The sequence below is a fragment of the Aquarana catesbeiana genome, linkage group LG02 (genome assembly GCF_042186555.1).
Source record: "Aquarana catesbeiana isolate 2022-GZ linkage group LG02, ASM4218655v1, whole genome shotgun sequence".
Lineage (NCBI taxonomy): Eukaryota > Metazoa > Chordata > Amphibia > Anura > Ranidae > Aquarana > Aquarana catesbeiana.
Genome location: NC_133325.1, coordinates 587,212,832 through 587,281,449, shown reverse-complemented (window position 1 = coordinate 587,281,449; position 68,618 = coordinate 587,212,832). Strand labels below are relative to the sequence as shown.

Below are 68,618 nucleotides of genomic sequence, written 5' to 3'. Positions count from 1 at the left end.
GTACCCATAAATTGCCACCACTGTGCCCATCAAACGCAGCCACTATGCCATCAAACGCAGCCACTGTACCCATCAATTGCAGCCGCTGTGCACATTAAACACAGCCACTGTGCCATCAAGCGCAGCCACTGTACCCATAAATTGCCACCACTGTGCTCATTAAACGCAGCCACTGTGCCATCAAACGCAGCCACTGTACCCATAAATTGCCACCACTGTGCCCATCAAACACAGCCACTGTGCCCATAAATTCCCACCACTGTGCCCATCAAACGCAGCCACTGTACCCATCAATTACAGCCACTGTGCCCATTAAACACAACCACTGTGCCCATCAAGCGCCACCACTGTACCCATAAATTGCCACCACTGTGCCCATTAAACGCAGCCACTGTGCCATCAAACGCAGCCACTGTACCCATAAATTGCCACCACTGTGCCCATTAAACACAGCCACTGTGCCCATAAATTACAGCCACTGTGCCCATTAAACGCAGCCACTGGGCCATCAAGCCCCACCACTGTGCCCATTAAACGCAGCCACTGTGCCCATAAATTCCCGCCACTGTGCCCATCAAACGCAGCCACTGTACCCATCAATTGCAGCCACTGTGCCCATTAAACACAGCCACTGTGCCATCAAGCGCAGCCACTGTACCCATAAATTGCCACCACTGTGCCCATTAAACGCAGCCACTGTACCCATAAATTGCAGCCACTGTGCCCATTAAACGCAGCCACTGTGCCCATAATTTCCCACCACTGTGCCCATCAAACACAGCCACTGTGCCCATCAAACGCAGCAACTGTACTCATAAATTGCCACCACTGTGCCCATTAAACGCAGCCACTGTGCCCATAAATTCCCGCCACTGTGCCCATTAAACACAACCACTGTGCCATCAAGCGCAGCCACTGTGCCCATCAAGCGCCACCACTGTGCTCATTAAATGCTGCCACTGTGCCCATCAAACGCAGCCACTGTGCCCATCAAACGCAGCCACTATGCCATCAAACGCAGCCACTGTAACCATCAATTGCTGCCAGTTTGCCCCATCAATTGCCGCCAGTTTGCCCCATCAATTGCCGCCAGTTTGCCCCATCAATTCCTGCCAGTGTCCCCCCCTGTCTCAGGTCAGCGCGTTGCTCCACGCTCCCTCCGATCACAGTGCTTGTCGCAGCCAATCAGGTGACAGGTAACCAGACCCAGTGCACCTGATTGGCTGAGAGGCGGGTCAGTTTTAGGGAAGCGATTTATTTGATTCCCTAACACAGCACTGTGTAAGCAGCGAACGCACAGCAGTGTATATATATATATATATATATATATATATATATATATATATATATTTATATATATATATATATATATATATATATATATATATATATATATATATATATATATATAGCCCTATGTGCTTTTATATGTGTCTTATCTATATATAATGCACTCTTTAAATGTGCTTTAAAATGCATGGTTTTCCATTTTATGAACAAGAAAATAATGACGTTATGCTGTTGGGCTGGTATTATAATGCTATGGGGCTGGTATGACATTTTTTCCAGGGCTGGTTTTCATACCCAGTCCGGCCCTGTTGGATATAGTAATAGGTCGCTTAGGTATCAAATCAAGTTCTGAGTTGTGGGATGAGGAGGGGTGTTTATGTTTATTCTATACCGAGAAATGTCAAATTCTTCTCGGGGCTTCAGTAGCAAATGGGATAATAGTGTTTTGCAGCCAATCGGGGTTCATGTTGATTTGTTGCTATAGCTTACTGCACTCTGCACTAAGGCTTTTGATCCTTGCAGTAACATTATTGTGGCATGGTGCCTGCTAGAGATGGAACTCCATTTTATGTATCTACCAACTGTGTTCTGTGTGAAGTCTTCAGTAAAAAGCCTATCTTCAAATCAAAGTACCATTGACATATCTTGTCTTGGTTCACCAGGATCTACATACCTTAGAGTGTCCACAAAATGATATGGGGTGATTCAGATGGTCTTATTGAAAGACATGACTATAGTATTAACCATGGCTTGTTACCTTCTATACCAATAACCCCACCCCTTTCATTTAATGACCACACCACACATAACTGGAGTAAATTGGCCATAGCAGCCATTTTGTTAACCAAATATAAATACCAATAATTAACATGTCAATAACCTTTCAAAACATAACATACAGCTTTATTAAAGATAATGGAGCCCAAGGTCCCAATAGGCATAAGAACCAGAACCGTACCTGCTAGTCACTTCTCAGGCCTCCATTCTCAAAACCACCGACTCAGAGACAACTAGGAGGTACCCATACCAACTGGGAGCTGTACCTCAGATGGGTCCCTACACTATACTTTTTAAGTGTCATATGACCTAAAAGGACCTTGCACCCCGCCAAGTGCAACACATGCTCCCAAGGACTCTCAAGTCCCCAAACAACACAACAAATTCCCCCAAAAATCAGGGCGGGAGGGTGGGAGGTTTTCCCCAGCTCTTTCCCTGCAACTGAAATACCATCCCCCTTTCCTTCCCAGCCCAACTCCTACCCATTCTGCAAAGCCCTAACAAAAACCTTGACATCCCCCCTCTATCTTACCATACTCCCAGTCTCTAAGCCCCATTAACCCCTGTCATGCCGGCCCCTCGTTTATTGCCTTGGGGTGTACTACGGGCCTCTCAACAGGCTGTCAGAAATCTGCAAGCAAAGGCGCCAGAACTGTGCTGCTTATCTACAATGGATCCAACAGCAGGTTTAGTCTGTTTTTAGGATGGCTAAATGTATAGAATTATAACAAGTTTGAATTTTGTCAATGTTTTTTAGAAACTCAACATTCCTCCACAGAAACATTTATTTCCTATTGCACATGACAATGTAAAAATAAGAGATAATAACCTGCTATGTTAAGATGTTTCATGTTTTTGTTAGAAAAACTTTTAATAAAAATGAATGAAAAGGGAAAAGAAGTGCAGTATATAACAGTGAAGGGTGTTTTCAGGGAAAAATGTTGAATACGTCCCTTTGAAATGAAAGTTTAACTCCAGACACACGCACGGTTTAAAAAACACAGAAATGTAAAAAAACAGCTGCATATTACATTCAGCAAAATTGATAGTTTAATATAGATATTGCTATTTTACACTATTTTTTGGTAGAAATTTAGAAAAAAACTAATAAAAAATGTTCATTTTAGTAGTTATGAAACTACCAGACAAAGCCATCAATTGCCAAGCTCAGGTCTCTATTTGTAATACATAGGTTGTTTAAGGGACTTTTAGACAATATGCATTTCTCCAGCAGAAAGATACTTTATATATAGATTTCAAAACTTCCTTTCAAGAAGTAATTACACATGTGTTGATCCATATTTGGCATTTTTTCATATTCAGACTACACTAATTTTAGAGAAAATTGTTACAACTTGCTGATGCAAAGTGTTGAAAGGTAATATACCAAAAAAGCACACATATTCTTCAAACTAAGATACTTGATGAAGCTTGCAAAATTATGTTCGTGCTGTAGCAAAAATTACAAAACCAAGCCATGATGCCAAGATCTGTTGATTTAATATCTAGGAGAGTGATAATTCAAAGACTGAATGGCAAGCAGCAAGCAGTCATAGAGCCTCCATCAGAGACATGGTTATATAATACTGTCAATTCAAAATCAGCACATTTCAGAACAAACATGTCATTTAGGACATGGCACAACTATGGTCACTGACGAGGAAGTACATAATATACAGTCATGTGAAACAGTAAGCGCACCCCATGGAAATGAATGACTTTTTAAACATATTTGAACAGGAAAACACTAGATCTTAATTCAAGCAGTGCCTACATGCAGAGGTGATATACAAACAAATAACATATTACATTTACATTGTATATTCATTTGCATGAAAGGAAAAATGCAGGTTTGTCACATGTAAAACGTGAGTACACCCCTCAAACCCTTCAAATCCATGAGATAGAACCAGGTGTTCCAGATTAAGTGCCAGAGATTAGAATATCATTAGGGGGTATGCAAATGGAAAATGATAATGTAAAACTCAGATATGTAGGGTCTGGTGTTCTTCTTGGTATTGACATGTATGGTGTCATCATGCCAGGATCAAAAGGGCCCTCTAAGACACCCAAAAAGAAAGTTGGGGATGCCTATGAGTCTTGTAAGGGATTTTAAAAGATTGCAAGATTATTTGAAATCAATGATTGTACCTGTAAGGAAAATTATTTTACTAGTAGTTTAGATTTCAAATAACAATGAAATTCGTATTTGTCCACTGGTCTGTTGGCAAATTAAGCTCAAGGACTGACCCCTTGATGTTAAAAGATATCTCCAAGAACCTCAAAATATTATCATGGAATCTGCAGGCAACTCATGCAACAGTTAGTGTCAAAGTACATACATCTACAATCATAAAGGGTATGAGAGGAGTGCAAGGAAAAAGCTTTTGCTGTCCAAAAAGAATTTTAGAGGAAGACTACAGTTTGCCATTGAACATATAGGCAAAGACCAGGCCTTCTGGAACATAGTGCTATAAATTGATGAATCAAAGATAGAGTTTGGCTACAGTAACAGTAGACATGTAGACATTTCAGCACAAACAAAAGACAGGTTTACAGGAGAAGAACCTCATATCAATTGTGAAGCATGGTTGTGGAAATGTTATAATTTCCAGTTGTTTTGGTGCTACACGGCACTGGCAACCTATAGTCGTAAAGTCAACTATCCATTCTGCATAGTACCAGAGTGGGTGTTATGAAAATATAAAGCCATCTGTCCAATAGTTGCAACTTATCCGGAAATGGGTCTTTCGACATGATGATCATTCAAAGCACACTAGCAAATCTATCAAGGAATGACTCAAAAGAAGATGTGGAGGGTTATGAATTGCCCCAGTCAAAGCACTGGCTTGAGATTCATTGACATTTTGTAGGAGGACTTAAATCAGCAGTTCATGCAAGGAAACCACAAACATCTTATCACTGAAGTTACTTTACATGAAGGAGTGGTAAAAAAAAAATCACTGAGTCGATGTCAGAGACCTGTGGACAATTATTAAAAACACCTACAATACCAGCTTCTGAGGACAAAGGTATACTTACTTTTTCCACAGTGCACCATCACATTTATTGATATTTTAAATACACTGAAAAGGAAAATTTTACTTATGTTTTAATTCAAGTATATCACATATCTATGTAGGCACTGTATGAATGAAGAATCAACGTTTGCTTATTCCACTATGTTGAAAACAGTTTCCATAAGGTGTTCTTACTTTTTCATACAAAGTGCTTTATGCACTTCCTTATCAGTGGACATGGTTACACCACATCTCAAATGACATACTGTATGTTTCTGATTTTAATTTGGCAGTATTATATAACCATGAATCTGATGTAAACTTATTTAGGTCATGAGGCTATGCCATAGACCTGTTGCAATAAATTCTATGAGATGAGGAGGGTTGAAGATAATGTTTATAAGCTACATCTTAACCACTTGCCGACTGGCTCATGGCAGAGTGGCACCGTTGCACAAATCGACGTACACATACGGCGGCTCCTTTAAGAGCCATAGTAGGCCTGCTGCATGGCAGGGGGACCCGATGCGCCATCCGCGATCGCGGGCAAGAGAGCCAAAACTGGATCCCTGTTCTGACAGGGGAGGAGAGACAGAATGCGTGTTCCTACTAAGTAAGTAGCAGCGATCTGTCTCCTCTAGTCAGTCCCATCCCCTCACAGTTAGAAACACACTTAGGGAACACACTTAACTCCTTGATTGCCCCCTAGTGTTAACTCCTTCCCTGCCAGTGACATTTATACAGTAATCAGTGCATTTTTATAGCACTGATCGCTGTATAAATATCAGTGGTCCCAAAATAGCGTCAAAAGTGTCCGATCTGTCCGCCGAAATGTTGCAGTCCTGCTAAAAATCGCAGATCGCCACTATTACTAGTAACAAAAAATTAAAATGCCATAAGAATGCCATAAATCTATTCCCTATTTTGTAAACGCTATAAGTTTTGCGCAAACCAATCAATATAAGCTTATTGCGTTTTTTTTTTGTACCAAAAATATGTAGAAGAATACATATTGGCCTAAACTGATGAAAAAAATAGTTTTTTTTACATTTTTTTGGATATTTATTAAAGCAAAAAGTAAAAAAAAAAATATATATATTTTTTTCAAAATTGTCATTCTTTTTTTGTTTATAGCCAAAAAAAACAAAAACTGCAGAGATGAGCAAATACCACCAAAAGAAAGCTCTATTTGTGGGGATTCAATGTCAATTTTGTTTGGGTACAACATCGCCTGACCATGCAATTGTCAGTTAAAGTGACGCAGTGCCATATCACAAAAAATGGCCTGGTCATTAAGGGGGCAAATCCTTCCTGGGCTGAGGTGGTTAAAGAAAGCCTCCTGCACTCCACGCTCAGGTGTTATGAGGTTTAGAAAATATGAATGTACCTATCAACATCATATTATGTCTAAAAGTGCAGTTTATGAAGGGTAGCCTCACTTTTGTCAAATTGTACATTTTTGAAATATCTCCTTCATTAATTTCTTTGATATCAATTAGCAAATTTTTTGCTATACTGTATTGGCCAAAAATGACCTTTTCTCTGAAAGGACCATTGTTATTGTCTGAAAGCTGGGCCTACAGTGTCTATTTAAGGACATTGCTGCTTCTAACTTTCCTCCGTGCAAACTCCTTCATTCCCTCTTCCACTCCATGACATTATCCAATGCTGGAGGAGTGGATTGGCTGAGCAGTAGCTTATGATTTGTAGTACACAGTAGATGACTTTGCTAGCAGTAATTAAAGCACATCTAAAATCCTCAATACTTGCCTCTCCTTCAACGGTCTGAAGTTCCATGCATCTTCTACCGAGGTTTTTCCAGGTGCCAGGCTGCAGCCACCTACATTGGCTGGTGTGGGATGATGTAACTCCTAATGCTCAGGAGTTCAGTCATCCTTGCACACAGGATCTGTGCCGGAATGTAAACCGAGTTGTGCTTGCTCAGCGCAGTGCACTTTCTAAAGAAGACTATGACCAGGCAGATAGGTTTATTTTATTGCAGAAGAGGAGTTGCATGTCTCTTCTGCAATATAAAACCTGCCTGATTGCAGTTTTTGAAATGGAGACTTTAGTTCCACTTTAAGGCACTTAGGTGGGAGACTTCTGTAGACCAGAGGTATCAATACAAGATGCTCGATTCACAACTTTGGAAACCAGCCTAAGGTCCTCTTTTTCCAGCCATGTGACTGTAATTTTCAAATTTAATTTCACGTAACTGAAAACAACTGTTACTTTAAAAAAAAAAGGATATTTATGGTAGTGTGTTAGCTTTGTGAATTAAGCCTAAGAGCCGGTTCACATGGGGGCGACTTGTCAGGCGACCTAGCCGCCTGACAAGTCGCCTCCCATTCTGTACAATGGAACTGTTCTAATCGTCGCTCCGACTTAGAAAAAAGGTTCCTGTACTACTTTGGGGGCGACTTGCATAGACTTCTATACAGAAGTCGTTTTGCAAGTCGCCGTGGCAGTCGTGTGCAGGTCGCCTCGGTGAGGCGACCTGCAAGTCGTGCCGCTTCTAGTGTCAACCGGCTCTAAGGTACCTTAAAGTGGACACTGTAGGCCCAACTCATGGTGTACAGTTGGGCCTATTTCTTTGGAATGAGTATTTGTTTAGAGATTATATTACAAAACTATATATCTCTCATCAAAATTAATATCTAAAATGTGTCAAAAGCGACAGATCCTCTTTAATCAATCTGCTTCTCAAGATTTCAGCATTTGGACAGCTCTACATTATCTGGAAAGGGAGCCGACAGTGCAGTGTTAGAAGGAGTTAGAGTTCTTATTTTCTGCTGTTTTGGCCTCTTAAAATATCCAGATATTACATATATGATGTGTCTAGGACTGCTTTTTTGTTCTTACCCTTGTCACAAATTGGGATAACACCTACTTTATATTTGGCACATGCTCTCTTTCACATAGCATAGCTTAAGAAAACAATATTCATATTTTACTTGCTCTTTTTTGAAAAATCCAAACCTGAAACATGCAGAGGGGGCTGGGGAGTTAATGTTCTCCATAATTAACCCTGTCTGTACTGTGCTGGCAGATCTCATTATCCGTTGTAAACTAGTTTTGAACACTTTATGACCTAACAAAGGGTGAAAGATCTTGAAACTGGGCTCCTGCTCCTTTCAAATTGTTCAGAGTAGCTTGCTGTCTGCCGAGGTCTGCTCCAAACGCCTAAGAAAGGTATGAGATTCTTTTTCAAAATTAGTTTTAGGTATGCTATGTGAGTTTGAACACACATCAAACATATAGTGGGCTTTTCAAATTTTCTTCAAACATCTTGTCCTTATAAATATGCCTACTTCTGTGATCTCTTATTGAGCTTATTATCTTTCTACTTGCGTTATTAGAGGTATAAATATTATTTGGCTCCTTGCTAAACTTCTGTCTGTACTTTGAACATTTTTGAATGCTGCCAATCTTTTGTCTAAATATTCCTTTGACTTAATGGTTATATTGTTAATTGGTCTGTCTGACCTTGCTTATGGGGAGCTCATTTAAAAGATAACAGAGGTTATATTTGCAAATGTTCTTGTTGTTCCTGGCTATATGAAAAAAAAAATCTTTAAAAAAATCTTTTTTTTAAAAGAGAAGTATGGTTAAACTTTATGGCTATACTTCTCTTTTTGGTCACAGGGGTTACTAATGGTCTTGTTTGGCCCAGAGTCAGGTGTTAGCGGGCTATTGCCTGCTATCAGTTGGTGAAGCAGAGCTGCACCAAATACAGGAAGGATCCCAACAATATTGTCAGGATCCCACAGACTGCCTCATTGACAGCTGTCTTTGCCTTTAGCATATGACAGAGAGACAAAGCCAGCCACACCCTCCCTTAGGGCCCTTTCACACTGGGGCGGTTTGCAGGCGCTATTGCTTTGTCTATATTGCTATACTGCTTTGTCTCCAGTGTGAAAGCCCCGAGGGCTTTCACGCTGGAGTGGTGCGCTAGCAGGACAGGAAAAAAAGTCCTGCTAGCAGCATCTTGGGAGCGGTGAAGGAGCGGAGTGTATACGGCTCCTTCACCGTTCCTGCCCATTGAAATCAATGGGACAGCACGGCTATACCGCCGGCAAAGCGCCTCTGCAGAGGCGCTTTGCGGTGGTTTTTAACCCTTTCTCGGCTGCTAGCGGGGGGTAAAACCGCCCCGCTAGCGGCCGAATACCGGCAGTAAAGCGCCGCTTACAATAGCGGCGCTATGCCGCCCCCGCCCCAGTGTGAAAGGGGCCTAACCTGGAGCTTGAGTGAGCACTGAAGGAGCATAGTGGAGAGTGGTGACTGACAATACCTGTTCTCCGCTTCAGGCAGACAGTGACTGATTGATTAGTGGTCATGTGATTGCTCAGTTATCAGTCTTATGCCCCGTACAAACGGTCGGATTTTCCGACAGAAAATGTGTGATAGGATCTTGTTGTCGGAAATTCCGACCGTGTGTGGGCTCCATCACACATTTTCCATCAGATTTTCCGACACACAAAGTTTGAGAGCAGGATATAAAATTTTCCGACAACAAAATCCGTTGTCGGAAATTCCGATCGTGTGTACACAAATCCGACGGACAAAGTGCCACGCATGCTCAGAATAAATAGATGAAAGTTATTGGCCACTGCCCTGTTTATAGTCCCGACGTACGTGTTTTACGTCACCGCGTTTAGAATGATCGGATTTTCCGACAACTTTGTGTGACCGTGTGTATGCAAGACAAGTTTGAGCCAACATCCGTCGGAAAAAATCCTAGGATTTTGTTGTCGGAATGTCCGAACAAAGTCCGACCGTGTGTACGGGGCATTAGAGCTGGCATGGGACATCTGGCATGAAGATTTGTCTGGTCTGGTATCTGTCCCCTCCTGTAGTTTTCTGCAGGCAGCTTGTAGTGAATGGAGATCCTGGATCCCTCTCACAGCTCTGCTCTTTGCACAGACTATGTACAGAACGGTGATAATGTCACTAATATTTTTCCAAGGTAATCTCTGGGTTTGCAAAGTTGCTTTTTATCCATGACTAATGTGGAATATACAGTATTTAAATTCATGTTTTTGTACCTGGAGTTCAACTTAAAGTAAAAAAGCAATTTGATGGCATTGTATTCCAAAAGGACCACACTTCCATTTCTTTGCCAGGTGATGGTACAAAGTCAAAATCAGTAATCTAAAGCTGAGATGTCTGCACAGAGAACAAAAAATGACTTTTACCATTTCTACATAGCATGTTACTTGACTAACAACTTGCAAAGCAAAAAATGTGATTGGTGCATACAAGCTCAAACAGTAAAAGACATACATGGTTTGAATAAAACAAAAAATGATTGCGCTAGATATTCAAAAATATGAAGTTAAAAAACATATAAGGTCCATAGGTACATCCACATGTGTTTGTGAAAACTGGAAACTTCTTTAGTCACAATGTCCACTATCCATCACCTTGTGCCGCGGTGCCTCCAACAAAAGCTACTGCTTACCAGCTCCTGTTGACCCCATATTACAGAGGGTTGGTCTGCGCATTTGACTTAAAACCCAGCCTGGGCTTTTCTCCACATCTCAGATCTCATCCGCATACCATATGCCACTCAGTGAAGAAGCCGACACACAACCAAACAAACCCATCCTGTGGGACACGAGGGAGATGGTGACATCAATGCGTTGCTCCACCCTACGCATTTCATCACAAACAACGTCGTGCAGGGGCACATGGATTTTACATGGATTGAAATGTGGCCTGTTCAGCTGGGACCAGCCGAGTTTCGATCCATGTGTGGCCACTGTTGTTGAACAGAAAGTTGATCTACTGATTACTGTGAGTGGAACTGGGAGCTGGAAAGTAATTGGGAACTACTGATGGTCTGCATGTAGCATACATACAATGACACGTTTGTGTGAGAAAACTAATGGTGGAATCACACTAAAAATGCATGCGGTACTACAGTATGTGTTCATATGCATTGAAGCTTTCTTTCAGTTTACTTGAGTTACAAAGTAACTTATTGCAGCTGTCAGGGCTGGGCTCAGCCCTTCCTTCTCTGAGCTGGCCCCTCAGCTGTCAGCTAATTGCCAGCTCCTATTGCTCCACAGTGACTCACCTGTTGATGATATCCTGCTTGTCAGTCCTGCCTAGTTAAGCCGTCCAGCCCAGATGATCTCTGCCTTAGCCTTGGTCAACATCTCTGAGACTATCTCCTGCGTTCCTGTTAAAGACTTGCTTGGCTGACATTCCTTCTGGCTCCAGATCCTGCTTGCTTTTCCACTACGCTGCTCCCTGGCTTCCTGACTTTCTGGCTTGTCTGACTAGCCGTTCAGGTTACCGAACTTTGGCTATGTTTTGACTACGTTTGTTCTATTTACTTTTATTATTAAACAAGTGTGATTTAACTGTACTTCTGTTTCGGTCTGATTCATGGTTTCTGACAGCAGCATACAGGACTTTTACACTCTACTGCAGGGGTAGGCACCCTGGGACCCACCAGCTGTTGTGGAACTACATTTCCCATGACGCATTGCAAGGCGGGGAGTTACAACTACTCCCAGAGGCATGATGGGACTTGTAGTTCTGCAACAGCTGGAGGGCCCCAGGTTGCCTACTCCTGCTCTACTGCAACACAACACATTGGTGTAAATAGCAACCACTGTATAACACATATTTTCTATATTTTTCTATTTTCTATATTTCTATATTTGTCTATGAAATCTGCCGCTTTACTAAATACAGCAAAATGCATGGCCATGTGTTTGCCGTGAACAGAACCTAACAGCATTATATATGGGAATCTGTTCCTTGCATTGGAGAACAATATTAGTGAAATTGAACAAAATAACGAAGAAGCTACAATCTATAAAGGGATTTACAGCATGAGGACCCAACAACTGTATATTACAGAACAGCAATACTGGAAAAAAATTGTCATATACAGTATCAAGATAGATAAAATCACGCATGTAAAGTAGTATTAAACACGAAGAGCACTTGTTTCCAAAGAGATCGAGATGAGAGATTACCTGTTAACTTTTTACATAACGAGGAAGTTTCCATATTAGTAACTGTAGAGTTTAGTCTGCAGTCTGCTTAGACTGCATATTTTGGGGAAAGAATGAGTACATCTTAGGAAAGTGACAAATACATCTATCCGGATTTAAGCTGAATAGAAAATCTTGCGGATTTAAACTCTTCTGGGTTTAAACTAACACCCATATTACCCCTAATTAAAAAAATAATTTTGAACAACCACCATTTATTTAAATGTCAGGCATACCCCTCTGACTATGTCTAAATGAATAACTAGCAGCATAATGTAAGGTTGTATCACCAAACTGATTGCACTTTTTGAGGTTAACTGTGCTTTGAAATCTGGATACTGTATGCTGTACTTATCTGTATACAAGTTTCACTTTGTTTCCTCAGGTATATTAGTGTTACATCTTTTTTTTGTATTGCTTTTATGCTATACTTGTATATGAAGAAAATGTTAAACTCTGAAAATACATGTATTTCATTTTGTATGCTTTGTCCACTACAGTCAACATCCTTGGCATTATACTAACTCTTCCGCTATGTGCTCAGGGCCACTGATAGGGCAGCATAACCAGCCCTGTTGTCTCGGGCCCAGCTCCATCAGCTCCACAAGGGGGCCCGGGCAGCATTACAGTTCATTTCTGCACGTTAAAAAAAATAGGACTCTCTAAATGTTTCCCTCACTTTTACTTGGGGGGATGTAATTACATTTTCCTGGGCCCCATCAGGTTAACAGAGGGGCCCAGGAGGTGAGTATAGTGGAGGGACATTTTCTTTACTTTTGGGGACGCATGTCTACATAGCGCCATAGTCCCACGTTGATCTGCTGCCATATAGTCCCTGCTGCCGATGCGCACCGCCTTGCCTGGTGGAGGGATACAATATTGCTCCGCTCAGCTCCCGCCTCCCGTCCTCAGGTTACAAGACTGGTGTGAGCTGCCAGGTGGCTCAGCAGCTGAAAGGGAGCAGCAGGAAGACAGCGTGGCTACAGACTACAGTGCCTTGCAAAAGTATTCACCCCCCCCCCCCCTTGGCTTTTTACCTATTTTGTTACATTACAGCAGTGGTTCTCAACCCCTCTAGTGCCGTGACCCCTTGATAAAATTTTCCAAGTTGTGGGGACCCCTAACAGTAAAATTATTTTTGTAGCATGGGTTGTCAGCTCCCAAGGCAAGACAAGTAATTTGCGCCCCTAACCCATGGACATTTAGCGCTCCCTGAGTCCCTTCCACTCATACAGTATTAAAACGCCTTATGGTACATTTTAGGATGTACCACTCTCTTTGTTCTCCTTTCTTTCCCTTTTATCTCTCTCTATCCTAATTTCTTGCCCCCCCCCCTCTTTTCCTCTCCCTTCCATGTATTCTCTATTTTTAATCCTTCTCTTACTCCTTGGTGGGGGGAACGGGATGAGTGGCAGTGCTGGGGGGGGAGTTCTGATCAGCCAACTTAGGTGCTCTTGATCAATGTCATCTGCTGATCTGAGAACTGTAGTGGGAACTTTTAATGGCAACTATAATCACAGATAGTGTTACTCACTGTGTCTCTGGCTTCACTGTGCCTCGAACTTTGTGGTGTCCCGCAGCAGTGACACCTATGCCGAAATCAGGAGATAGAGTTTCCTCCAGCCCCACCCACTTAATTCCTCACCAGTCAGCTGACCTCTAGTCTCTGCCCCCCAGCCATGCTGTGAACTGAATGGGAAACTGCAAAGAGGTTGAGTGGGCGGCCACGGACCCCAGGGACAGCCCTGCTGGGCAGCCGTGAAAAGGCTGGGAGAACAGCGCAGGCTTCAGGAACAGCCCAGGATTTGGTGACCCCTGGCAAATTGTCATTTGACCCCCGAGGGGGTCCCGACCCCCAGGTTGAGAACCACTGCATTACAGCCTTTAGTTCAATGTTTTTTTTAATCTGAATTATATGTGATGGATCAGAACACAATAGTCTACATTGGTCAAGTAAAATTAGAAAAATATATACATAAAACAATTTTTCAGAAATAAAAAACTGATAATTGGCATGTGCGTATGTATTCACCCCCTTTGTTATGAAGCCTATAAAAAGCTCTGGTGCAACCAATTACCGTCAGAAGTCACATAATTAGTGAAATGATGTCCACCTATGTTTAATCACGTGATCTGTCATTACATATACACACCTTTTTGAAAGGCCCCAGAGGCCGCAACACCTAAGAGGCACCACTAACCAAACACTGCCATGAAGACCAAGGAACTCTCCAAACAAGTAAAGGACCTGTTGTTGAGAAGTACAAGTCAGGTTTAGGTTATAAAAAAAAATCTAAATCTTTGATGATCCCTAGGAGCACCAATTTAAAATCTATCATAACCAAATGGAAAGAGCATGGCACAACAGCAAACCTGCCAAGAGACGGCCGCGTACCAAAACTCATGGACCAGGCAAGGAGGGCATTAATCAGAGAGGCAGCACAGAGACCTAAGGTAATCCTGGGGGAGCTGCAGAGTTCACAGCAGAGACTGGAGTATCTGTACATAGGACAACAATAAGCCGTACACTCCATAGAGTTGGGCTTTATGGCAGAGTGGCCAGAGGAAAGCCATTACTTTCAGCAAAAAACAAAATGGCACGTTTTGAGTTTGCGAAAAAGGCACGTGGGAGACTCCCAAAATGTATGAAGGAAGGTGCTCTGGTCTGATGAGACTAAAATTGAACTTTTTGGCCATCAAAGAAAACACTATGTCTGGCGCAAACCCAACACATCACATCACCCAAAGAACACCATCCCCACAGTGAAACATGGTGGTGGCAGCATCATGCTGTGGGGATGTTTTTCAGCAGTCGGGACTGGGAAACTGGTCATAGTTGAGGGAAAGATGGATGGTGCTAAATACAGGGATATTCTTGAGCAAAACCTGTACCACTCTGTGTGTGATTTGAGGCTAGGACGGAGGTTCACCTACCAGCAGGACAATGACCCCTAACACACTGCTAAAGCAACACTTGAGTGGTTTAAGGGGAAACATGTAAATGTGTTAGAATGCCCTAGTCAAAGCCCAGACCTCAATCCAATAGAAAATCTGTGGACAGACTTAAAGATTGCTGTTCACAAGCGCAAACCATCCAACTTGAAGGAGCTGGAGCAGTTTTGCAGGGAGGAATGGGCAAAAATCAGATGCTTTGGAGGCCAGAGGAGAGACATGGGATATAAGAGACCTCAGATCTCTCTATGAAGAGGACCTGTAATGGCTCATGCTATCAGAAGGGATGCTGTTCACCCCTTCTGATAGCAATAAAAGAGATGAAAAAAATATAAAGATACAGTGTAAAAAATGTAATAAAATAAATAACAAAATAAAATTGAAAACCATTTTAAAGCCCCCGTTCCCCGTGCTCATGCGCAATTGCAAACACGCACTTTCTACACTATATTGTTAAAAGTTTTGGGACGTCCGCCTTAAGGCTACTTTCACACTGAGGTGCTTTGCAGGCACTAAAATGCTAAAAATAGTGCCTACAAAGTGCCCTGAAAGAGCCGCTCAATTCATTCCAATGTGAAAGCCCCGAGGGCTTTCACACTGGAGCGATGCGCTTGCAGGATGGTCAAAAAAGTCCTGCAAGCCGCATCTTTGCAGCTCTATAGGAGTAGTGTATTCACCGCTCCTAAAGCACCCCTTCCCATTGAAAACAATGGGGCAGCGCTGCAAACCCGCTGGCAAAGCGCCGCTGCAGCGGGCGGTTTTAACCCTTTTTCGGCCGCTAGCGGGGGGTTAAAACCACCCCGCTAGCAGCCGAATAGCACCACTAAAATGACGGTAAAGTGGCGCTAAATATAGCGCCGCTTTACCACCGGTGCCCGCCCGACCCGGTGTGAAAGTAGCCTTTAAGCCTTACACGCACATGAACTTTAATGGCATCCTCACCCTTTGCAGCTATAACAGCTTCAACTCTTCTGGGAAGGCTGTCCACAAGGTTTAGGCGTGTGTCTATGGGAATGTTTGACCATTCCTCCAGAAGCAGATTCTAAATCATCCCAAAGGTGTTCTATCGGATTGAGGTCAGGACTCTGTGCAAGCCAGTCAAGTTCCTCCACCCTAAGCTCGCTCATCCTTGTCTTTATGGACCTTGCTGTGTGCACTGGGGCGCGGTCATGTTGGAACAGGAAGGGTCCATCCCCAAACTGTTCCCACAAAGTTGGGAGCAGGAAATTGTCCAAAATGTCTTTGTATGCTGATGCCTTAAGAGTTCCCTTCACTGGAACTAAGCGGCCAACCCCAACCCTGGAAAAACAAACCCACATCATAATTCCCCCTCCACCAAATGATTTGGACCAGTGCACAAAGCAAGGTCCATAAAGACATGGATAAGCGAGTTTTGGGTGAAGGAACTTGACTGGCCTGCACAGAGTCCTGACCTCAACCCAATAGAACACCTTTGGGATGAATTAGAGCGGAGACTGCGAGCAAGGTCTTCTTGTCCAACAGCAGTGCCTGACCTCGCATATACCCTTCTGGAAGAATGGTCAAACATCCCCATACACTCCTAAACCTTGTGGACAGCTTTCCCAGAAGAGTTGAAGCTATTATAGCTGCAAAGGGTGGGCCAACTCAGTATTGAACCCTATGGACGAAGAATGGGATGCCATTAAAGTTCACGTGTTTGGGGTGAAGGCAGATGTCCCAATACTTTTGACAATATAGTGTATGCACTGTATTTGGCTAATCTATGGTAGTCTGCTTTGTGTCTAGCTCTAGTTAACTGAGTGGATAATCTAAATGTTTTGTCAGTTTTAACTAGCGGTTTTGTTTTGGTACTATACTTGATGGAAAATAATAATACAATACAGTAGCAAAAAAACATATGTGAATCCCTTGAAATGAACTGGTTTTCTGAAGTGATTTGCCATAAAATGTGATCTGATCCTCATCTAAGTCACAACAATTTACAAACACAGTGTGCTTAAGCTGATAACACACAAACAATTCTAATTAGGCTTAACCGCTTGCCGACCAGCCGCCGCAGTTATACTGTGACAGGTTGGCATGGCTGCGCAAATCGCCGTAGCTGTACGTCGGCTCTTTAAGACGCTATAGCAGGCACGTGCGCCCACAGCCGATGCGTGTGTCCAGCGGGTGCAATGTCCGCTGGGCACCCGCAATCGCTCTTAACAGAACGAGAACGGGGATCTGTGTGTGTGTAATTACACAAATCCTGGTTTTGTCAGGGGACTACAGACAGATTGTGTGTTCCTACAAGGTAGGAACAACAATCTGTCTCCTCCCCCAGTCACTCCCATCCCCCCACAGTTAGAAACACACATGGGGACACAGGTAACCCCTTGATCGTTCCCTAGTGTTAAACCCTTCCCTGTCAATCACACTTATACAGTAATCAGTGGCTATTTTTAGCTCTGATCGCTGTATAAATGTCAATGGTCCCAAAGAAGTGTCAAAAGTGTCCAATCTGTACGCTGCAATGTCGCAGTCCCGATAAAAATCGCAGATCGCCGCCATTACTAGTAAAAAAAAAAGAAAATAGTAAAAATTATGTAAAACTATACCCTATTTTGTAGATGCTATAACTTTTGCGTAAACCACTCAATATACGCTTATTGCGATTTTTTTTTTTTTTTTACCAAAAATTTGTAGCAGAATACATATCGGCCTAAACTAATGAAGAAATTTTTTCATATATATATTTTTGGGGGGATATTTATTATAGCAAAAAGTACAAAATATTGTGTTTTTTTTTTTTAAATTGTCGCTCTTTTTTTGTTTATAGCGCAAAAAATAAAAACCGCAGAGGTGATCAAATACCACCAAAAGAAAGCTCTATTTGTGGGGAAAAAAGGACGTAAATTTTGTTTGGGTACAATGTCCCATGACCGCGCAATTGCCAGTTAAAGCGACGCAGTGCCGTATCACAAAAAATTGCCTGGTCACTCAGGAAGGGGGCAAATCCTTCCGGGGCTGAAGTGGTTAATGTACATGGGACGTTTTACAACCTCTCCTTAACGATTTAACTTGACAAATAGTAACCAACGTTTAAAAACGTCAGTTTTTCCATGTTTACATGCTGCGTTTAGCCGCATTTGCATTTTGGAAGCGTTTTTTCACCCCCAGATAGTCAAAAATAAAAAAAGCCTGTAAACGAAATGCAGTCAAAAGCGAGTTACCGCTTTTTACACACACCTACAAGCTGTTACAGGCGTTTGGCGGTTCAAATGCCTCTGAACGCATTTTTTGCTTCCAAAAAATGCTTCTAAACTCAACTGCCTAGAAAGGACTATAAACGACTCTGTGTACATGTACTGATAAGATAACATAGAGGAGAGTTCGGGGCAGCTGAAAAAAAAAAAAAACGCCCAACTGCTCCTAAATGTCTATTTACCAGCAGCAGTGTACATGAAGCCTTATTTGTGCCTTTATTGAACACAGCCATGTAACATTCAAAGTGCTGGAGGAAAAAATAAGTGAACCACCGACTAATCACTTTAATGAAAGCTAATTGGAGTCAGTAGTTTGCAGACCTGGCTTAATGAAATTAGTTTTGAGGTGTTGTTTAGCGCTACTTTGATTGATAAGACACTGAGCTCATGTTCACATTGGGCCGATTTGGCATGCGATTTGACATGTCAAATTGCATGCCAAATCGGCGGCTATTGCCACCATTGGCACTGTCCAAATCGGTGCAACGTCAACTTTGTGGCACCGCACCAATTCCCAAAAGTAGTTCCTGTACTATTTTTGGTGACTTCGGGGGAAAATTCAATAGACATCTGTGCATGAACTCGGACAGATGTCTATCAAATCGCCCCCATTGTTGGACTGCATTGCCGGTTTGAAATCTCGCATGATTTCTATTTTTTAACAGAAAAGTTTTTATTGAGCAAATCAGTATTACAATACAGTCAGCTTCCGAAAATCACATATTGCTTAGTTACAGTATCCGTTTGAAAATCCATTTTTAGCATCCTACCAATCCATAAAAACATTGTTTCTATCATTTCTCAACCTGTGATAATTTCCAAGTAAATTCCCATGTAGCTCCAGTCCACAATACCATTAGGGCACTGGATCTCTCTTCCCCCGGGGTGGGGGTGGGGGGGGGACATCAGTTACCTAGCCCGTGTATTTAAATAGTTTGTTTGGTATGGTCAGGTGCCACCCAGTGGGAGGGGGTTGGGTAACCCCATCCGAAGAGGGGGGAATCCATCACTTGGTCCCCCACCTCTCTGGCCCCTCACCCGCTTGCATCCACCCATGCGGCCCACACCTTGTCAAATTTAGCCGTGCACTGCCTGTTCTTGTAGGTGAGCTTGTACAGGGGTAGTACTGAATCAACCGCCTTTTGCCAGGATTTCAGTGTGGGGGGTTCGGTCGACTTCCAGTGTATCGTTCTCTCCCTCCTGGCATAGAATAGCGAGAAAGTAATGTAAAGTTTAGCATACCTGTCCCCCTCTCGCACGATTTCTAAGTGGCAACAGTGGGAACTTGGGCTGAAACATTGTAAGATTGCTGTTCATAAAAGGTATCAGCTGGTGTGAACCATGCCTCACAAAAACAAGCTCTCTGAAGACATACAAGCAAGAGTGGAAACAAAACACACAACCTCGTGCGCTCAAGATACATTATATGTTTCAGCAGTGAAGAACCTTTGATCTTCAGAAACTCCAAGTTGGCACAGATTTGTAGCCCTCTCAGGACTGGGTAACTCCAAAAGGGATACTAGAAAAAGCAAAAACAGAGGGCGTACCAGCCTTGCGCATTACCTTTTAAAAGCTAACGCTTAAAAATGATGAAAAATGCTAAAAACCGCTATTGCAAAAATGCTGAAAAACTTTGAAAAACTCACTGCAAAGCTACTGGCGTTTTTATAAAATTATTATAATGTCCAGTGTGCATGAAGTCTTATAAATATTTTATTGTTGTGTGTACACAACATTCAACATCCAATTCACACTTTTCAAATGAAAATTTCCTAGGGGACAAACTTCAAAATTCTTCTTGCATGTGAACAGAAACTATCAATTTTCGTTTAATGCATACGGTTTTCATACAAGACAAATTAGGTACGAAAGCTTGCATATGATGATCAGAAACGATAAACAACAATAATCTATGCTACAACATTTTAAATAAAAAAAAAAGACTTTGTCGTTTGAGAATTTTTATACAATTAGTACCATCCTCGGGTCTGACTTGCTGTAAAACATTGCGGAAAACCAGGCGATTGTTCGCCCAATTTTTTATTAGTTAAATGGAACAAAACTGCGCTTTAGGGCCCGGCTATAGGGTCAGAAACCACAGGTTGCTGCCTCCCTTTACACAAAGTCCCTATTGGGGTTCTTTGCAAAATGTATGAAAATAAAGAATGAGGGTATATTGGCGCTACCTATAAAAATTATATACTGGGATAGCCTAAAGCATATTACCACTTGCTTGTAGTGATAAATCTATAAGGTATGCAACTTATCTAAATCCCCCTTATAGTATAAATGATACCACCGCTAACAAATATATGTCTACTAGTCATATGTTATGGTAAATATGTAACAAACGTCAAGTGTCACACAACATAAATGGTCCTACAGCGTCTAGAAAAAAAGCCAGAGGCTATATCCCATAATGTGCATTTGCTAAAAACCATATACCAATGCAGTGATGTGCATATAGATTGTATAATCCTAAACTAATACCATATGCGTATTAGACATAAATTGAAATTGCATACAAACAAAACATACTAGATGAAGCAGCAAGTGAAGTGACACAGTATACTACACCACAGGCGTTATACCCCTGGTGGGGTTCTGGAAGCTGGTGAGTAGGCAACCAAAAGGGGGAGCACGAGAGTCACCTGACAAATTGATGCATCACCAAAGTCACCATTGGGAATCAGAATAAGTTATAATAACACCAGTATATGGACTGTCTTAATACATATTGGAGATCTTACTGCTGGAAGTTCTGTGTTCCTACAAGCTGTTTTGTTTGTATGCAATTTCAATTTATGTCTAATACGCATATGGTATTAGTTTAGGATTATACAATCTATATGCACATCACTGCATTGGTATATGGTTTTTAGCAAATGCACATCATGGAATATAGCCTCTGGCTTTTTTTCTAGACGCTGTAGGACCATTTATGTTGTGCGACACTTGACGTTTGTTACATATTTACCATAACATATGACTAGTAGACATATATTTGTTAGCGGTGGTATCATTTATACTATAAGGGGGATTTAGATAAGTTGCATACCTTATAGATTTATCACTACAAACAAGTGGTAATATGCTTTAGGCTATCCCAGTATATAATTTTTATAGGTAGCGCCAATATACCCTCATTCTTTATTTTCATACAATTTTTTATTAGTGTTTACCTAGCATAAGTTGGGACTTGCAGTTGACAGACAATGCAGAATATTGTGGATATTGATGATCTCAATATCATATGCTGTTTGTGAGTACACATCTGTTTTATTTCTTCAATAAAATATATCGGTAATGCGCAAGGCTGGTGCGCCCTCTGCTTTGCTTTTCCTAGCATACAATCAAGAGTAGTTGATATGCATAAGAGTGGAAAGGGATATAAAGCAATCTCAAAGTGTTTAGGCATCCCTTGATTGACCGTTATAAAAGGAGACAATTTAGTACTGTGCCTACTCTTCCTCTGAGTGGGTGTTTAGCCAAGATGACTCCCAAGGCACAAAGCAGAATCCTCAATGAGGTAAATCTACAAGTAACAGCTAAAGGTTTGAAGACACCACTGGAACTGGCAAGCATCCCTGTTCATGAGTCTACTATTTGTAAGTGTTTGAACAGGCAGGGTGTCTATGCCAAAACACCATACAGGAAGCCGCTGCTCTCCAAAAACACATTGCTGTGTGCCAAAGAGCACCTTTGGAAACCATGATGCTACTGGGAAAATGTTTTCTAGACTGATGAATCAAAAGTTGAATTGTTCAGGAGGAATATTCAGTACTATGTATGGTGCAAAAAGGGTACAGCTTACCAACATCAAAACGTCATCCCAACGGTGAAGTATAGTGGAGGGAACATCATGGTTTGGGCTTGCTTTGCTGCCTCAGGGCCTGGGCCACTTGCCATCTTCAAGAGGAAAATGAATTCCCAAGTTTACCAAACTATCCTACAGGATAGTGTCAGGGTGGCTGTCCTCTAGCTGAAGCTTAGTGGAAGTTGGGTGATGCAGCAGGGCAATGACCCTAAGCTTCAAAGTAAATCCACCACAGACTGGTTTCAAAAACAGGAAATGCACCTTTTGGAGTGACCAAGACAGAGCCCAGACCTTAACCCCATAGAGATGCCGTGGAATGACTTCAACAGAGCTGTTCACACAAGACATCCTACAAATGTGTCTGAGTTGAAGCAGTTTTGTAAAGAGGACAGTCAAAAATTCATCCTGAATGTTGTGCAGGTCTGATCCAGAGCACTTGCTTGAAGTTATTGCTGCTTAAGGAGGTTCCATCAGCTTGTAACTCCAAGGTTCCTACTTACTTTCCTCCAACACTGTGAATATTTAATGGGTATGTTCAATAAAGACATAATGAGAAATTAGAATTGTTTGTGTGTTATCAGCTTAAGCACATTATGCTTGTCTATTGTTGTGACTGGGTGAGCTGGGCACACACAAGCTGAAAATCAGCTTGGTTCGGCAGAAACTGTCCGACTTTTGGCCCGTGTGTACAGCTCCTCATCCAACAGAAGCCGGTCTCATGACCGGTTTCTGTCGACAGAGCATGCTGGAAAACCAGCATCTGATCAGTGCTCTCAGCCAATGCCTGCAAGTTCTGATCACAATGTTCTGTCGGGCGGGCAGTCCCCCTTTCAGAACACAATAGTTCAGTGTGGAGATCACTGCACTAACATTGGATGTGGCAGTATGGTGATCTGTGCGTTTTTTTTCGTTCAGCCCGCTGCGTTGAATGAAATATTTTTTCCTGTCCGTACCCAGATTTAGATGAGGATCAGATCACATTTAATGTCAAATTACTGCAGAAAACCAGTTCATTCCAAGGCATTCACATACCTTTTTCTTGCCATTGTATAAATAAAAATAAAGGGTGGTCAGTTTTACCAGCAAACTTGGCAGTGTAGGTGCTGCCTAGTTTGGTTGCCTAGAACTACAGGGAAGGCCGGTAGCGTGGGGTAGTTCTGCTTCCTGTCCCCTTCACCTTTGCTCTCCGGACCCATAATTGTACAATTATTCACAGACATTAGACCGTTGTCATTAGATAACTGTAATTTGGCAGGATTGAATAGCAATAAAGTCTCTTTACCAGGCTGTATTCATTTCTGACAATTTTATAAGTTCATATATGCATGCACAGTAACATACAAAAGTGTATGGCTGGCCACAGACTTAACAATTATTTTTTGTCCAATCTGATAAAACTTTCACTAAATTGCATGGCAAGTCATTTCCATCATGTACAGAAGTGATAATAAAGTAACTGATAAACTGGCATAAATCTAACAAACTGAATTGACAGCAGGATGAAATATACTGACCATTAATCATCGTTGCATGAAACATTTTGTTTGCCAACCTAAGAGTACTAGGGACTTGATGGGAAAGATGTTGAAAATCTGATGACCATACAATTCTTTATGCATGACAATCCTTACATTGCATCTGCTTGAGGTTTAACAAAGGATGTGCATTACATTATTGGAGCAGGCAATGAGATCATCTAGAGAAGCACCTAAGGTTTGGAAATAGTGAGATCCTTGTGTTTGTGTTGAAACACAAGCCCGGTAAATACTCTGTATACAGTAAAAATAGTTCCTCGTACTGTACTAAATGAAGCAAGGAATTTGAAGTGAGTGCCCTTTTAAGGTAATGCAGGTGCTAATTCATTCCACTACAAAAAAATTGTCTCCTTTTATTCGTCACCGTCCAATGAATAATCTCAGCTCTAATAACATTGATTTCAGTAGAAAGGGGCAGGCTATGGGTGGTGCTGAGAGCTGCCTCTTTGCTCACCTGGACTACAATGGAAGGCGTGGAAGTGCTAGAGAGTATTTATGCCTCGGTATTCCAGCAGGTCACCTACTGTGCATTTATCACCTGTCCAATGTGCAGAATGCTGGGGGCTGGTTTACTGCCATTGGTGCTAGCAGCAGTGGGTGAGTCATATTGTCTTTCTCTTGCTCAGAGCCCGGCGTGAGCTGCTTACTATATTAATACACTGCAGATGATTTTACAAGAGCTACAATGCATACTGCTACATATTTTACATATACAAGCTTAAATAGTGTGCTCTATTGAATGAAGATTTGCAGGTACAATGTTAGGGAATATTTTTCCCAATTTCATGAATTTTTACATTATTGATAACCGGCATGCACAGCTGAATTGCACAGCTGAGTTAGGTATACAGAACAAGAAAAAGTCTTCAGGAAGGAAAGGAAAGGGGGGACATGATTGAAACCTTGAATTACATTAAGGGTATTTACAAGGTTTAGGAGGGCAGTATTTTCAATATGAAGCTAAGATCTAGAACATAGGGATATGACCTCAAACTAGCAGGAGAAAAGTTCAAAACTAATCTTAGAAAGTATTATTTGATTGAAAGAGTAGTTGATGCTTGGAATAGACTTGAAGCAGAGATAGTGAGTCAGTCAACAGTAAGTGGATTCAAATATGCTTGACATTAACATACAGCTATATATATTCAGACAAAAAAAAATGAGGCCGACTTGATGGGCCACTTGCTCTTTTTCTGACATCACTCAAGTTTCTACATTTCTAAAGAGAAACAGCAGGAACTGTAGGCAACACTTATGTGTGTTAGTTGGCTTTTACTTAAAAAGCTACAACAATACTCATATGTGTAGAAGTGCAGCAAATACACACAATTAGTGTTGCAGAAAACTTTGTTACACAGTTATGTACTCCATGTCCAGTAGTCCAGTGACTCTTTTATACTGTGAAGTGCTTAACACTATATAGCTGCGCTGTATATAATTCATGCTGGCAGCTAGAAGGGTTTAGTGCTGTACTGGCTCGAAAATAAAATTGGAATGCTTGTTAACGGTACATTATGGGAACACTTGAATTAAACATTGAAGGTTGTACATGCTAGGAACATTGAATACACTGGGGCAAGGTGCAGGGCAGTGAGTTGAATAACAATTATGACGAGTTGCAGTATATACAGTATATGCTCAGTCCTGCATATCAGAAAAATCTATTTGTTTAGCGCTGTGTATTTTTTGAACTTTTGACAGTTGTCTCATGCAATGAAAAAGGATGTGCTTAGGTTAAGGTACATCATATTCAGGGAGGTTTTTTTTTCTGGTTTATGCTATAGATACACCATAACATTATTACATTAATCGATATTTCTCCCATACGATAGAGCAGTTATCTGTAGTTGTATTGTAAGAAGATGACAGTGACACCAGTTTCACTTTAATAACTGCCAATTGTCCTTGTAAGGGACAGTCCCAGGTTTTGTACATTTTTCACTTGTGGCGAGTAATACTGTTCTTTAATTTGTACAATACATTATTATTTAGAATAAGACAGATTTTCGTGCCATGGAAAAACACAAATAATGTATTTAGAAATGTGTCGTGCTTTCTCCAGCAATTGGGGGAGCATTTGGATGGGGCTGAGCTGTATCCACTATCGAGCAAAGGTGTGACTTCTGTTAAAAATTGGTTTCCAGTTGCAAAGGCTGCTGTGAGAAGTGTTTGGATGTCATATCCTAGGATTACATCATCAATGGGCCCCGACATTGTGTTAGACTGAGGTTTACTATTGCTTGCCTTATGCAAGAAAGTGAATGGTGACAGTGGTTTACCACATGTATTAAATAATTCAGATTACCTTCCACTAGTTTAAGCATGATTGCTTATTGTAATCATATCTTATACCTCACAACTTTCTAAAACGATAAAGTGGGACATCTTCTAGCACACAATATATAGGCAAAGGACATGTCCCTGCCATGGCCCAGTTACATGGACCACAAAGATCTAATATGCAGAAAATGATTGGCTAAACCACATTAGTGCTTTTTTTACCTCATATTTTTCTTTATACGTATTGCTTTTTTAAAAATGGCAAATGCAGCTATATATAGGTTGATAAAATGTTTAGTGCAACATACCACTATTTGTAGTAGAATAGTACATTTTGTAAAGAGATGTACATATCAGATCAAAAAGAGGGACAACTAAACTCTCAAAAGGGCAACAGTCCCTCAAGGTGAGGGACCGTTGGGGCTATGATATCCCTGTGTGGCCAATTGGTTGTTGATATTGCTATCCTGTAATGGTTTAACTCTGATGGCATGTGCAAAATTTAAAGTGCACAGCCGAAGGAATCAAACGTGTGTCTCCTCTATTCATACAGGGAGCTTCAATCAGAAACAATGTGATAACAATGTTTTACATACCTGTTTTCCAATACAGTTCAAAATTACCCTTTTATTGTTTTTCTTTCTAAAGCTTTTCTGAATTATTTACAATAAACTCTAGAGAGACATGTAATAAAAGAATTGCCTACAGATATAGTAATTAAAAAAAAAAAAAATTTTTTTTGAAGGTGCCCTTTCTCACATAGAGGCTAATTCTTCTGTACCTCCAAGTTTTCACTCACGAATTAAGAGATGCTCCTGTAACAACTGGATGGATAAAGAGTGTGTGTATTTTTGTCACCTAGATATTATTTGGGTCAACACTGGAGGGTAAGTAACGTTTTTCAGACTCTTCATAGCATTTGGTTCATGTTTCTTATTTTATTACTGCCATCAGGGACCTGGGTAAAGTCCAGGTTACAGTCGGGAAGGAATTTGGGGGCCCCAAGCAAAATGGACATGGAGGCCCCCCCGCACGCACGCACGCAAAGCCTACAGGAATGCATAGCGATACAGTTTAAGTTCACCAACACTTTATATAACTAAAAAAGGTTTACAGTGCAAAGCTACAGGCTGCAGCTTATAGGAAGCGGTGGCTGGCGGCATGGCTGGGGCCCCAGACCAGCTCGGGGCCCCAAGTAATTGCTTGTTTTGCCTGTCCTGTCATGACGGGCCTGGTTACAGTTGTAGAAAGCTGCTAAACTCCAAGAAAGTAGTACACTTTTAAAATAAATATGTGACCTATCTTATGTGCCAACAAGTTTGCAGTCCTGTTCCATTCAGGGTAAAGTGACAGTGTCTGTTAATATTGTCCACTCTGGTTTGGAAAGAAGTTGCCACCATCCCTGATTAGACTATATTTGTTGTTTTGTACCTCTATTGGACTTCAAAGGCAACCAAACCAACAAGAACATAACTCATTTAAAATGTACAACTTTAATGCAAAATTTAACATAAATACAAAAGTTTTAAAACCACAAAACAGCCACAGTTGGCTTCTAAATGGTTGACATTCATTCACATATATAGACTGAGAGGTACTCCCCATAGACCACATTCAGTAGGTTAAGAAGCTGTGAGGTTTCACAAAGTTGTTCATTTGATGACCTTGCTATTGCTCTCCAACCATTCCTCTCTTTGTTGCAACCAGCAACATTATTTTCCATTTCCAGATTATAGATAGCATGTGACCTCCTCTCATGTGACAGTGCTGGCTCTTAGCAGCCAATCGCTAGGCACATTACAGCTCCCGCTAGTATTCAACACCAGCAAACACTGGGGATTTTAGTGCCAGCTAAATAAGTAAAAGTGTCCCCTTAAGCCAGTGGTCATCAACCCTGTCCTCAGGGCCCACTAACAGGCCAGGTTTTATGTTTTACCTTTGGGAGATGCAGACTAGAATACTGCAATCACTGAGCAGCAAATGCTATCACCTGTGATGTATTTAAGTTATCTTGCAAACCTGGCCTGTTAGTGGGCCCTGAGGACAGGGTTGATGACCACTGCCTTAAGCCACCCTTGTAATCCAGTTCAGACATCCATTCTAGACATGATAGCCTGGCCCCTGACCTCATCTTCTCCACTTCAGTTAAACAGCAAAGCTTGGTCAAAATCTCACCCCAATCTTTGCAACAATTACAAGGGAGGGACACTTTTGGTAACTGCCTGGAGGTAACCATTCAACGAATCATATAATATAACAAATACACTTATCTGTTTCACTAGATACCTGCAGACAGCGTAAAGGTTAGCAGGATTTTGCAACAGAACAAGCCCATAAAACAATAGAGTATAATGTTAATATACTTCTATATGGCTGTATAACTCCTTTTTATTATGGTTATTGTCCTGGTGTACCAACAGTTAACACACATTGGGTCATCTATATATATATATATATATATATATATATATATAAAATAAAATGGGTTGTGCCATTCACCAAACATTCACAGGTACAAGCAGAAGAGTCCCAAGCTCAACCGCACAATTGAAAAATACTTGCTGAGATTCGGTGCTCAGACTGGGGGATCCCCACTCCCCCGTTCAAATGTCCAAAGCAAAAATTAGGCTGGGAGCTTGATAACTCCTTGGTAATATCCTTTATTTGGCTACATCATATACACAAGATCAATGCTGACATGTTTCGGCTATTACAGCCTTACTCATAGCTATGTATATGATGTAGCCAAATAAAGAATATTACCAAGGAGTTATCAAGTTGCTGGCTTTATTTTTACTTTAAACCTTCTCAGGTGGTTAATTTTCCCTGTAATGTAAAACACAGGCACAAGGGAGATTCATCTGCAGTGAAAATGTGGTAAATGTCTCCTTTATTTGCACTGGGGCTCTGTTTAACCACTTCAATACAGGGCACTTATACCTCCTTCCTGCCCAAGTCAGTTTTCAGCTTTCAGCGCTGTTGCATTTTAAATGACAATTGCGTGGTCATCCAACACTGTACCCAAACAAAATTTGTATTATTTTTTTCCCCACAAATAGAGCTTTCTTTTGGTGGTATTTGATCACAACTGTTTTTTTTATTTGTGATCAAATACCACCAAAAGAGAGCTCTATTTGTGGGAAAAAAATTATACAAATTTTGTTTGGGTACAGTGTTGCATGACCGCGCAATTGTCATTTAAACTGCGACAGCGCTGAAAGCTGAAAATTGGCCTGGGCAGGAAGGGGGTATAGGTGCCCTGTATTGAAGTGGTTAAACAGAGCCCCAGTGCAAATAAAGGAGACATTTACCACATTTTCATTGCAGATGAATCTCCCTTGTGCCTGTGTTTTACATTACAGGGAAAATTAACCACCTGAGAATGTTTAAAGCAAAAATTAGGCCAGCAACTTTGTAACTCCTTGGTAATATCCTTTATTTGGCTAAGTTTTCTCCTTCACTGACAGGCACTGTTGAGGCTGCGCTGACGGGCACTGATAAGGTGGCACTAATATGCAGCACTGATAGGCACTCATAGGTGGCACTGATGGGCACTCATAGGCAGCACTGATGGGCGGCAATGATGGGAACTGATAGATGGCACTGGTCGGCAGCACTGATGAGGAGGTACTGACAGGCATTAATGATGGGCACTGATTGGCAACTCTAATGGGCACTGATTGGCATCCCTGGTGGTCACGGGTTGGCATCCCTGGGGGGCACGGACGGGAATCCCTGATGGGCTCTAGCGGGGATTCCTGGTGGGCCTGCACTGATAATGAATGCGCTAATTATCAGCCCGGCACCCCCTGCCAGGAGAGCAGCTGATTGTTTCTCCTCTACCCGCGATGTGTCAGCGCGAATAGAGGAAAAGCCGATAAATGACGCTTCCTGGTTATGATGTGCTATATAGCAGGTGGGAAGTGGTTAAAGCATTGTTCATCATAAATACATAATAGGAAAAGCACTCTAGTAATGCAGGACAGGCAGGTGATTGAAGGGTCTGGCCCCTTCATTCATAGAGGTTTTTTCATTGTGGGAAGCAATAGTACAGCTTTTATAAATAGAGCAGAGGGGGCTGAAAGAGCGGGCATAAACAGCACTTTTGATGAGTGCCTATCACAGATCCAACCGCTCATATTAACTCCTGCAGTGCTGGAAAATCACAGCTGCGGAGGTATCCAGGGGATAGGAGAAGCAGGGGACTGAGGATTTCAATGAGCATAGCAGCTACCAGCACACTCATTTTATAAGTATTATCACCGCTGCTGCAACAAAAAAAATCAGTAAACTTAAGCTTTAATGCAAATAGTGTAAGTATTTGAATTTAGCTTTGCACAGCAGAGCTAAGACTGGAGGAAGGGAAAAGAAGCACAAGGATCCCATCAGTGCAGCTGCAGTGCAAGATGTGTGCTGAGAGAAGTAGATAACAGAGTAACAGAAAGATGAAAACATATTTAACATGGTGGACAAAGATGGAATAAAATTCCATTCGGCAGCTTAAGGGCACTTTTACACTGATGCAGTGTGGTTTTTCCACACCGCGGGTGCAGTACAGTGTACCTGCTGTTTTCATGTGGGTCACTTGCACTTTGTCATAGATTTCTATTGCATCGGTCAGTTTTGGTGCAATTTCTGAAAGTGCACCATAATTGCTGCATGCTGAACTTTTGGTGCTCTTTCAGAAAATGCACCAAAACTGCCCAGTGCAATAAAAGTCTATGGCAAAACACAGGTAACTGGCACAAAATCTGTGGGTACACTTTGCTGCAGCCACGGTGCAGGAAAATGGCACCGCATCAGTGTGAAATCAACCTAAGGAAAGAAAGAAGGGGAAAACAGGTGGGAGGGTAGGGATTTTGGAACAAAGCTTTAAGTACCCATTTAGAGGAAAAAGCTATATGTGTAAAGTGGTTAAAACTATAGAAGGAAGTACGTTTCCATGAGCTTATGTTCTGAGTGTTTATATAAAGATAGCTCATATACATATTGTCTCTGTGGATTTACAGTACATCAGGCATTTTGATAAGAACAAGGGTTAGGTAAGGGCAGGAGAGGTGTGGAAGGTAAAAGGAAGCATTAAGGGATAAAAAGAAGAAAGGACTACAGATATATCTATATATACATATCTAGATGCATAGAGTGTTTAAATTACTAGAAGTACCTAAAGAATATGTAAACCCAACATTTCATATTCCTGATATGTGCTTGCTGTACTATGTACGTGTATGAAAAAGATCCTATATAATATTCATTCCTGCCTTATGTTATAATAGGCAAACAATCCCATACGGCTTAGGAAATCCTAGAAGATGTAAGAGGAAAGCATTAGCAAGATGCGTGTGTGAGGATATAAAGGACAGGATCTGTGACAGCTTCTGTTATAATGAATCATGGTAAGTGCAGACATGCATTTTATATATCAAATGACAGGTGTACAGAGAACATGCTATTGGTTGGGTAGCAGACTATGATTATGTTGAAGAACCACATATATCCTGTATATATATTGGCAGAGGTGAGTTGTTTACAGCCTGGCCCTGGAATAAAAATCCAGATGAACACAGTATCTGTTTAACGATCTGTTAATGTTAAATGAAAGAAATGTTCTAATTGTACCATAAATCCTTTCTACCTGTGTTACTATGTCACCAAACAGTTACATAACAGGCACCTTAACCCCTACCTGCCTGTGATAAACTTTATACTAGAACTCAGAAAATTTTTGCAACAGTAATGACTGCAGTTTTCAAAATGGTTACACTGTAAGCAACATGATTAGATAAGGTTGTCCCTCACCCACTAAAACTAAGACCCCCACAATAAAGCATTTAAATACCAGGTATTAAAAATACAAAATTATAATGATTGTAATGTAGAAACATCCACTTTTTTTTGTTTTGTTTTTGAAAGTGTAGGGAAGAGTTAAAACCTCTGTCAATTTTATGTTTGCTGTTAGTGTACCTTGGTGGAGATTTTGCTTTATAGCCGGTCCCAGAGATGCAACAGAAAGTGAGAGGAAATTTACACAAAGTGAGGAGAATTCTCCTCCTAGACCAGTGGTTCTTAACCTGGGTTCGATCGAACACCAGGTGTTCGGTGAGTCAGTCTCGCGGGTTCGGCGGAGGTCAAGACACACACCACTCATATGATTCGTGATGACACGCCCCGCTTGTCCATCATTGGCTGCAGGTGATAACGCCACATCGCTCTGTGCTGCAGGGAATTTGGTGTGCCCAGTAGTCGAAATGTAACTGTTGTGATGGTACGTTGTGTAATTTCTTTCTTAATATTTTAATCCCTTCATACTAACTATGTCGAGCAAAAACAGAAAGTGGTCGGACGAATATGTACAATATGGATTCACATGTATAACGGAAAGTGATGGGAGTCAGCGCCCTAACTGCATGATTTGCAATGCCAAGTTGAGCAATTCTAGTCCGGCAAAACTAAGAGAACACTTCCTTAAGCTGCATGGAAAATACAAGAACACAACGTTCGCTGAATTCAAGGTGAAGAGAGCTAGATTCGATGAAAAGGCTACTCTGCCTGTTCTCGGCTTTGTACCCATCAACAAACCGATCCTCACAGCATTGTACGAAGTTGCTTACCTGATCGCAAAGCAGGGCAAACCACACACCATTGCTGAAACACTCATAAAACCAGCTGTGTTGACGATGGCGAATATCATGCTGGGAAAAGCGACTGAAGTTAAGTTATCCCAAATTCCTCTTTCAAATGACACCATCAGCGACAGAATAGAGGACATGAGCAAAGACATCTTGGCTCAAGTAGTTGCAGATCTGATTTCAAGCCCGGCAAAATTCAGCCTTCAACTCGACGAGACCACAGACGTTTCCAATCTAAGCCAGCTTGCAGTATTTGTGCACTATGTGAAAGACGACGTGATAAAGGAAGATTTTTTTATTTTGTAAGCCTCTTACAAAAACAACTAAGGCAGCCGATGTGAAGAAACTTGTGGATGACTTCTTCAAAGACAACAATCTTTTGTGGGATTCTGCAGTTTGTTCGGACGGAGCTCCAGCCATGCTGGGAAGAAAGTCTGGTTTTGGTGCGCTAGTGAAAGTCGATGCACCACACATCATTGTTACGCATTGTATTCTGCACAGGCATGCGTTGGCAACAAAAACCTTGCCTCCAAAACTGGCAGAAGTATTAAAAATTGTAGTGGAATGCGTGAACTATGTGCGAAATAGTGCTCTGAGGCACTGCATCTTCAGGGAGCTGTGTAAAAAAATGGGATCTGAATTCGAGGTACTTCTGTACCATTCTAACGTTCGGTGGTTATCCCGGGGACAGGTGCTGAATCGTGTTTTTACCGTGCGTGTGGAATTAGCCCTGTTTTTGCAAAAGCACCAACATTGTCATGCAGGTTGCTTCAAAAATTCTGAGTTCATTCTCATTTTAGCGTACATGGCTGATATCTTCGCAGCTCTCAATCATCTCAATCAACAGATGCAGAGCGGTGGAGTCACCATCATCGAAGTGGAAGAAAACCTGAAGGCTTTTCAAAAAAAGCTACCGTTATGGAAACGACGAATAGAGAACGATAACTTTGCAAACTTTCCCATGCTAGACGACTGTGTAAGTAAAATCGAAGATGTATCTGGAATCGGAGACATTTCTGTGGAACTGAAGCAAGCAATTGCCACGCACTTAGATTCGCTTGCAAAATCTCTCGACGGATACTTCCCTACAAGAGCGTCATATCCAGCATGGGTGAGACAGCCGTTCACGTTTAGTGTTGAGACAACAGATGTCAATGATGAATACCTTGATGAAATCATTGAAATTCAGCAGAGCCAGGTTCAACAGTAACTCTTCAGAACAACAACGCTCTCAACGTTTCGGTGTCAACAAATGGTAACGTACCCTGTTATTGCTAAGAAAGCTCTGGAGATTTTCATACTGTTTCTTACAACATATCTTTGCGAGCAATCCTTTTGGAGGATGCTGGACATAAAAACGAAGAAAAGGAACAGACTTTGTTGCCAAAATGACATGAGAGTGGCACTTGCCAAGGTAAAGCCGCGCATTTCTGAACTGGTCTCTGAAAGGCAACAGCAGAAGTCACACTGATTTGCAGTAAATATTCATTATTATGTTTTTGTGTGAAAATCATGTTTTAATATTTAATGGTTTTGTTTTTTGTTCTTAATGGTTTTGTTGTTTAATGGTTTTGTTCATTTTGTGCACCTATGTATAAAAATATATCTATGTATAAATCTATACCTAAATATATACCTATGTTTTGAATTTGAAAAAATCATATTTTATTTTTCCAATTAAGAAGGGTTCAGTGAATGCGCATATGAAACTGGTGGGGGTCAGTACCTCCAACAAGGTTAAGAACCACTGTCCTAGACAGTAGTCACTAGCAGTACTTGAATCAGAAAATGGCTGGTGACTCGGATGCTCTTGAATAAAAGTCCTTTATTTGGGTACATGGGTACACGGGTACAGGCTACGCCGACACGTTTCGGCTAAGAAGCCTTCATCAAAGTAGTCACTAGCAGTGTCCACATTGAAATATTCACCCTCGCCTTTTATTCTGGTAACAAAAGATAAAACATAAGGGTATTAATCATTTCATACTTTATACAAAAAGTATAGTTGGCTGTACATATACTTTTAAAAACTTAATCAGCTGGTATATATTGCTGCTGTTGTAAGACTATCAGGATGGCCTATATGGAAAGCATTACCATTACTTCTCATCTAGTTGAGATTTTTTCTTCTCTATTATTTTTCAAATATATTTTTATGTTATTAGCATATTATTTGTTTAGTTATTTTAGTTAATTTGTACTGATTGTTTTCTATTCTAGAACAATTTTAATGCCCCATATTACTGCCTAAGGGTATAAGTATCTTTCTAATTAGATTTAGCTGAGTGTTTCCTACCTGTAGACCATTTACAGTACAATTTTTGTGTCTGCACTTATAAACCAAGAATTGTAAAAAAAATTGTGCCATGGACTTTCATTCATACGTCTAAGGTTTTTTTTAAAAAAAGGAGTCAAAAAGTTTAGAATGGAGATGCAGTTTGTGCCGATTCTTCAGCTGCACAAGGGTCCTGTGGGAGTTAGGGGCCCATACCGTGTGGGCCAGGAAGGGACTGGGTGTTGATGGAGGTGGTGTTCTTTGCCTGATCTTAGTTGCATATTAGATCATGAGAGAGTTCAGGATATCTATCTATCTATCTATCTATCTATCTATCTATCTATCTATCTATCTATCTATCTATCTATCTATCTATCTATCCACTAGGGAGCTTTCAAAATTCTTCTTGCACAGGGGCCCTTGACTATGTTGGGCATTGTATTAGAGAACATTCAAGAAGAGGTCTCCAAAAGTTTGATCAACTTTGTCATTACCCACAATTTCACTGCAATATATTGGCTAGCGTTATCTTCTATTATCCTGGATATCTTTTTATTATTACTAAGAATCTGTCTATAGCCTAGGGCATGGGTGGTACCAATGAAAAGTGACCAAATGCTAGCTGCCTTGTATTGCTTCAATAAAACATGCAATAAAACAATAAAACCATCCTTGTGTTTAATTCAGTCACTGCTATGCCACAAAGAAATACACCATTTTGACATCATTTTATTGCTTAGCTCTATGACACTAAGTGAGTAAAGAGATGATTGGGCCTATAACCCGTCCATCTGGCATATGAGAGACAAGTAGTTAGAGGCTCCCCGGGCTTCTGATACTGTTAGTGCATTTTTTTCGCTCTGGTGCCAAGAAGTCCAGATAGCAATAGAGGTCACAGGAAAAAAAATGTAGGCATGGATTGACTAATTCCCCAGCAAGTACTGGTACTCTACTTTTTACCTGATCGAATGGCAGTGCCATTCTAGCACATGGCTGCTGCTCCTATTTCAGCCACATCTGCCACAGCTGTTGCTCTACTAGATACAAGCCAATATTATACAGTAATGGCAATAACAGCTGACGGCACCTTTGAAAAGAAAGTTATTTGCTTTTCATGAACCTCTTTACTAGAAAATAAAACACTTACCAATAAAGATTCTGTTGTGGTTTTTTTAGGAACACAGTTACAAAAAAACAAAAAGGCAAAGAAGGAAAATTACCAACAAATAACTTACAAATCACAAAGAGATCTCAAGTCCCTCTTTTGCTTTTACTGAGGTAAGTTGCACCCTTATTAACAACATAAATGTATATTTTGCCATGAACGAAAATATGTTAACACAACATTCTGAAGGCATAAATATATTCCTGTAGTAAAGAAAAAGGGTAAAAAGCACATGATGTACTTTGCATCGATGTGATATGAGGTAATCATTTCAAAGTGTAGCAACTAACTGCATAGGAGAGTAGGAAAGGAAATGACAATTATAATGTTATATTATACTGTATGTAAAATTATTATTATTATATAAGATTTATATTGCACCAGCAGTTTGCACAGCGATTTACAACATTAGGGCAAATAGTACAGTTACAATACAATTCAATACAGGGGGAATCAGAGGGCCCTGCTTGATGGAGCTTACAATCTAAAAATAACTGTAGTAACTGTTAATTGCAAGTATGCTGGCCTTATCACATTTCAGCAAATACTACCAGAGAACCTATTTACCCTCATGGTCTGCACTCTGCTCAATTAGCTGCTGGACCAAAATTAAAAAGTTATGTGTTGTCCTCTTTATATGTATTGCTTGCTGTGAGTAGTTCAGGTAGTGCTGATAGCCACCATTGCATGCAATTCATGTTTTTCACAATATATATGGGATACTGTGAGAAATAACAGCTTACTACCCCTCATTTATTCATGCCCTTGTTCCTTTTCATACCAGTGATCTTGGATGGCATTTCTTTTTGAATAATTGATCCCTGAAGAACTAGTGTTTAAACTTTCTCGGTTGTTAGGAATCTGTTGTTGTTCAGTCATTTAGTCATGTCTGACTCTTTGTGACCTCATAGACCATAGCACGCCAGGCTTTTCTGTCCTCCACTGTCTCCCGGTGCTTGCTTAACTTCATGTTCATTGTTTCGATACTGCTATCTATCCGTCTTGTTTTCTGTTGTCCTCTTCTCCTTTTTTCCTTCCATGTTTCCCAGCATCAGGGTCTTTTCCAATGAGTCCTCTCTTCGCATTAGGTGGCCAACGTATTCGAGTTTCAGCTTCAGGAATCATTTGCAGACTTGCAAAATCTATATGATCTGCCCACTTCATGAAAAAGTGGGATGGAGAAAATGTTCCCATAACCACTTTACAGCTGATATGGAGAGTTATCTACAAAGAGAACCAGTACAAAAAATATTTTACTAGTATCACACTCTAGAAGTGTTTCATGCCAAGTGCCCCTGGGCAGATCATTCATGTAGGAGATGTAGGAGCTACTTTGGCTCTTACACACTTATATTGGTCACATTCTCATATTAACCCCTTTTCAGAAATCTGTTCAGCATTCTATTACTTTATAAAATATGCTTTCTATGTTTAGTGCCTGCCAGTGCCATCTCGCAGAAATCCTCTAATAAACTGTTATCACACATACTCACAGCTTTAAAATGTCTTTTGGCACTCTAATAGAAGCAAACAACTTCTCCGGTCTAATTGAAACTTTACTGTCACATAAAAGATGTATTTTTTTTTAAGGTATGATTTATTAGTTTTGACACAGAAACAAGAAACAACAGATGTCCTGTATTCATGCAGTACATAAAATAAAAAAAAGCACAAAAATAGGGCATATTTTTACATTCCAGAAAAGAAAATGAACAAAAAGTATATTGCAAGTACTTAAATTAATAGCACCTCATGCAGATTGTTTGTTTTGTTTTTTCATAATACCATGTAACCTGTTGAGTAAGTAAACCATAAATCCAGTGATTAGTATAATTTTGTTGTCGACTCTTAACCACACAGCCCCAGAAGGTTTTACCCCCTTCATGACCAGGCCATTTTTTGCAATACAGCACTGTGTTACAATTGCACGGTCGTGCAACGCTGTACCCAAATAAAATTGATGTTTTTTCTTTCCCACAAATAGGGCTTTCTTTTGGTGGTATTTAATCACCTCTGGAGTTTTTATTTTTTGCGCTATAAACAAAAAACTAGTGAAAATTTTGAAAAAAAAAAAAACAATATTTTTTACTATCTGCTATAAAACATATCCAATAAAAAAAAATAAAAAATCTAATTTCTTCATCAATTTAGGCCAATATGTATTCTGCTACATATTTTTGGTAAAAAAGAGTCCCAATAAGTGTGTATTGATTGGTTTGTGCAAAAGTTATCACGTCTAAAAACTATGGGATATTTTTTATGGCATTTTTATTTATTTAATTTTTCTACTAGTAATGGCGACGATCAGTGATTTTTAGCGTGACTGCAACATTGCGGCAGACAAATCGGATACCTAACTGACACTTTTGACACTTTTTTGGGAACCAGTGACATTATTACAGTGATCAGTGCTAAAAATATGCTCTGTTACTGTACTAATGACACTGGCAGGGAAGGGGTTAACACCAGGGGTGATCAAAGGATTAAGTGTGTCCCTAGGAGGTGCTTTCCAACTGTGTGGGAGATGGACTGACTGGGTGAACACAGATCTGTGTTCCTGCTTACCAGGAGCACAGATCACTGTGTTCTCCCCTGTCAGAACAGCGATCTTCCTTCCCCCTCTCTGGGGAATGATCAGCGCTGATTGGCTCCCCCTGGCCAATCAGCGCATCCTAGCTGTCTATTGCATGAAATGACGTACAGGTATGTCATTTCATGCAATAGAGCCGCCCTGCCAGAATATATCTGCATTAGGTAGTCTTTTAGTAGTTAAACATGCATCCTGCTACATATGCATGGGTGATTCTGATTGAAGCAGATATACTGCTTCAAACAGAATCAGGGCTATGGCATTTTGTGTGTCTAGCCAGGGAAATCTATTTTTTACTTTTTGTGGGCATCCTCTTGCTGCATCAGGTAATTTATAAAAAGTAAGCATTTGGTTAATAATCTTTTTCAAGCACTCAGAGCTCTTCTAGTTTAGGACTTTGATTTTCTTTGCATAGAAAAAAGGAGCAAAGAAGTGATTTTGTACCATTGTGCATTTCAAAGTTTACAAAGCATCACGATAAAGACCTGATTGGATTGCAAAATTTTGGTAAGAAAAAAGGTCAGCATTAAAATAAGTAATTCTAGCCCGGAAGGCATTCCCAGACCAAACAGAACAATCTATCCAATTTGCCCATTCTGAATAATTTAATACAAAAAAAGGTGTGTATTATACAAAATGGAAATACTGTATTTAAGCTGAATCAGTTTATCTTTAGAAGATAAAACTGAAGTAATATATAACCCTATTATATCAATCCAGGCTTCCTTTGAAAGAAAGGTTTGCTATTGCTCTTTGGTTAGAGCAAGTCATTTAGTTGTGGCATACAATACGAGAGTAGTATGCTGAGATCACTTTTTGGTGTACTGGGTTGAGTAACAGACTTTGTAATTTAGACATATTTGCAGATGTCTAAAGCAAGCCTATCCAGTTCGACCAACAGAGAAAAAAAAAAAAACGCATATACACTATAAACCAGAGGAAGGCAACCCCCCCCCCCAATTAAAACATGGTCCAATGTGCTCCAGCATGGGAAAAAATTCCTTCCTGATTCCCCAAGATGCAATTGGATATACCCTGGATCAACTTTACCTATAAATATTAGTTTCCAGTTATATTTATATTATGTGAATTTAGAAAATAATCCAGTCATTTCTTAAAACAATCATATACTGTATTATAATATTTTTGAATGTCTGTAAAATATTTAAAAGAAACATTGTTGTAAAGGTAGTGGAGATATTTAACACCTTAATGTGTTGGAGTTTTAAGGACTCTGTTAACTGTGGGTTGTGCCATAGTGGGGTGTTGGGATTTTGGGAGAATGTGCGGTGTCTGAATGCAATAATTGAACTCTGGATATGTTTAGAATTTTGAGTGATAACTTTAAAAACCCTGTGCTTGTGACGGTGGCAAGGTGTTTCCTTTGCATATAATTGCACAAAAGTGCAGCTTCAGTAGTTAGTGCGTCAGTAGTGCGCAGCGTTTTTAGAAGAACTGTCACACATGTACAAATTGGGACGCAAAGTAGTATGTTTGCAGGTTGGGCAGGACTGGTCATCTTTCAGATAGGGGTAGTTACAAAGTGTCAAGTGAGATTGTATGAGAGGAAGGGTTATTCCACACAAAACAGCATAGGGTAAAATAAATTTCCTTAGCTTACTTTTTTTGGACTGTATATCTGTGAGTTTGTGAATTAATACAGAACATGGGGTGAAAATATAATTTTAAATATATTTACATGTCCCACGAGGCTCAAAGAAAGTCTTGATCGTGTTTGGGTACAATATTTAATTATCAAGGGATTAGTAATATGTGATAATCTAGTAGTTTAGTGGATTTTGTATGACTATACCGAGATAATACAGTTTATTACTTTCTTGAGTGGGCATGAGTCTCTAATTAGGTCTATCCAAAAGATATATAGACTTCCACCGGTTTACATGACAACCAGAAAACCAGAAAAACCTTCTATTAGGAATAACATTCTATCAAATTATTATTGAGGGTCAGCCAAATAAATTACCATATCGTCCACATAAATGTTTCGAAATCTTTTCAGAAAGGCTTTGGGATTATGATATAGGGGTTTAACCTATTGGAAAAAAAAAGGATTCTTTGGAATCAAATTTAGCCAGAACTTTCTGCATGTATGGCAATTCTTCTAAGTTGAAGACTCTGTAGGTATACAAAGCCATTATGACCAATAAGGATGTGTGTAGCAGTAGCATGTAAAGTGCTTTAACTGCTGAAAAGACTCCTCAGATTTATGATCAGATTTTATGATATCCGCTACTACCTTATTCACTCACAGGGCTAGAGCTAAAATTTTATTGTCAGGGTTAATAAGGCAAATGTTAAAAAGGGAAAGGTGTGTAACGGAATAACCTTATAGAAACAATGAGTGCTTCAGTTAGTAATGGAGGAATACATCTCTTCTTGAAGGCATGATTGAACTTTGTTAAAAGGTGAGGAATTAGATGTTCCCTGAATTGTTAGTACCACTTTATTGGGGGTCTATCCAGATCCAGAGTTTTGTTGCAGGGAAAAGTTGCTATTGTGGTGGCAATCCACTGAGGATACATGGGGCATTAAGGGATATTTTTTGCTGTTGGGAAGTCATCTTGTTCTACGGGGGTATAATGGGCTTCTTATATGAGTATTTTTAAAAGAAAACAGATATATCTATAAAGTGATCAGTTTATTATGCTTGTCCCGAAATTGATGCAGTCTCTTACTTCAGTACAGAAGTTTTTTTAGTTTGTCTTTGTAAGATCAGGTCATACTTCCTGGAGCTGTATTTACACATCTGAAAAGTTTGAGGAGATGGGAAGTTTGTATATTCAAATTCTACACAGATTTAGATTCCACTTAAGTAATTTAAAGTTTTAAAAGCTTCTGAAACACACTGACCCCTTAGCAAAAGAGCCATGCACTGTGGCCTTGAAAGGGTCCCATCTAATAGGAACCATTGGTACAGAGCTATTCAGTTGTCAATATCCTTAAATTTTAGATTTGTGAATCGGATATCCATAAAGGACTCATATGCCATAGTTGATATTCACTTGTAGTGCCCACCACAATAGTCAGCATAATTTAAGAGTGGTCCATGGCTGCTTTGGTAAATATCTGATCTTCTGCATGGAACCAGGATCATATCAATTCTAGAGAGGGTGTGATATGTTTTACAGTAATAGAAATATTCTCGGATACAAAGAAAACCTCCAAAGATCACATGGCTTACTGTGAGAGGACGGGGCACTTTACATTTTGCCTTGTTCTGCTGCATCTTTGGGAATTCTGCTGGTTCTAAGCTGTTTTCCAAATTTGGTAACAGTTATATTAAGCTATGTTTAATAAGGCAAAAAGTAATGTGGATGGTAAAGGACGATACAACCTAGACCATAGACAGTTACTACAGCACTCATTTTTTATTGTTCTGTCTGCTCTATACTAGGTTTTGATGAATTTGATGACTAACCCTTCAAAAAGATTTTTACAAAATGACTAGCAAGACAAGTTACATAAGAAGTCGCCTGCTTTTGTTTACCCATGCTGCCTCACCTAAAGCTTAACTTTTACCTTCTGTACCTTCCCAGTTTACAAGCAGTAGAATGGCAAAATGCCACAAATTGGCTCTATAAAAATTGCAGAGATAAGATGCATAAACAAATATGAAATTAAATTCCTTTAGAAAGGATTTCAAGGACTTCAGTTTTGCTGATATAAACTAAACAAAACCTGCACTGTGGCTGTACACCAATGCTACACACAATTACTTGTCTCAGAAAGATTTCCAAAGTATTTCTAATGACTCTTATCATAACTAATCAGAGTGAATTGTAAAACACAACATATTTCCTACAGACTCTTACGGAGTGTGAGATACAACCATGACTGACATTATTTGCTCTGTTGATTGAAGAATTTAAAAATAGTAATTTGGCATATTTTAATTCTCTTCCGTTTTCCACAGAGAAATCGCTGCATACAAGACTTCCATCCGCCAAAGTTTATCCACTACTACTTCCAAACTTCCTTCATACTCAGTGTTTTGGAAAAGAAAGAGATAAAAGGAAAGAAAAGGGTTGATGCAGTGGAAGGAGAGATGGATGAGGAAATAGATGTCTTACAAGGCTCCAAGAGTTTTATCGACATCTTATAAAACCTCAAATCGCTCAGGGAGTCTTCACGTAGAAGACCAACTAAGGCTGTTCAGCTAGTTATGAAGAATAATGGAACTTTTGGCTGTAAAGTGGTAGGAATGTGCAAACCTCTTCATTGATGGACTTGTCTATCGGTAAATGCACATGCCAGTATGAAATTCTCCAGCAGTAGCTGGAAAAGAAAACTGTCATTGGACTTGAAGACATTATCCTTTTATGTTTTCTTTGCCTGCAAGGTGTTCATTAAAACAGGAACAGACTACAGTTAGCATGTAGCTAAAGATCAGATATTAATAATGGGACTGATGAAGTGGCATCATTTTGTAAGGAGTAAAATGGCTGATGTACATAATTCTGCTACAGGCAACACACAAGATACTGAAAGGTACTGTAAGGATAAAAGAGACTAAAAACACTGTACAAAGCATATTGAGAGAGCACTAGGTTCATGGATGTTCATGCTTCAGAAGAATTATTTTCCTAAAAGACAAAAGTTCCAGTTTCTCCCTACTATAAAAACCTGGAGTTCTGCTTTAAGACCCTAAACAAAATAATGGATTTCTTTTGGAGCAAACAGTTCTGTGGAGAACAGCACTGCTTTATGTCCTCAATAGTGAATAATATGCATATAACACCAAAAGTACATGTGATACAGTAATTCAACATATAAGTCCCATCAAGCAGTATTGTTAATGTCCAAACTGTAAATAGTGATCTGTGCCACTCTAAAATATATAAGTTGTATGCTTCAAAATTGTGTGCACCACTTGTGATTTCTCAAATAGGCCCGTGGCGCCCCAATAACACACTAGATTTACCAAATGGATAAGACCCCTTCTATTACCAAGTGAGTCAAATGTGCTCATTAAGACCACAGGCTTCGATGTACAGGGCTCTCTTGTTACTCCTTCATCTGGCTTACTTATGTACCTTATAAGCCTGTTAGTATGTCTCAGAACATGAGCATCTAATGCATAAAGGAGCGGGAGGGAGAACTCACATAATGAATTACCGCTTTTATTTTGTATTAAATGTAAGAGATGTACTTACATTATAAATTACATCAATAACCCTTAAAAAAAGGAAGTGTTACATCCAATATGGCCACCGTGTGCCCCAAGTAGAGGATATGATGTCACCCGGAAGTCTCTCTCTACGTGTTTCGTCATCAACGTGCAACATCTTCATTAAGGTGTAATAAGTGTTACCTAAAGTCCTGTTATTCTTTAGAGTTTTAAATTTAGAAAGTAAACATGTAAATTAATGCTGAATTTCTATTTTGAAAAGGTAATTTAAAGATGTATTCTCCTTAAAGTTGAACTTGGGCATGCAGTTAAATATGCAGATGAATATATACAGTATGTAAGAGCTATTTTACCTGCCATAGGATTTGTATTTCTATCCATCCAGTCCTGATATTTACACAGTTCTCTCACACAGCACAGCTCTGTGTGGCAGGAGAAAAGACCTGTGTGGCAGGAGAAAAGACCTGTGTAGCGCTTACCCCCAGAAGGGCCGCTGAGAATATGCCCAGGTTTTCCCAAATAGTACAGAGGCTGACAGTTGCACAAGCTCGGTCTCATGCACACCGACAATTAAGGCTCAGTCTAGGGGAAGTCTTTTCAGAATTTATTGCTGAAGAACTTTAACAGGAGAAGGGTTTAGGGCCACAAGATACTCTAAAATGATTAGTAACAACACTAGGAGAACCTCTTTCTAATCTTCCAAAAGTAGCTTTTCTAGAGGTAGCAAAGAATGGCCAGTATATCTAGGACCCCACCATGGCAGTCCATAAAAGCACTTCTGGCACTTAGTTTCCTTATAGCACTCGCACAACTGTCAATCCCCAGCAAGGGAGAGTGATCGCCCACCCAGCATCCACAGGTAGATCCTACGTGAGGGAGATTAACTAGATCTTTCTCTTGACCCAGGACCTCAGTGCAGTGCCCTCCAGCAAATGCAATCCTCAGGCAATCTTCTCCAGGCTCTTGGTCCAGCAGCTGCAGAGACCTATACTGCAGCTTGTTGTCTCAATAGCTCTATCCTATGACCAACAGCCTCCACGGAATTGAAGGTCCCCCCCCCAAAACACTTTGAAGCCTTCAAGCTCCTGACCCCGATCTGAGATTAGAAAACTCAAAGAATGCTGATAAGCCAGTCTTCTCCACTCTGGAGCTTCGCGCTTTGCCTTACTGCAAATTATGTGTGTTTTTGCTTATTCTCACACAGTGGCAGAGCCTAGCACTGTCACACCAGGTTCACAAAGCAATGTAAAATCGTAATGGTCTTATTAAACTTCACACTTTTAATCAAATTCGTCTAAATTGTGTAACACAAACTCTAAGCTGTAGGGTTTAGAGGGCACTTTTTAGTTGCTTACTGTCTGGCATTTTACACCTGCTTAACCTGTTGAACTATGGGATTGTTGATAAGATATCTGCTGTGAGGTATATGGAGAGACATCTTCATCTGTTCCTAATAATAATATACGTAATAGTAATTATTATCAGCATGAAAAGCTATCTGATCTGTCTTGTATTAGTTAACCAGACCATATTCCTGAAGGTGTGAAAATTGAAGTAAACCATAGACAAATATGGGAGCTACCATTGTTGACCTGTTTCTAAAAATGGCTTTTGAGGCTAAACCTCTAAATACAATAGAGATTACTGACCTGGAATGAACATGCAAATCAGGATAGTCATAACTCCTGATTTGCACACTTTGTCTGGGTTTTTGACGCAGTATTGAAGTCACAGGACCAGCATGACTGTTAGACAGCTAGCATATTCAGAACCAGAGATGACAGCAGTGTTCTCATTGTAGCTACCATATTTCTATCATTCCAAATTGCAAGTGTAATTGTTAAGGGTTTATTTTTTTTTACAATAATTCAGGATGATGGACTTGTTTACTACATGTACAACGTAGATACGTCTGTGTTGATTGTAATAAGTATACAATAAATAAAAATTCTGTAATTGTCGTGGTTGTTTTCCACTGATTGATGAGAGTAGCGCTATCATAAAACTGTTAACATTTATTTCCAGTCAATCTGAGGAATGTTGAAGAGTGACGTCAGGTGAGAAATTGTGCGTTTTTCTAAGCAAATGAGTCATTATTAAATGGGTGTGAAATAAGAAGGCTGCTGCACCTTTGGACCATAATTATTTTACAGACAAATATGAAACTGTATCTTGTTTGCTGTACTTTTAAGCAAATAATTGTACTGTGTTAGCTGTTGATTAATGCAAAATGTTTGAAGCTTAAACTATATATTTTAGTGGCCAACCTAAGGTATTAACCCTTAAACTGCCAGTGACATATACTACACATCACTGCATTGACAGATTTAAAGCAAGCTTGTGGCTGCAATAGCAGTTCTGAATTTGTTTTAAAGTGGTTCTAAACCTCAGATTTGAAAAAGCACATCTTTCTATAGTTTGTACTAGCCTGAATCCACAGCACTGATATTGGCTCTTTTCTGATCTGTTATCCCTCCATTATCTGCATCTGAGTCAATGAAAAGGCTCCTGGGAGATGATCTGCCTTCTCTATGAGCCTGTTGGGGGGTCCCTTCCCTCCCCTCCAATCATCTATGAGAGTTGTGTGCTCTAGCTCTGCAGTGTGTGTGACCTTAGAAGACTATAGAGAAGAGGGGGTTGCAGATAAATAGGTATAATGTATGTAGGAGGATTTGTTTCATCACTATCTATCACCTGAGGCTAGTCACTTCACTAAGTATATGCAAGGGTTTACAACCACTTTACATTTTATCACCAGGATCCCGACTTTTAAGTACAACTGATATGGGTAGATGTAGAGCTGCATGATCACTTCTACAGACAGCGGGAATTTAGGTCTTGCCCCAATCGACCCCCCCACCTCTGTGGTTCCCAAGCTCTACCGCTCCTCCTGCAAGCCCGGGACCAAAAAGTACTTTAGGATGGTGAGTGAATTACGAATCCACCTGATCTCTCCTTCAAACAGTAAACTTGGAAGTGCTCTTTTCTGAGAACTAACAGGCTGAGATCATCAGTGCCCTGATTACAATAAATAAATACAGTGTCACAAAACATTGCCCACCAATGCCAGCATATAATGCCCAACAGTGACAGCAATCAGTGCCCACCACTTCCCACAAGTGTCACCAATCAGTGCTCAATAGCGACACCAGTCAGTGCTGGCAATCAGTGCCGCCTATCAGTGCTGCCCATCAATGCCCATCACTGCTGTCGATCAATGCCCATCAGTGTCACCCATCAGTGCCACTCATCAATGCCCATCAGTGCCCATCTGTACCACCTATCTGTGCCGCCTATCAGTGTCCACCAGTGCCACCTATTAGTGCCCATCAGTTCCACCTTACAGTGCTCATCAGTGCCATATATCAGTGCCACCTATCAGTGCTCATAAGTGCGGCATATTAGTGCCTCCTCATCAGTACCACCTCATCAGTGCCCATAAATGACGCCTCATCAGTGCCCATCACTGCCACCTCATCAATGCCCACCAGTTCAGCCTATCAGTGCCCATCAGTGCCACCTCATCAGAGCACACCAGTAAAGGCGAAAAATTACTTAGTTACAAAATTTACTGAAAGAAAAAAAGTAAAAAACATTTTTTTTTTCAAAATTTTTGTTTTTTTTGTAAAAAATAGAAACCCAGCAGTGATTAAATACCACCAAAAGAAAGCACTATTTGTGTAAAAACAATGATAAAAAATTTGTTTGGGTACAGTGTAGCATGACCGCGCAATTGTCATTCAAAGTGGACAGCGCTGAAAGCTGAAAAATGGCTTGGGCAGGAAGGGGGTGTAAGTGCCTGGTAGGCAAGTGGTTAAAGTATATCTAAACCCCCCCCAAAAAGTTTAATACATTGCAGGTTACCAGTCCTTAGATATGGTGACTGCATAAGTTTTAATTTTTCAGACTAAAAACATTTTCCGCAAGAACAAAAAATACATGTTGATCTTGCCAGAAATTCAGTGTCCTTGTCACTTTCTGTGAGCTAAATTGAAAGCACAAGCAATGTTATATATCTTCTCTAAACTATTAATCGTCCAGCCCCCTGAAATGGAGATAAAGAGAGAGAGGAAGCCATGTTTGAAGTCTATAACAAAACTCAGAAAACAGCCACAACTAAAAGCGATGAATGGAAACTCCTATAGATGGAAAGCAATGGATCGCTTAGTCACTTCTCTGATGATGCCAATGTGGTAAAAACATTAGTAAGTTTATTAAAACAATGATTTGATATGGTAAAAAGCAACAGGTAAACTCTCCTCACATAGATGTAAATGCTTGACCAACATAGAAACCACTGTGACAGTACCTTTACAAGCAGTGAGATGTAAGCCAGCTGTATGGAGCCGTGCTGTGGTGGTGGACTGGACTCCTCATGAGCAAAACAACCTCTACTGTGAAGGTAGATGGAGCAAACCGTGGGGTTGGAGAACCAGTGGTTGACAGCGGGGCAGCCATGGGAAGGAGAGAAGCAGATAAACAGCTGGGTAAAACACTATGTGGACTGGCAGGTGGAAGCACCCGAGCATGACGTCACCCGCTCGGGGAACACGGATCCAAAACAAGGCTTGGTTCACAGGATTATGAATGAAGTGCAAGTCAAGGAGAGGAGGCAGAGGTGGTGGCTGTTGTCGTGACAACGCGTTTCGGGGCATGGCCCTTCTTCAAGTCATGTGACTGAAACAGCCAATGGGGTTTAAATAGGGGCTGGCCACGGGAGGTGTCATGTTTTTAAAGGAACCATTGCATATTTGACCACCGCAGCACAGCTTCCATTAACAGAGTTAATACAACCTAATAATTATGACTCAATTAACATTAATAGCTAATGTTAGCAAAAGAGGAAAGAGGGGGGAAAAGGGAACAAAAGGGAAAAAGAAGGAAGAAAAATACAAAAAATGAATACAAAAAATAAAAATGAAAAATAATAAATCATAAAATGAACAAATTAAAACATTAATGACAATGATGATATAAGTGAATTGCACATACTACTATTAAGATTTCTATAAATCTATATACCTAAATCATGATGTAAGTATTCTCTAATGTAAATAAAAATAATGATAAAATAATTTTAATAATTGAATATTAATGTGGAGTCAAATTAATACTAAAAAAAGAAAGCATAATCCGTATCATATCAAATAAGGAAACCAAAGAGAACCCAAAAAATGTATACTATCTGGATAATTGACAATCACAATGGTGGCACCATGGTATCTAGTATCTGAAGCAGTCTACTTATATATGCATGTAATTACATGCATGCATGCCTATATAAGTCCACAAGGCCACCTGTGGAAAAGTGTATGGGGACCCAGGGACATGTATCAATGCAAAAAAATGTTTTTAAAACAACCGTTTTTTTCAGGAACAGTGATTTTAATAATGCTTAAAGTGAAACCATAAAAATTTAATATTCCTTTAAATATTGTGCCTGGGGGTCCCTTTAGTCTGCCTGTAAAGTGGCGCATCTGTGTGATGTGTAGAACAGTGCCACAGCAAAATTACATTTCTAAAGGAAAAAATGTAATTTAAACCCTTCCCGCCAAGCGTATGCAGATGTGCGTACTCGGCTTTCCGGGGTTATACCAGGATGATGCCCGCAGCTGCAGGCATCATCCCAGTACCGTTGTTAAGAGCGCAGCGATCGGCTTTCCTGGTACAACAAGCGATGCGGCTAAAAGCCGCTCGGCTGTTAATACTGGAGGAGCGGGAGGGGACCCCCCTCCCGCTGCCTCCCGCCGCTCTTACTGTGCCTCCCGTTCCATCGGGAGGCCCGATGAGCAATCGGCCGCCTCCGGTGGCTGGGGGTGGCTGGAATGAAGCCATGGGCGGCCTCATTCCAGCCTCCTAATCGTAAACACGGAAGCGACATCATGACGTCACTTCCCGTTTACTTGGCTGCCAATGGCGCAGGTTTTAAAAAAATACACAGTATTCAGAATCGTCGTTTTCAGCGATCTGAATACTTTGAAGTGCAAAGAAGGGATCGGGGGTCTTTTAGACCCTTGATCCCTCCATAAAGAGTACCTGTCACCACCTATTACTGTCACAAGGGATGTTTACATTCCTTGTGACAGCAATAAAAGTCATCAAATTTTTTTTTTTTAACACAATTTATAAATATAAAAATAGCTAAAATAAATAAGAAAAAAAAATATTTTAAAGCCCCCCCTGTCCCCGCGAGCTCGCGCAGCAAAGAAAACGCATACGGAAGTCACGCCCGCATATGTAAACAGTGTTCAAATCACACATGTGAGGTATCACCGCGATCGTCAGAGCGAGAGCAATAATTGTAGCACTAGACCTCCTCTGTAACTCTAACCTGGTAACCGTAAAAAAAAATTTCAAGCATCGCCTATGGAAATTCTTATGTACCGTAGTTTGTTGCCATTCCACGAGTGCATGCAATTATAAAGCGTGACATGTTTGGTATCTATTTACTTGGCGTAACATCATCTTTTACATTATATAAACAAATTGGGGTAACTTTACTGTTTGGTTTTTTTTAACATTCATGAAAGTGTCCCTTTTCCCAAAAATTCGCGTTTAAAACACTGCTGCACAAATACCGTGTAAAATAAAATATTGCAACAATCTCCATTTTACTCTCTAGATTCTCTGCTAAAATATATATATAATGTTTGGATGTTCTAAGTAATTTTCTAGCAAAAACTACGGATTTTAACTTGTAAACACCAAATTTCAAAATAGACTTAGTCATGAAAGGGTTAAACTTGCTCGCGGCTGTAATGTATTAAATATCTAGAAGGTCCTGTGAGCCTCCACTAACTAAAAATCTCTAAAATGACACCGTTGAACAGCTGCAAGCGTTATACACGTCTCATAAAACCATGCAGATATAAACCAAACTAGACACACACACTGCGCTTTCGAATATAAATAAACTATACATACAATACAAACTTATATATACTAGTGTCCATAGGATCATATATGCTGAACTTGATCCACTAAACAACCGTTTTTTCAGGAACAGTGATTTTAATAATGCTTAAAGTGAAACCATAAAAATGTAATATTCCTTTAAATATTGTGCCTTGGGGGTCCCCTTAGTCTGCCTGTAAAGTGGCACATCTGTGTGATGTGTAGAACAGTACCACAGCAAATTTACATTTCTAAAGGAAAAAATGTAATTTAAACTTGCTCGCGGCTGTAATGTATTAAATATATAGAAGCTCCTGTGAGCCTCTACTAACTAAAAATCGCTACAATGACACTGTTGAACAGCTGCAAGCGTTATACACGTCTCATAAAACCGTGCAGATATAAACCAAACTAGATACACACGCTGCGCTTCCAAATATAAATAAACTATACACATTGAGTGTATGTGACAACCAAAGTGTATAAATAACTGTGAAACATACAGTGATAAATACAGTCTCAGCCAACTGTAAAAAGTGACAATAGTGCAACCAATAAAAAATAAATAATAAATGTATGACAATAGTGCAACAGATAAATCTTTAAAAATTATAAAGTGCTACTGTGCATCCATACGGTAGCTAATAATACAAACTTATACAGTATATACTAGTGTCCATACAACCCTGGCCTGGTGGTTCTGGGAGTCTGCGGGTGGGGGGCTTATCGGAATCTGGAAGCCCCCTTTAACAAGGGGGCCCCCAGATCCCCCCCATGTGAATGGGTATCAGGTACATTGTAGCCCTACCCATTCACCAAAAAAAAGTGTCAAAAAGTAAGGACCACAATAGACAGTTTTTGATAATTCCTATAAAAAAAAGTGTCCTGCGTTGTACATCCATCGTCAATCATGCCGCCTGATGGACCTGAAAAAAAGAAAAAATACCCCAAAAAACTCTGCCTCTATGGAAGGCGACTGCTGTCTTTTGGCCGTGACAGCTGTTATATAGGCAAGGGTGGGGCCACCCGCTGACGTAACCAGATGACCCTGCCCCCCTCTGATGTCACATGGTGTCAGAAGGGGGCGGGGTCACTCGGTTACATCACCGGGTGGCCTCGCCCTTGCCTATATAACAGCTTTCACAGCCAAGAGGCAGTAGTCGGCGGGAGGCCTCCCATTGAGGCAAGGCTTGTTTTTTTCTTTCTATTTTTTGGGTCCATCGGGCGGCATGATTGAAAATGGATGGACATCGTGGGACACTTTTTTTCTTTTTTAATAAAGGAATTGTCAAAAACTGTCTATTGTGGTTTTGACTTTTTGACACTTTTTTGGTGAATAAACATAGAGGGGGCAGGATCTAGGGGCCCCCTAGTTAAACCCCACGCAATTTTTTTTTAAATCTTGGTGTGGAGTTCCCCTTAAAATCTATAACAGACCCAAAGGGGCCTGGTATGGATTTTGGGGGGGACCTCATGCCATTTTTTTTCTTTAGTTGGTGTTTGGCTGAAGCCATTTATTATCAATCAACTGTGTTTACTCCTTTTTAATCATAATGAAATCACAATGACAACAGAAACTACCCAACTGACCCTGATCAAAAGTTTACATACCTCAGTTCTTAATACCATGTATTTCCCCCTTTAACATCAATGACAGCTTGAAGGCTTTTGTGGTATTTGTGGATGAGGCTCTTTATCTTCTCAGATGGTAAAATTGCCCATTCCCCTTGGTAAAAAGCCTCCAGTTCCTGTAAATTCTTGGGCTCTCTTTCATGAACTGCACGTTTAAGATCTCCCCGGAGTGGCTCAATGATATTAAGGTCAGGAGACTGAGATGGCCACTCCAGAACCTTCACTTTATTCTGCTGTAGCCAATGATAGGTCGACTTCTCCTTGTGTTTTGGATCATTGTCATGTTGGAATGTCTAAGTACTTTTCCTCATAGGCCTTGTTGACTCCTCTCCAAATAAAGCGTTTATGGTTGTGGCCAAAAAGCTAAATTTTGGTCTCATTACTCCAAATGAATTTGTGCCAGATGGTTTGAGGCTTGTCTCTGTGCTGTTTGGTGTATTGTAAGCGGGATACTTTGTGGCATTTGCGTAGTAATGGCTTTCTTCTGGCGACTCAACCATGCAGCCCATCTTTCTTCAAGTGCCTCCTTATTGTGCATCTTGAAACAGCCACACCACATGTTTTTAGAGAGTCCTGTATTTCACCTGATCTTATTTGTGGGTTTTTCTTTGCATCCCAAACAATTTCTTGGCAGTTGTGGCTGAAATTTTAGTTGGTCTACCTGGCCGTGGTTCGGTTTTAACAGAACCCCTCATTTTCCACTTCTTGATTAAAGTTTGAACACTGCTGATTGGCATTCTCACTTCCTTGGATATCGTTTTATACAGTTCAACTACCTTTTCCCTCAGATCCCTTGACAATTCTTTTGCTTTCCCCATGACTCAGAATTCAGAAATGTCAGTGCAGCACTGGGCGAAAGATGCAAGGGTCTGTCAGGAGTCCAGAAACTCACTGATCTTTTATACACACACACTAATAACAAGCAAACAGATCACAGGTGAGGATGGTTACCTTTAATAGCCATTCAAACCCCTTTGTGTCAACTTGTGTGAATGTTATTAGGCCAAAATCACCAGGGTATGTAAACTTTTGATCAGGGTCAAATAATTGAAAAACGGGACAGAGAGGTAACAAACCTCTGGACTTCAAAGGGTGTAGAGAACAAAACTCAAGTAGCATTAAAAATGTAAGTTTTTTTATTAGGAAAGAGAACAAAAACATGAGAAGGAAGAGTACATCCATATCAAAAGATAAATTCATTAATAGAGCATATACAAGCAAAGCACTAGCACTCTTGACATGTTTCACTGGATAGAGTTTCTTTCAGGAGATTGATGGTGTAGCTCTTTTTATACTATGAATGAAAAAACATTTGAGTAAGTATCTCATGAATGTATTAGAGAATAATACTTTAACATGACTAAACATGCAAAGTGGCATAGAATTGGAGGGAAACTATGCAAAAATTTTTTTGAAGAAAAAACAATATATCAAAACATAAGGACATAGAAACATATGGACAAAGAAAGGAACAAAACCTCACCAGGACTGCTTTGGAGAAGCGCTATAGAGGTGATATTTCTAAAAAGAAATATGGAAATAAGCCTATAGAACACGGATATTGAGTAGCCAGTGCAGTAAGTGTAAACAAAATAGCTCCTGACCAATGACCAAAACATTTTTTTGAAAAATGATTACCTAAATTTTCAATAAGGTTGAATCAATAAGGGGTTAAACTAGTGCTGCTGAAGGCAAATAACTGATTGTTCTCAACCTGGTACCGGACATCATAACAACAAAGTTTAGGAAAACCGGACACCAAATACAAGATGGACCTATAAGTAATAGAAAGTGTAAAACAAAATCTAATAAGATTTTTAAAAATGCAGGAGCGGTTAAATGGCTGAGTCTACAAAGAAAGGGAAGGCATCTTACCGAATGATTTAAAGGCAAATCCTCGAGACCCGGCAGGGATATCGGCTCATCTCTATTCAGATGTCTCAGGCAGACTGTAGAGGCATGTTGCTGCCCCTCTCCGACTCGGCTGCGTTTGACATCACTGCCGCATCGCAGGCGTATTGAGGAATGCCACTGCACATGCGCCAGGGATGACTGACGGCACATGCACCACAGACACGAGGCATCATAGGCACAAAGTCGCCATCTTAGAAAGTCCAATGCCTTCATCAAGGCATGATGAGGCCAAAGCCAATGCGTAGGAGGTGGGCGGACGAAAACGAACAGCCCAGCTCAGTCGCACAGGAAAGACTACACAACCCAAGGCTGAGCAAATGGACAAAACCAAATAAAGGGCAACACACCAGCTGAATGATTGATTAACATATCAACCAGTGAGTGCCCTGGGCGCCCATACAAGCAATACCTGTAGTGGCAGACGGAGGATGAAAAACACAAAAATGTGCAAGGAATGCATTTAAATGTTAATCAAATAATGAATAAACAACATGATTTGCGTATGTAGTCAATACATGCACATAGGACGGTTAGCAGTAAATGGTTATGATTGCTTCAGATAAAGTGACCACATGTTTGTACAAAAATTGATACATTATGAATTTCTGATGAAAACATCAAATTTATACAGAAAAATGTTATAATTGTACAATATGATACAATATGAATTTCTGATGAAAGCATCACATTTATATAAAACAGTATTATAATTGTAATCAACTATAAGGCAGCAGAAAAGAAAACAGACCAATATAAAAAGTAGGAAAGAAAAACAAAAACAAATTAAAGAAATGACTTAAAACTCAAGGCATCATTGAGGCCTGGGGGTCTGAGGGCACCAAGGTCAGAGATCCAACGTGCCTCGCGCTGCAGTAGAATCTTATAATTGTCACCCCCTCTTTTGTTGGGGGGGACATGTTCAAGAGCAAAGAAGTGCATTTTGGTATCATCAAAATTATGATACAAACCAATAAGACGACTTATGGGCGTCTCCATTTTCTTCCCCCGCACCAGGGAGACATGGTCCCTGATGCGGTGAAAAAAAGGACGTTTTGTTTGCCGACATAAAATGCATTACAGTCGCAAACCATAATGTAAACTATCCCAATGGACTGACAGGTGGTAAAAAATTTTGGCCTGTACAGACGACCATTGGGCAAAGTGATGTGCTTGGATGCGTATAAATGACGGCAAAAATTGCACTTGTGGCAAGGCCTAGTGCCCGTAGATTTAACTTGGACAAGCGGCGTAGGGGCATAATGACTATGACTTAGTGACTTGGATCTCTTGAACGTTATTTCTGGAAAATCTTTAAGATGTTTTGATACATTTGCATCTCCTTTAAGGAGGTAACAGTATTTTTTAAAGATATCTTGTACTTGTTGATGTTGACCAAAAAAACGTGTGATTAATGTGACCCCTGAGTTAGATTTCGGGTTCTCTTGCCATGGTTCGGAACAGACCTATCCCAATTCTTGGCTTAGATAGCTAGTGTACCGTATGGGCAATACCTTAAACTCAAAAGAAACTGTAGAAAAGATGCTGTATTTGAGTCTGAAGCAAGGGCACTACAGATGCGCTTGCGACTCCGAGGCTACAGTAGCAAATGCCTTAAAAAAGCGTACCTCAAAGCCAAGAATCGGGATAGGTCTGTTTTGATCCATGGCAAGAAAACCCCGAAATCTAACTCAGATTAATCACACGTTTTTTTGGTCAACATCAACAAGTACGAGATATCTTTAAAAAAGCGTGAGGTACGTTGGATCTCTGACCTTGGTGCCCTCAGACCCCCAGGTCTCAATGATGCCTTGAGTTTTAAGTCATTTCTTTAATTTGTTTTTGTTTGTCTTTCCTGCTTTTTATATTGGTCTGTTTTCTTTTCTGCTGCCTTATAGTTGATTAAAATTATAATACTGTTTTATATAAATTTGATGCTTTCATCAGAAATTCATATTGTATCATATTGTACAATTATATTGTTTTTCTGTATAAATTTCATGCTTTCATCAGAAATTCATATTGTATCAATTTTTTTACATACATGTGGTCACTTTATCTGAACCAAACATGACCATTTACTGCTAACCGTCCTATGTGTGTGTGTATTGACTACATACGCAAATCATGTTGTTTATTCATTATTTGATTAACATTTAAATGCATTCCTTGCACATTTTTGTGTTTTCTATCCTCCGTCTGTCACTACAGGTATTGCTTGTATGGGCGCCCAGAGCACTCACTGGTTGATATGTTAATCAATCATTCAGCCGGTGTGTTGCACTTTATTTGGTTTTGTCCATTTGCTCAGCCTTGGGTTGTGAAGTCTTTCCTGTGTGACCGGGATGGGCTGTTCGTTTTCGTCCGCCCACCTCCTACGCATTGGCTTTGGCCTCGTCATGTCTTGATGAGGGCATTGGACTTTCTAAGATGGCGGCTTTGTGCCTATGACACCTCGCGTCTGTGGTGCATGTGCCGTCCGTCATCCCTGGTGCATGCGCAGTGGCATTCCTCACTACGCCTGCGACGCGGCGGTGATGTCAGATGCTGCCGAGTCGGAGAGGGGCTATGTAAATGGTAGCAACATGCCTCTACAGTCTGCCTGAGACATCTGAATAGGGATGAGCCGATATCCATCCCAGGTCTCAAAGATTTACCTTTTAAATCGTTCGGTAAGATGCCTTCCCTTTCTTTGTAGACTCCTGCATTTTTTAAAATCTTATTAGATTTTGTTTTACACTTTCTATTACTTATAGGTCTATATTGCATTTGGTGTCCGGTTTTCCTAAACCTTGTTGTTATGATGTCCGGTACCAGGTTGAGAACAATCAGTTATTTGCCATCAGCAGCACTAGTTTAACCCCTTATTGATTCAACCTTATTGAAAATTTAGGTAATCATTTTTCAAAAAAATTTTTTGGTCGGGAGCTATTTTGATTACACTTACTGCACTGGCCACTCAATACCCGTGTTCTATAGGCTTATTTACATATTTCTTTTTGGAAATATCACCTCTATAGCGCTTCTCCAAAGCAGTCCTGGTGAGGTTTGGTTCCTTTATGTGTCCATATGTTTCTAGTCCTTATGTTTTGATATTATTGTTTTTTCTTCAAAAAAATTGTTTGCATAGTTCCCCTCCATTTCTATGCCAATTTAGATGTTTAGTCATGTTAATGTATTCTCTAATACGTTCATGAGATACTTACTCAAATGTTTTTTTCATTCATAGTATAAAAAGAGCCACACCATCAATCTCCTGAAGAAACTCTATCAAGTGAAACATGTCGAGAGTGGTAGTGCTTTTCTTGTATATGCTTTATTAATGAATTTATCTTTTGATATAGATGTACTCTTCCCTAATAAAAAACTACTTGATGAGTTTTGATCTCTACACTCAACACCTTTAAAGTCCCGAGGTTTGTTACCTCTCTGCCCATTTTTCAATTATTTAAAATTTTTCATGTTTGGGATGTGGTGTTTTTTTGTTTGATTTCTCCATCTTGCTCTTTAATTTTGATCAGGGTCATTTGGGTAGTTTCTGTTGTTATTATGATTTAAAAAGAGTAAACACAATTGATCGATAATAAATGGCTTCAGCCAAACTAACCATGAGTGAAAGAAAAGTTTTTGTGTTATCATTCATATTCTCTGAAAATGGGCAAGAAATGATAATGAATGTAAACTTATGAGCACAGCTTTATATATATATATATATATATATATATATATATATATATATATATATATATATATACACTGCCAGCACTGTACATATAGTCTACACTGACTACTATGTGTGTATATATATATATATATATATATATATATATATATATATATATACATACACTAAACTGTCTGCACGCCACTAACTAACCTGCCTAATCTAGCTCAAGTTCTCTCAAGTCTCAGTCTCCAGGTCACACTACATACGCCCGCCGTGTAAGCAGCCTTATATAGTGTGGGGCATGGTCTTAGCCCCCTGAGCCATGATTGGCTAAAGGCAACCTGCTTTTGGCCAATCATGGCTCTCACAACAGATTGCACTGTAATTGGCCTAAGCATGCAGGTCAGGTGCATGCTTTGGCCAATCAGTGGCTGTCAATGCAGTGTATTATGGGGCGCTTCGCGGCGCTCGAATTTGCCGTGAACGCCCCATATGTTCGTTTGTTCTGGGAACAAACGAACACCCGATGTTCGAATCTAACTTACGTTCGACTCGAACATCGGGACCAGCCCTATTTAGCAGATTCCTAGAGTGAACATTTGTAATGAAATTATCTGCATAAGAAAATATAGATCATTACTGAATTGTGAAATGTCTCAAAATAGCAAATTGTAGCTAAGAATGGTATTTTTTCAACCTATAGATTGTATGTACAAAATCAATGAAAGATATTATATTGTAATGTAAATAATGTATTCCAATAAAAAAAAATGACTAGATAACTTGGATTTCTAGAACTGGAGAGTCTGTTTGTTGGGGAAATATCTTACACATAATCCTCTTTATTGACTAATGTTTTTAACCAGATAATCTCACACCTGTACACCGCCTATAATTTAAAAAAGACAATGGGGGTTATTTACGAAAGGCAAATCCACTTTGCACTACAAGATTGCGCTGTAAATCTGAGGGGTAGATCTGAAATGAGGGGAAGCTCTGCTGATTTTAACATCCATTCATGCGCAAGATAAAATGCTGTTTTTTTATTTTTCTTGCATGTCCCCCTCGGTTCTACAGCGACTGGACTTTCAAGTGCACTTGTAGTGCAAAGTGGATTTGCCTTTAGTAAATTATGATGCTGGTACAAAAACATTATAAAAGTAATTACAAATGAAATAGCTGTTTGTTTTTTATTGCAATCACAAAAAAGAAAACATTAACAAACAAAATGAATAAAAATGAAAAGTTTAGATATAAGTGGTTAGAAAAGTAGAAATAAACAACACAAAATCAGCAGAAAAATAATAAGTAGAATAAGCAGCTATTAAAGACTGATTAGGGTAAGCTAAAGGATAAGGAGATATTAACCGTTAGCTGCCCAGGGTATGTAAAAAAACATCCTGGGCAGCAAGTCAATATACCAAAATCATGGCTGCAACTGGATCCTTTTCTCTTTTTTTTTAAACCAGCGATCGACTGTAAATAATGATCACATTTACAGTGTTTGGAATTCCTCTCCTGCCGCTGCCTGCCGCGATTCTCCTGTTCCACCAAGAAGTCTCTGATCACCTCTGTGACGATTGATGCTGGAAGTGACAAGGATTTTGTTGCTTCCAGTTTCAGAGCAGCCATTCCCTGGCCATTACACCCAGAGAGGCATCTGTTCCAAACATGATGAAAGGCAGAACCCTGATGTCTCCATAAAGAGTGCCTGTCACTACCCAAAACTATCACAAGGCGGCTTGTTCACCTCTTTGTGATAGCAAAAAAATTAAAGTGTAAATAAAATAATACAAAGTTTGAAAAAAAATGAAAAAGCACCCCATCCCCCTGAGATCACATGCAAATGTAAACGTGCACATAAGTTTGGAACACATTTGTAAATGATAATTGCACTACACATGTGAGGTATCGCCACAAACGCCAGAGTGAGAGAAAAAATTCTAGTGCCATAGCGCATGTTTAACTTCAAACTGATAACCTGTAAAAGCATTTAAAATGTTGCCTATGGTAAATTTTAGTTATTATAGTTTGTCACCATTTCACAGGTGTGTGCAAATTTAAATATTGGCTTGTTTGGCATCTTTTTACTCAATGTAATATCAGATTTTATATTTTACCCAAAAATGTGGATATTATATTGTGTTTGTGAGCACTAAAAATTCATTTAAGTGTATTTTTACTGAACATTTACATTTGACAAATTACTGAGCAAATATCGTGTAGCATAAAAAAAAACTGCATCAGTCAGCACTTAATTCTTCAAGGGCCCTGCTTTCAGACATTATATATAGGGATAAGCCAAACACCCCCCGGTTCGGTTCACACCAGAACCTGCGAACGGATCGAAAATTCGTGCAAACTTTAGAACCCCATTGAAGTCTATGGGACGCGAATGTTCAAAATAAAAAGTGCTAATTTTAAAGGCTAATTTGCATGGTATTGTCCTAAAAAGGGTTTGGGGACCCGGGTCCTGCCCCAGGGGACATGTATCAATGCAAAAAAAAGTTTTAAAAATGGCAGTTTTTTTGGGAGCAGTGATTTTAATGATGCTTAAAGTGAAAAAAAGTGAAATATTCCTTTAAATATCGTACCTGGGGGATGTCTATAGTATGTCTGTAAAGTGGCGCGTGTTGCCCGTGCTTAGAACAGTCCCTGCACAAAATGACATTAGTATTCCCTACCCCAATCCCTCAGACTGTCTCCAAATTTATCCACTTTTAGGCGATCCCTGAAAACTTTCCTCTTCAGAGAAGCCTATCCTGCCTCCATCTAACAACTGCACTATTCTCTCCATTAGATCATCCCCCACAGCTATTACCCTTTTGTATAACTTGACCCTCCCTCCTAGATTGTAAGCTCTAACGAGCAGGGCCCTATTGAATTGTATTGTAATTGTACTGTCTGCCTTAATGTTGTAAAGCGCTGCGTAAACTGTCGGCGCTATATAAATCCTGTATAATAATAATAATAATAATAAAGGAATAAAAGTCATTTAAAACTGCTTGCGGCTCTAATGTAAAATCGGGTCCCGGCAATATGGATGAAAATCAGTGAGACAAACGGCATGGGTACCCCCCCAGTCAATTAACAGGCCCTTTGGGTCTTGTATGGATATTAAGGGGAACCCTGCACCCAAATTAAAAAAAGAAAGGTGTGGGGCCCCCAGGCCCTATATACTCTGAACAGCAGTATACAGGCGGTGCAAACAAGACAGGGACTGTAGGTTTGTCGTTAAGTAGAATCTGTTTGTAATTTTGAACTGGTACATTTTTAAAGTGTAGCTCCAGCCAAAAAATATATTTTAAGCTTTTTGGAAAACATAGGGAAGGGTTATCACCACTGTGACATTTGTTTTGCTGTCTGTGCACCTCTTCAGAAGATTTCACCTCACTTTCTGTCCCAATGACAACTGTTTTTTGACAATTTGGGGTTTTTAGTAATAGTTGATAAAGCAGCAGTGGAGAGGAGACACGTTTTTCCCATATTAACTCTTACAGGAGAGAATTTCCCTTCCTAGGGGTAGATTTCATCACACTTCCTGTTGTCTTCTTCCGTTTGCAAGTAGGAGTCGTTTGTAAGTTGGATGTTTGAAAGTAGGGGCCTGCCCTATATACTCTGCAGAAATTGGGGCCTTAGGTGTTGCCACAACACTGTAAGCCCTCACAGTTCCTCCTTGTGGGCGCAGGAAAGGGCCCTGCTATGAAATATTAGATCAAGAATTGTAATCACATGCCCCTGTTGAACAGGGTGAGAGAGGATGAGGAGGATGAGGACGGCTTGGTCATCCACTCTACCAAGTCTTCCGCATGTTGCGGCTCAACATGGCCAGCTGCTGAAAAAAAGGACAAGCGTGTCCCACGGCCATGTGCTGATGAAGATGCACCGTGTCCACGACCAGCACTGTTGCCTCTAGACACACAGCCTGCTTGCCCTCTTTTGCCCTCTGTCTGCCTCTCCTTGTTGGCCTTCCAGACATACTAATGGCCTGCACTGCAGTTAGATGTAGCTTCAAAAAACTGGGATGTATATATATACTGATTTTCACAGCAGCTAGCAGGATCCCTCCATCAGTTCACACCCCCCTCAGTACAGACCCCCCTCCATCAGAGCAGGCTCCCCCACAATGCAGACTCCCCTCATTGCAGACCACCCCCCCTCAGTGCAGATCCCCCATGGTGCAGACCCCCCCATCAATGCAGACCCCACTCAGTGCAGACCCCCCCTCCCTCCATCAATGCAGACCCCCCTCCCTCCATCAATGCAGACCCCCATCAATGCAGACCCCCCCTTTAGTGCAGACCACCGTCCCTCCATCAGTGCAGACCCCCCTCCCATAGCGTTCCCCCAGCACACATGTCTATTTGAATAAAAACGTTACAGACCTCAGAACAGCGCGGGATAGGCACAGCTGCATGTGTCCCTCGGACTCCTCCTTCTCCCCCTAAACAGAGAGGAGGGGGAGGTGGCTTCAGTCCACTCCGCTGTGCACAGCGCTGTGTAGGGGGGAGGACTGTGCGGCGTGCGGTGTCGCTGCCCACAGTTGTCGCCCCTCTGGGGGGTGTCACCCGGTGCAGATCCCCACCGCAACACCTGTGTGTCTCTCATCTAACAGCAGCAGAGACACCGGCATCGTTTGTTTTATTTCCCTGCTCTCCGTGTGTCCTCTCTCGCAGAGGATGACAGAGGACACACAGCTGATCTTCTCCCCCCTCCCCTCTCTGTGCTCCGCGGGCAGTCAAGTGTAAAGCTAAGGAGCTCACATTTCCCGTGGAGCACAGAGAGGGGAGGGGGGAGAAGATCAGCTGTGTGTCCTCTGTCATCCTGTGCGAGAGAGAACACACGGAGAGCAGGGAAATAAAACAAACGATGGCGGTGTCTCTGCTGCTGTTAGATGAGAGACACGCTCAGAGCCCTGTGAAGAGCAACCCCGCTGGTTCCCCCCACAGTGGCGGAATGCCGGGCCCCGTCGCAAGTGCGACTGTTGCGACCCCGGTAATTCCGCCACTGTCTCAAATAAATCATCATCACCGGAGAGATCCGACATGGAATCTATCTCTGAAACTCTTCTGCCGGCAAATATTTACACAAAGTCCCAGATACATTCCCGTCTGATCTCTCACCCATTCCTGACGTGGACTTCTCCAGTTCGGGTAGTCTCTGGGGTAAGCCTCGACCACGGCCGCGGGAAGCCTTTACTTATCCCACCTTCCTCTGGACAGGTACAACGGGTATAGGCGTAGTGGACGCGGAAATCAAAGTAATGTCCACGGATGAATTAGTTACCGCAGTATCTTTCTCAGGAACACTTTCGGTGACAACAGGCGAAATCACGTCCTGCCGTTCTTTTTCAACAGTAGCAGCAGCTTCCACTGTGGCAACACCTGTAGCCCAGTCCATACGATAAGCACAAAGTGACATGGTAGGTTGTTCCACCACAAACAAATACTCTCCACATTGCAGGCAGTGACCAAATGGACAGAGATGTACGGCCAGTCCTTCACACTTGTGGCAAAGCACTCCCAGCCCTTCATTATCTCCGACTGTATAAAGAACAAACTTTCCCTGCGGTTTCAGACGAATGCCGCTATCCGTAAGCAAGGTCCCGGACAGCATAGCACCCGCAGCGGTGCTCGTAGGGAACATCTTAGGTCCCACAGTTGGTTGCATCACCGAAAAAGACATGGCCACACTCTGATCTTCTCAGCACAATCACAAGGTCTCTCTTCTTCTCTGGCGCCAAAACACATACACGCGTCCCACGCGGTATCAAGTAGGCTAGGCTCCTTCCACTTGTTCCTCTGATCACGTAGCTCCCGGGCTTTCACTGGTGCCCGCCGCCTACGCAGTCAGAAATAAAGTCCTGCAACTTTAACCTCTTCCTCTCCTGAGAAATTGACAAAGTCCAGCTTTCACCATAAACGCCTGGTGAAACACTTCTCTAGGTTGCGGGGAGTTGATGGCCAACAAATCCCGGATGACGCCCCCACATGTAGCAATAACTCTCAGTGGAGCTGCTGGTTTAAAGCGGGCTGTTACCTTCACTCTCGCCACCTCTGTTTCACCGGCACTGGGTCTAGGGTCCCGTTGAGTTTATCTCCGGACAATGTAGGCACCAAACACTTGAGTATCTTTTCCAATGCTTTAATGAACAGGTAATAATGAAAGTAGCAGGAAAGAGGTAGAAGGAAAGTTGCAGGGAAGCTCATATACCTTTTCGTAGTATTCTTTAGTACATTGTTGGGAATTGAACACTTGTAGTTGAATGCACTCACCTTGTAGGATTCAATCTTTGCCCGCCTGAATAGGCCTCTCTCACTTGCCTAGCAGCCAGTATGTAGCACGAACAAAAGTCTCTGCCACAGACTTGTTTGGAACAAAACCTGTATGATCCTCTGCCATAGGATGTAATGGTTTACAATGAATATCAGACACAGCACTTGAACCTTTAAGCCAACCCGGCAGTATTATGCAGTAAGATTACTTCAGGATACGTCCTCCAACTGAGTCACCAGGCCCCTCTCCAGACCAGCATTCCGCATGATCCTTCCATGACGGGTCCTCCCCTGGGATCTCCTCAGTTGTCCAGCTTCTTCTCTTAGGATAGACAGCCCAGGACTATTCCTCTGCTGCTGTGGTAGGCCCCAGACAGGCTTCTGGGCCCACCCACATGCTGCAGCGACGTGGGCCTCCGAAACGGAGGACCACGAGGTGGTATTCCTAATGCATACCTGTTGGCCAGGAGGGCCAGCAGGTGGACGGAAAAAAACCCCTAAACATGGCGTCTGTCCCATAAATACCCCCTCCCAGAATGCAACTTGGAGGACCACTTCCACTGAGTTGTCTCCGGGACAGAGGAGCACTCATACACTTCAACACATTGCCTTTCCAACACTGGCCCATGGTGACAACGACACCCACCGGCGCAGTGTGGAACTACACGCAACTCAGCCAAGCTGGAACAGAGGCAAATCTAACTTCACCTAACAAGTAACCCACTAAATTTACCTATCAGTAGTAGATTAAAAATCTACCAGCGCTACACATGCTTGGCCATTCATCAGCCAGCAATGCACTGCAATGCCGCAGTGAATTATGGGCCGTGATGCGCCACTTGAATTTAGCGCGAATGGCCCATACCATTCACAATTCGACGAACGGTTGAACAGGCGATGTTCGAGTCGAACATGGGTTCGACTCGAACTCGAAGCTCATCCCTATATATATATATATATAGTTGGGGGGTTCTAAGAAATTTTCTAGCAAAAAAATGCAGATTTTAAAACGTATGTGAAAAATAAAAAAATGCCCTTTAGGAAAGCGGGAACAACATTTATTAAAACAAATTATAGGTAGGGATGAGCTGAACAACCCCCCGGTTTGGTTTGCAGCAGAACACGCGAACATGCAAAAAAGTTTTGTCGAACACCGTTAAAGTCTATGGTACACAAACGTGAAAAATCAAAAGTGCTAATTTTAAAGGCTTATATGCAAGTTATTGCCATAAAAAGTGTTTGGGGACCCGGGTCCTGCCCCAGGGGACATGTATCAATACAAAAAAAGTTTTAAAAACGGCCGTTTTTCGGGAGCTGTGATTTTATGCTTAAATGCTTAATGCTTAAAGTGAAACACTAAATGAAATTATCCTTAAAATATTGTGCCTGGGGGGTGTCTATAGTATGCTTGTAAAGTGGCGCAGTTTTCCAGTGTTTAGAACAATACCACAGCAAATGACAAAATCATTGAGAAAAATGGCAAGGTTTCCCCCCCAGCCCATTACCAGGCTTTTTGGCTCTGGTATGGATATTAAGGGGAACCCCGCACCGAAATGGTGGTGGTGGTGCCACAACACTGTAAACCCTCACAGTTACTCTTGGTGAGCGCAGGAACGGGCCCTGCTGTGAAATATTAGATCTAGAATTGTAATTACATGCCCCTGTTAAACAGGGGCAGCAAAATAGGGCCTTTGGTGGAGGTAGTGGTGCCACAACACTGTAACCCCTCACAGTTACTCTTGTTGGGCGCAGGAACGGGCCCTGCTGTGAAATATTTGTTTAAAAATTGTAATTACAATACAGGGCAGCCATAGTGCAGTTGCTACTACTTTTCTGGTGGTGTACACAGTAGACAATACAGTGCAGCCATAGTGCAGTTGCTACTACACTTCTGGTGGTGTACACAGTACACAATGCAGTGTAGTGTGGTGTTGCAAAACAAAATATACACCATGTCCAGAAGGCCACCAAGGAGAGGCAGGTGCTCACAGGCCACTAAAAGAGGGCAAGCAGCCTCTGTGTCTACAGTCAACAGTGCTGGTCGTGGACATGGTGTATCCTCTGCAGGTGGCCATGAGGCACGCTTGTCCTTTTTCTCTGCTGCTGGCCATTGTATGTAGCCAGAACATGCAGAAGAGTTGGTGGAGTGGATAACAAAGCCATCCTCATCCTCCTCATCCTCTGTCACCAAGGTTCAGAGTAATTTGCCTTCCAACGCAGCTGCCAAAGTGGCCTATTCCACTGGCTCCTTGTCCACAGTCACTCCTTCCAGAGCCCCACCATCATGCACGAAGGAGTCCCCAGAACTATTCAACCACAGTGTCGGGTACAGGCTGCTGGAGGATGTGCAGCAATTTGAAGGCTCCGATGTTGGTTCTCAGGTTGAGGAAGAGAGTAACGTGAGCCTAGAGAGAGGGGTGCCCAAGAAGGACAAGAAACTGGCAGTCATGTTCCCCTAGCTGCAGCATACTGCCAAGTTTGCTCCAGTGACGAAGGATGATGAGGTCACTGACTGTACTTGAGTGCCGGAGAGAACAGATAAGGAGGAGGAGGGGGCACAATTCCAATGAGGCAGAATGTCCTCTAGGGGGCAGCTTAAGGGCAGCCACCCTACTGCATCACACCTCAGAGATCCACAGGTGCAGGGCTGTGCTGACTCCCCGCTGATTTTGAAAAGTTCCTTGGTGTGGGCCTTTTTTGACACATGTGCAGCAGATCGCACCGTTGCTGTTTGCAACCTATGTCTGATCAGCGTGGCCAGAAAAGCAGCCACTTGGGCACCACATGCTTGACCAGACATATGACGACCTGCCATGCAGTCCATTGGCAACAGCACTTGAAACACCCACATCAAAGAAAAAGGCGGACTTCTCCTTGCTTCTCATCTGGGATCTCCAACCCGACTATACCTCCAGTCCTCTCAAAAACAAGGTAGGTATAGCAATAGGTGTCCCAAGCACTTGCAGCCAATCTGCTATCAGTACACCACCATCTGATTTTAGCAGGCAAATTTCCCTACCAGAGTTGCTAAACATTAAAAAGAAATTCGGTCCCAGCCATCCACATGCTCAGTGTCTGAATGCTAGCTTGGCCAAATTGCAAGCACTGCAACTGCTGCCTTTTCAGCTGGTAGACTCTGCCCCCTTTCGTGAATTTGTGGAATGTGCTGTACCTCAGTGGCAGGTTCCAAAATGCCAATTCTTTTCATGGAAGGCCATTCCAGGCTCTCTACCGGCATATGGAAAGCAATGTTTTGGCCTCGTTGGACAGGGGCGGTCAGCAGTAAGGTGCATATTACCGCTGACTCATGGTCTAGCAGGCATGGGCAGGGACGTTACCTTTCCTTCAAGGCGCACTGGGTAACTCTGCTGGCAGTTGGGAAGGATGCAGGACAGGGTTCAGTATTGTTGGAGCTTGTTGCGCCAGCACGCCTCCAAAATGCTAGTGGTGATTCTGCTACAGCTCTCTCCTCCACCCCCTCTTCTTTTTCCTTTATGGGCTCTTCTGCGGATGTGTCCTCTGAACCAGCGGTGCTGCATAAGCGTTCAAGGGCCTACACAAGCACTCAGTCAAAAAGATGCCATGCGGTACTTGAGTTGGGCTGATAAGGGTAGAGGAGCCACACTGGGGCAGAAAGTCTGTCAGCTCTGCAGGGGCAGGCTCAGAGGTGGTTGACGCCATGCCAGCTTCAGTCAGGAATGGTTGTATGCGACAACGGCACCAACCTTCTCTCCGCCCTCCAACAGGGACACTTGACCCATGTCCCATGTTTGGCACACGTCCTGAATTTGGTGGTGCAGCGGTTCTTGAGCAGGTACCCAGGCTTACAGGATCTCCTGAGACGGACGTTGAGGATAACACTCAGCAAAAGTCTTCAAGGGATGATTTTCAGTCCCCAGAAACCCAAGGAGTTGTACGTGGCTGGGAGGAGGTTGTTACGGATCATGTGATCCTTAGTGACCCAGAGGACTCAGATTGGAATGTCTCTGCAAACTTACGCTGTATGGCCTTCCTGATTCTGAGAAGCCTGTGAAAGGACCCTAGAATTCGTGGTATAAAGGAGAGGGATCATTACTGGCTGACAACCCTTCTTGATCCATGTTACAAGGGTAAGGTTGCAGAACAAATCCTGCCTTCGTAGAGGGAGCAGAGGATAAAACATCTTCAGGAGGGCTTGAAGAAAGGTTTGTGCAACGCATTTCCAGACCCTGGGAGGTTACAATTTCCTGGTGCTGGAAAACATGTCGCTGAGGCTTCGATCAATCAGAGGAAGAGCGGTGGAGAAGGTTGCCGGCTAACCGATGCCTTTAGGCAATTTTTCAGTCCTCAGCTCCAAGGTCTGATCGGTTCAAGCAACCATCGCCAGCGTCTGCATTACATGGTGCAGGAATATCTAAAGGCAAGAGCAGACTTGGAGACCTTTCCAACAGAGCATCCACTGGGTTACTGGGTCTTGAGTAGGGATGAGCCAAAAACCCTCCTGTTCGGTTCGCAGCAGAACATGCGAACAGGCAAAAAATTTG

The 68,618-nt window shown here is 41.2% G+C and overlaps 1 protein-coding gene across 1 annotated transcript; it reads left to right on the top strand.

Annotated features, from left to right (window-relative positions):
• The first annotated feature begins 24,024 nt into the window (after nucleotides 1-24,024).
• LOC141128754 (endothelin-1-like) lies at nucleotides 24,025-45,672 on the top strand. Its single transcript, XM_073616225.1, has 5 exons — nucleotides 24,025-24,225; nucleotides 26,654-26,795; nucleotides 31,185-31,304; nucleotides 35,989-36,090; nucleotides 42,502-45,672. Exons 1-5 carry the CDS (start codon nucleotides 24,093-24,095, stop codon nucleotides 42,596-42,598), a joined length of 594 nt encoding a protein of 197 aa, XP_073472326.1. The 5' UTR covers nucleotides 24,025-24,092; the 3' UTR covers nucleotides 42,599-45,672.
• The last annotated feature ends 22,946 nt before the right edge of the window (nucleotides 45,673-68,618 follow it).

Excerpts from the sequence above, each read along its gene's own strand:
- LOC141128754 (XM_073616225.1), top strand. The coding sequence starts at position 24,093 with ATGGAAGGCGTGGAAGTGCTAGAGAGTATTTATGCCTCGGTATTCCAG. Across the intron at positions 24,226-26,653 it reads ATTGGTGCTAGCAGCAGTGG|GTGCCCTTTCTCACATAGAG; the intron begins GTGAGTCATATT and ends TTTTTTTTGAAG. Across the intron at positions 36,091-42,501 it reads CCTCTTTTGCTTTTACTGAG|AGAAATCGCTGCATACAAGA; the intron begins GTAAGTTGCACC and ends CGTTTTCCACAG.